Source organism: Schistocerca serialis, chromosome 4, assembly GCF_023864345.2.
Source record: "Schistocerca serialis cubense isolate TAMUIC-IGC-003099 chromosome 4, iqSchSeri2.2, whole genome shotgun sequence".
NCBI lineage: Eukaryota > Metazoa > Arthropoda > Insecta > Orthoptera > Acrididae > Schistocerca > Schistocerca serialis.
Window position 1 is genome coordinate 811,921,792 of NC_064641.1, and position 72,089 is coordinate 811,993,880.

Below are 72,089 nucleotides of genomic sequence, written 5' to 3' on the forward strand. Positions count from 1 at the left end.
TCAAACCAGTCCCAGGACTGAAGACCACAACAAGAACAATGCCATACATTTAAGAAATGTGCTAGCTATAAGTTAAGTTAGAGATGACATTTCAGTCATATGTTGACTGTCTCTACCCACTATTAGCCGGCTACAACCACTAGAAGTCGCATTTTTTAAAACAATTTCAGCTTATGACAATCAAACAGCTGACAAATTGATTGACACATCAACTGAGAGCATTATTATTCACGCAGTTAGCTTATGTATCAAGAATTCTGATTCGTTAGGTAACGTCTTAAAAGTGAAAATATATGTTCGACGCACTCGTACAATGTCTTTATTTCTCGCTATAGGTGGGAAACGCTTTAGCGGTACAATTTACAGCATCAGTGGTACAATTTAGAGGACCTGCCTCGAAGAAGTACCACTTTGGACTAGTATCTTTCAAACTGGCGAAAACTAATTTTTGTTATTTTCGGTAAATGTATCTAAGAGAATGGGCTGCACAGTACTATTATTTTATTAACGAATTGCATATTAGATTTCATTAAAGACAGCAAAATGTTGAAAGTGGTGCAATGTATGAGATCATATTCCTAAGTTTATGAAGCATAGGAAATATGCGTTGATTGAGAACCTATCCAGTTTAGTATGAGGCCTTTCGTGTAGCTTAATTCATATTTTGTCATTGTGCTTCACAGAAATGTTACTGTGTTAACGGCATAATTGCCAACTTCGCACTGCGGCCGTGGTGAACGATTCGGTGCTGAACAAGCGCTGAGTCCTCCTCTGTCAGTGGAGAACTTCTGAAGGTGAGTGGAGGGGCACAGGACGGCACGCCACTTGGCCGGGCTGTTCACAGATTCTCAGACTGTGAAGAAGCTGCTTCTCACTCAGGCAGCTGCTGAATTGGCTCCACGAAGCTGAGTGGAACCCTTCTGTGCCCTACCTCCATGGAAATGTTCCTGGCAGCATCGGGCGTTGAGCCTGGGTCAAACAAGCTGACTTTTCAGTTACCAAGGCGTAGTTTACCTATAGACAACAACAATGATTTCCTTTCATATTTAATCAATTTCGAGCTGAGGAATGCATTCACGGCTGCAGAAATGTTTTGAGAAGTTGTAAATTAAAAATGCACTTTTATTTGCAATTACAGTGGCAAATAGCCATATGAACTACTCCTAATTCCGATAATAGTGTAGTTCCCTGATGTCATGCCCACCTAGAAGATAAGAGAAGGGTATATGAAGATGGCTTGACGTTAGATCTTAGCTACTTACGTAATTTTTCGATTATGAATGCTGATAAAGCTCGCAAATTCTTACAAAGTAGTGGATTACCAACGCCTAGAGCAATAATATTGATGATAAGCCTTACGTATCAACAACCGTAGCATTACAGAGAAACTAAAACAAAAGAATCAGGGTGCAAAATATGTATTACACACCGTATTTCGTGTAGCACGACTGAGGAATACTTGAATGTTTGGAAGTTATATGTGGCGCGTTAACGCGAGGGTTTTGCTGTCGTTTGCATAAATCTTAAAATACGTTTCAGACTTCCGTAGTGAACCGGAAATAGTATGGCGATAACCACCGATGATAAATGTAAGTAAGTGACCGTAAATTTCTCTCCGCTTTTCTGAAGTATCAAGACTTTCTGTGGAGACTTCGTTGTGCCAGCTGTAATAAAATACGAAAATCTTTTATTTACTTGTAAGGTTTTTGAAACACCTAGTACAATGTAGAATGAGATTACTAAGAAATAATTTATCATATTGTACCGTAATCTGAGACACCTTATCATTAAACACTTTCTTCCCATTCCTACGAAACATGTTTCAAAATTTGTAATATATGTATGTGTAGATCTCCATGGCAGTTTTACGTTTCTTTCATACCGTAAACATCATACTCTGTAACGTATAAAACGAGCAGCCAAGCCTTGTTTGCTAATCCATCAAGTGTACATCATGTATCCCACTGGACACCAGATTAATCACGCAACGCATAAACTGTTTTTCTGGTGAAACACAAAGTTTGCGTACATACACAGCAGATGTGATTGGATATTCAGAAAAAGTTTTCATCTGAAAGTCTTGTAAATGATTTTATTACCTGAAAAACAACATTAAATTACAGTGAACTCCTAACCGCTAATTTAATCTTTGGTCATTCATTTAAAATGTAATTACGTGTTTCGACATGTGTATTCTATGCTTGTATTGTTGTGTAGTTGCATTGTACCAGCGCCTATTTGTGATTTCGAATGAATGAAGGGAGGAAGTTTTGCTGATTTCAATCCATAGATCTGTTATCTTGTAATGTACTCGTGCTTAACCGTAAGAATGACGCCACGAAATTTTATTGTTAACGATCAAGCGCACTATTCAACGCTTTCGATAAATACTATTTGTGTTGCCTATTACATCGTTTTTCAATGAATTTGAGCGTTTTGAGAAACAGTGATCGATTTACAGCGCTTACTTAAAATCCGTCCACTTTATAACTGTTCTAAATTACATTAGCATCGCTTCCTGTTAAATTTAATTACGTTAAATGGCAGCTCTTATTGGAAATACGTTATTCCTTGTGTTATCGTGCTGGACTGCTCATTAGGTTTTTAGGAAATTCCAACCTTATTGGAGAGATTCACACATTCACAGATCAGTCCCTGACACTCAAAAGTTCTAATAAGACAATCTCGAGACCAATCCACGAACGACAAACAACACTGCGTCAGGTCAGCCGTCACATCATGTATGGTTGAGTTGGTGAAGATTTAAACCACGGCACGAACTGCTGAGGATGTGCAACCGAGTGCACGGTATACTTGGGGCAATTTTACACCTTGGATTCAATACTATTGTCTATGGAAGGCCAGTAGGGATGCTGGCAGGCAGGACACTTGGTATGCACAATACACCAGAGGCTTTGATGAAAAAGGGCAAGGAGCTGTAGGAACCTCTACGCAAACAATGGGCACTTCATGTGATGAAAAGGACAACGCCCCAAGGCTTGGCAAAATTATTTTAGTTCAAATGGTTCAAATAGCTCTGAGCACTATGCGACTTAATTTCTGAGGTCATCAGTCGCCTAGAACTTAGAACTAATTAAACCTAACTAACCTAAGGACATCACAGACACCCATGCCAGAGGCAGGATTCGAACCTGCGACCTTAGCGGTCGCCCGGTTCCAGACTGTAGCTCCTAGAACCACACGGCCACTCGTGCCGGCTTATTTTGGTTGACGAAAGACGAATGTACTGGCAACAGTCATGCCATGTGTGCAACCAGAAGTTAGAACCAGACAGAAGAAGCCCACCATGCTGTCAGTTGCTGCTGCTAACAGAAAACCATCAACTGTTTGTAGGAGCTTCTTACAACTGACGAACAAAACTCCCTGACTCTACTGAATCGTGGAAGGTATAAATACGCATCGGGATTTTTGTGCTGTGCACTACTGCTATAGCGATACTTGCAGAGGTAAATGAATAAAGTCCAAAGGTGTAATCAGTAGCTCGTGCGTTCTGGAAGGTGCTTCGGGGAGTTAAAAACAGCTGCAAACTGTTTAAGATATGCGCTCGTTTGTAAACCGGTGCTATAAAAATATTTCTGAAAATTAGTGACAGTGAAATTTAGCAACAGCATCTTTATCGATCCAATTAGGGGACCACATGAAGCAGCATCACGTAATACTTAGAGAAATAGGAAAAGAACATTTCCGAGTGCTGTGAAGTACACACCATTTCAGGCTTATTAAATAAAACTGACCAACAAAATTTTACTTTTTTGTCAATATAAGCTTATGCACATTTTTACCTTCGTGTTATCCCATGGAGGAATGTCACTGAATGCAACAACCCTTTGCTTGGTTGTTAGTAGTTTTCTGCAAATGACTCCCAAACTTGTGTGTAGCAGTATGGGCTAACACTGACGTGCTCCACTTTCCTTGGTATCTCATTTTGCTGTACAAAAATTACTGGTGACTGCGTTCTCCATGATCGTCTTTTACAGTACCACAGTTTCCAGCAAAAAAGTCAAAGTGGGAATATAGAAACTATAATTTTAAGGTCGAGTTGCCCCTCCCCCCCCCCCCCCCCCTGCCCTCCCCCATGTATTGTAGCAGTGCTGAAAGTTTGCCACAAGGTCCTTACAGTTTTCAGGCTTCTTCTTTCCTCGAAATTTTGTTCACTGTTGAATAAAAGCGTCCCAAGCCAACATTTCATCACGTGTCACGATGGTGTCGAAATGCTCATCTTTGTACAGTTTAGGTATCTGAGGATTCACGAAAATCTCACTTATTATATTCGATTCACTAAAACGCGTATATTTCTCTCGTAAATAAAGAAATGGTCCCCAGTTTTGTCCACGGTCTTAATGACGTTATTTATTTGATCAAATCTCATATGAATAGCAGGAAGAATTACGTTCTTTTATTCGACAAGTGCTTCGTGTAACATTGTGAAACCCTGGTTCAAATGCTTGACGCTTACGCCAGACTCTCTTGTAATACAATTGCGCGGTTATCCCAGAGGCCCCGGAAGCAATAGAATGTTGTGTAGTTATGTTTCAGCACAGTTCGCCGCCTGTCCTGTTCTACATGGCTCGACATCTATAATGAGGAGTGGGCACCAAACCCTACACCGTATGGACGTGGTTTCATCTTGCTTTCACCACGTGATGAAGACAGTCACCACAGCACTCTTCGAACACCTGACACGTCGCTCAGTCTCCAAAATCCTCGTGGCGAGTCTGCAGGCCATCAAAATCTGCAGTCAGTCGAACTCAGATAGATTGCGCGCCTTCCCCGTTTTAGACTCGGACAGCACACTTACTGATGCTACATGCAACGTTCGTGTGCCTGCCTACCAATCATTCCTCGCCTGGTGAGGATGCTGTGGCTGGACGGCTTCGTATCGATAGTAGGTCGGTGTCAATTATCTGGCTGATAGGTGTGAACCATGAGAAATCTCAGACTAAGTGGTACCATTGCTTACAATGGCTGAATTTCACTTTAATACAGCTACTCTTAAAGCCCTTAAGGCTTCTCTATCGCCACTTGAACTCGCCTCTTTCCAACATTTCGCGTGTTAAAGATCTGATGCACACCACTGTCACTCACAAGGTAATCAAAACCAAAAACAAGAGGCCCAAGGGGAATACAGAAGGAACTCGTTTGGAAGAAGCCATGCAGTATCATGGCGAGGGGGGGGGGGGAGGAGGAGGAGGGAGGGGAATGTAGCTTGAGGATCTCTGAGGGTTCGGTGAAGGTGGGAAAGCGTTGTGAAAGCTGTCGCCTCGTTTTATGGGGCCATGTCAGATGAATGAGGTATCGACTACCGTTACGATGAAGGTGAGATGACGGTACGAGTCCATCGAGTGCATCTGAACTCGGTGGAAGCTGGCGGTTTTCGATAAAATTTTCATTTTTTTGGTTATAGTCCTTACCCTGGAGAGAAGGGGGAAGAAGAGTTACTTCTGCCAAGATAGATAGTCACATTACTTCTTTAAATTTGATCTTTGTCCAAGAAGGCGAAAGTGTGGTCGAGTTGCCAGGATGTGTGGTGGCTGTCCGTGTGGCTGTTGGGGGATTTCGAGACACAGCGGCTGTGACAGAGCTTGCGACAGTAAGACTGCTGGGTCCTCCTGTGAGGTGGGAGGATGGCGCGTACAGAGTCTGTTACTGATGTGAGACGTGCGGGGCACGTTCTTGTGTACGCGAAGTTCCTACTGGCTTCCCAGTGGAGTTTTAAGCCGTTTACTGCCGTGGTTATCCTGCTGTCAAGGTGTCTCTTCCTGGAATCTCTGACCGGAGCAGCTACCGATCTTGTCTAAGCTGGAATGTGTGTGTCCTAACATCACCACATGACTTATTATACGGTGAGCGGGTTTTTAAGTACTGCGTGATGTTTTGTAGGCCGCTAAAAATTGTAAAATTTCTTAGATTACCTCTGATGGTGGGTGGTGTGTCGGCCACTTATTTACCGCTTGGAATGAGATTGCTGCCAGTTTGTTATGGTCTCTCTACGGCCCATAATTTAATTGTTAAAGGTACTGTTCTGCTCAGCCTCTCATTTATGCTTTTGCACAGTCCTTCCTAGTTCCTGTGTATTGGTCTTTCAAAACTTTTTCTTTACATGAAAAGGTGCTAATGCTTTTACTTTGCACTGAAGTGTGGTTCTTCCCAAATGGCATGTCTTACGAGAAGAGATATTTTGTAAATCTATGTTTCACTGAGCCACTGTAAATTCCGCTATGCCTGTTACACAGTAAAAGCATGGTGTTATGTAATTTAGCTTAGGTATCGCTGAGCAACTCTTTAGTCCTTGTATGTTCACGCCCGGAGAGCATAAGCCACCGTTTAGAGTGTACGGTTCGCTGTATTTCTCTTGGACGATGTTTGCTTAAGTTGGGTTTCGTAGCCTCTGTACTGTCTGCTCCCTTCATGGCTGAAATATTATTTGCTGACCTGTTTTAATGTACAACTGCCTCATTTTAAAATTATTTACTGTTTGTCATTGAAGACAGAGATCTCAGTCCTCCACAGGCTGGCCGCGTTTAAAGGTGTCCCAATTTTTTTTTTCTTTTTGCGTGATATCAAGGTAACGCTCTCTCTCCCTTGGTTTATTCATGCTTCTAAAATTGAAGCCATACTTCACAATGGAGTGGTAGGGGTGAATTAGTTTCTGTTATTTGGTATTATGTCCCACAGGACATCCTTAAGAATTTATTAAAGCCTCTCTCCTATTGATTAGTTTTATTAGGCTTCATGAAATATTTAAATCTAAAAATTTCTATTTTATGTAACGCTCTGTATTGACTTACTGAGTTTTATCTAACGTATTTGGTTTTAAATTACTTTCAAAGTCTCGAAACTCAACATCTGAATGTCGTGTTTTGTAAATAATCTGATGTGTTTTATTTGTAACAGTTGTGAGCTTAATAAACTGTTGACATGTATGAACGTTACCAATGATGTTTGACCACTCATGGTCAAGGTCGTTCTTCCAAAACAACCAAAACACAAGAAGTGCGCTACATTAATCTGGTGAATTTTCCGGAAGTTTCGCTGGGTCTCTCATTACCCTGCTATCTTGAGGCGCAGAGTGAATTCTGAGAGCGGAAACTGTTAACTGAAAGTAGAATCGCTCGACAGTCCGGTATCACAATCTACAGTACGTCAATCAAATAGGATGCTTTGTATGTTTAACTTGATGTAATACTAGGATGAATCAGAAAGTATTGTTCGCCAAATTACTGCTGTAAATGCGAAGTCAACACATTCATTCCCAGCTATTGGCATATCTCGTTTCGGCTCAGCTTATGAGCCCATAGCACCGCCGCATGGTTCTGCGATCCCTTGCTGAAAATGGTGGCTGTGCTCAATACGTTCACGTAGAAGGAACAACGAAGCGTGATTCGTGTTCTATCGAACAAGGGACGAACACGCATCGAAATTCACAGGGATATGCAACTGAGTTAAGTGGAAAAGTATCTTGCTCTGAAAAGTGTGAGGAAGAGGAGGAGGAGGAGGAGGAGGGGGAAGGGGAGGAGGGGGTTGTGGTGGTAGTGTTGTGAGTTTCCAAAACGGCTGTGAGGACGTGCATGACAATGAGAGTTCAGGAATGCCGCGTTCGTCACTGACTGATTGCAGCATTGGTGCATTTTCATTCCACTAGGTGCAACAGTCAATGGAGACAGTTACTGTTCCAGTCACGTCTATGGTCTTCCATCAGGAAAAAGCGCCGACGGATTCTCCATGTGGACAGCATGCTTATTCTCCACGATAATGTGTGGCCACATGTGGTAATCAGAACCGATATCAAGCACCGGTCATGTCTCTGGGTGAGTCTTGACCGCCCACCTTACAGTCCGGAAATCGTCCATCGCGATATTCACGTTTTCGGTCTGCCAAGGAGGTTCCTGGCAGGATGGCGATTCACGTGCAATGGTGAAACCAAGACAGCAGTCTTACGGTGGATGAATTATACCATGAGGATATGGAAAAACTGGTTGAATTGGTATGAGGACTACGTGGAAATTAGTGAAACGTTCGTACAGTATGACGTATATATATACATAATTACCTGTGTGAACTTTATTTCGGCTAATAAGAAACAGAGGCTATGATTTCGTAATTCGCCCGCCTATGCCCTTTGAATGAAATGCTGGTCTCTCAAGAATTTCGTGCAACTTACAGCTGAAAAAAAAATTGTAGGCTGTCCCAAACCGAGGTGGGTGACAGCGGGAGCATTAAATACGTCACACGTATACTACGACGGCTCGGACACGTTCCCACCATGAAATATGACCCACTTGTCTGTATTGTGTACAATGCCCTGACTTGTTATATCCAGCGCTGCGACTTTATGGGCGCCCAACGGCTTCGTTTCTAACAAAATGGTCATTTGCTGGACCACATTGTGCCTAGAGATTTTCTTTGGTTCCCTTGCTATTCCTTCAAGGCATACAGCAGTAATGGCTGCTTCGATAGTGTTTTTATACAGAGCTGGTGTTTAATCAAGTGACGCACTTTACCCTGTGGGTCAGCAATGTCGAACTGCTTGGGAGAGATTGCTGCCATCCATCATTTGCGGGTGGCTTACCCATTTCTTCCAGGTACGGTTCAAATGTCTCCTGATTACTAGTAACTTTGCGATTACAGGAACAAGCACGAAGTTAGATCGGTGCAATCACTATGCTGAAATTTAGAACACGACTTAGTATGAAGGTCAACATACCACCCCAAGAAATAACACCAATGGTTTCAAAGCTGGTTCATAAGACATCCTTCGCAAAAGAAACACGAGAAATTAAATATGTAGAAAAATAAATCTATGCCAACTTTCTGGAAAGACTTCTTCACCGTCAGAGACATCAGTTACATTTATTTTATCATTGGTAATACAATCACTATTAATCAGTCTTGTAGAGAGTACAATTTTTCGAATTTAAGCTTAAAATATTACAAAGAATCATTGAAGCAATACGAGCATAATTCTTTACATATAAACTGTGAAAGTAGGAGGTAACAAGTCTTGACCGTTGCACTCAGCTCCTCAGGCACATAATGTCGTTTACAATAAGTAGGTTTCGCAATAATTTCACATCCAAGCACTTGAGAGACAGTCATTGGTGCTGAAATTACAGTCTCCAAATTCCGGTGAATTCCATAATAATCTTCACATATACTTATAGTATAATCCCCACAATGGATGATATTTCTTGAGTCTTACTGGTTAAATGGAGAAGAAAGGAAAGAACACATGTTTCTAATTTTCCAACATATCTCTGTCCCTTTCCCGCTAACACTGTTTCTACCTGCCCCACCTTCACCCGCTCTCTGGCCATCACTTAACCACTCTCTTCCTATCGGCTAGTCCTCTGTATCTTTCCATTACCTCAATGCCTCTCTCTCTCCGCCTCACTCTCTTCAAGATCTCCTAGCCCCTTCTTCTGTCCATCTCTTCGTCCCCCTGTTCTCCAACTCCTACAGTCCTTCTCTCTCACTCCTCTCTCTCTATCACCTCTTCTCTCTTTCTATAACCAACTTCAACTGTCCATCTCCATCTTTTCCTGCCTCCACTCACACAATTCAGATACCGTAGCCGTATTCCAATAATAAGCCGATAAGCCGTAAATGCAACTGGACGCGCACACATACACACAGACGCACACGCACACGCACGCGCGCGCGCACACACACACACACACACACACACACACACACACACACACACACACACACACACACATATATATATATATATATATATATATATATATGTGTGTGTGTGTGTGTGTGTGTGTATGTGTATGTGTATGTGTATGTGTGTGTGTGTGTGTGTGAGTGTGAGTGTGTGTACACGTGCGTGTGCGTGTGCGTGTGCGCATCCAGTTGCTTGTTAGAGTAACGAGCAAAAATTTAAACATAACCAGTCGAGTAGTTTATAATCTACACGTATATTTCTATATTACGAGCATTTAAATATATAGCCTACGTCTGTCCAAATGTTCACTAGCGTCTTGTGTAGAAATTTCAAGAAAACTGATCGAGAATCTTCCGAAGTTTTATATATTATAAATTAAATTCTGCGTTATATATATATTCAAAAGAGATACATTAAAACACGCACATATTCGAATTCAACGTTATGCTAAAATTTCAAATAATTCATTGAAGAATTTCGGATTTTAAGGTATTGAGAAAATGTTCATTTACATTTCTATGTAGATTTCCCCAACAATTATTAGATATATATTTATATATTAGAGGTGGTGAACCAGTTGGTTTACAAGAACGCGCGTGCATTTGAATGCAATGTTGTGTCAAATTTTCAAAGCAATCGGTGAAGAACTTTCGAAGATTTATGATTATGCATATACGAAGCTATATGTTTACGTTTATATATGTAATTTAAGTTTTGATTCTAGCTATGTACTGTCTCTACAACCGTTTTCTACTATCATAATTTGTTCTATATGTAGAATGCAGGTCAAGCTGTTAACGATAATAAAATATGTAATACATTCTACTGTTACTAACAAGAAGCTGAACATATTATAATACTTGTCTGACACTAAGTGCTACCAATTTTTGTATTAAGTATTTTGTCCATCTTCAGCAATTTTATTCGTATATGATGCATGATGAGCAACCAGTTGCATAGAAATAAATTTAAATTCTTCGGTGGTTTCGGGCACTTTTTCGTAAGGTTATGAGGTAGGCATAACCTTACGAATAAGAGCACTAAGATCCCGAAAGCGGTAAAGAAATATTGTACATAATTTTCCCTGACGGAATTAATATAATACGACGTTATCGAGCGTCTCTCTCTCATCTGTATTTCGTGCGATGTTCTACGAATCATTAAACGCTAGAGTAACTCAAGTGGCACGTCATTCTATATCCGCAGTTGAGCTTGAGAAATCACTTTATTCCTGAGTACATTTCCATCGTATTTGCGTAGTCTCCATATACGTCGGTGATCACGCTCTCTTATCTCTATTTATATTTCTGCAAAAGTATATACGCGGTACAATATCATTAAATGGAACTCTCGAACTTGGTTTTCCTCGTGACATATCCTGGAGGTGGTTTGGGCTTCCAGCTCCAGTACTTCTGGTCTTTTCCAAAGACGGCAGCATCCTGTAATGTCTCCGGTAACCTCTGCAGTGCAGATTCCGGAAGAAACGATACGGCAAACGCTGTACCCAAGTTAAGAGCACCGAGTATGGCACATGGCATCTGTCTGTCGCTCTGAAAGAAAGAAAATAAGACCGTGTCAGCACTGTGAATTAAAACTACTACTAATACCAATACACACATGTAATTTTGACTATTTAAAGAAGAAGTGAAAACAATTGTCTTAGACGATAATTTCACCCACGCTCCTCCTCCAAGTTTCGTACCATAACTATTCCATCACAAATTTGTATCAGTGTTACACTACTAGCTTTAGTAGCAATTGCAGTTTGTCGATCTTTCACCATTACTTCACTGTGTAGCAGGATACATGCTGTGGCGAAACATTTTCAGAGACCAAGGAAGAGTACAGAGGCATAAATCAAACCCAGATATTTGTTTTCTATAAACATTGCATTAGGGTACTGGAGTGATATGTTATTTTATCCAACCAGGCAATATTTTTGAACCTAGTTGTGGCAAAAAACAAATTTCTTTCATTTTCACGAAAAAATTTGCTAACTTATCGGATGATCCTAGATATTTTACTTTATTTTCTGGGATTACTATAGAACTTCTCACATGACTCTTTAATTTCCCTATTTTACACACCTGTATGACATATATGACAAAATTAGCAAACACAAGTATACACACGTAAATCTACATCTCACACAAAGAAGCATGCGGATCGTGAGATACAATGACGATTTTTGAAAGACATTCTTGCTATCTAAGTCGTAGCCGTTAAGTTTTGAATTTTGAGTACCTACGTACAGCGATAATTTGCTTTGTTATGGTAACAGCCTTTTATCCAGCTATAAGCAAAGTACTTAAGAGTAACACCATGTCGTACAATAACAGTATACTCATTCATTCCTGACTCATAAAATTTTAAAATTCTTCACAGGGAGAAACCCGTTCTGCATTTAATATACTGACAACGTGCTCATCGCGATAGTATAACTGATTAAAAAGATGTAAAACCAAACAGTGCGACTGGTAGTAGTAATTTAGGTATTATTTTCACAATAAGCTGCAACCTATTACTAACGTTGACTTAGCAGTCGTGAAATATACGGCACCAGCATAGTGACAAACTGTTGCATATATTTCTCCACAGTATTTACACAAAATTTCATTGATCGGCTAGGTCATCACAGAATCAGTTTCAGTAAATGTCTAGATATAATTTCTTTCAAACTGATATTATTATATAAATTATTCAGGACACAACTAGTTTCAGACTTAATTACCTCATTTCCATTTGTCATAACGTCAGTTGGGAAACCAATAACAATTCACGTGTTAGGATCATGTTGGAAATGGAACACCCACAAAAGCATTTTTGCCATACAAAAGGTAACAAAGACCAGCGTTTGACCTCTCATCGATGTTGAAGTCGTTTAGTAAGCAAAGTGTTTAACCAGTGAAAAACCCTGCAATTCTGGTCTGATAAGTGTCAGCTTAGATCCTAAGTTGTACATTCGTTTCGCCGTTTTATTACTTCAAAGATCCTATTCACCTACAGCTACCATACTTCAACGACGTATCTGACTCTTAAGCAATTCAAATATATTACACCTCGTAGAGAAGGGCATAAAATATCCGAAGCAAGTGCCCCTTAGGGTATATTTTTATATTAGTACACAACACGTTAAAATGGTATTTTATCTGCTCCAGTACTCACGGCAACGTCTTACATTTATATTAGTATTCTGATTCTACCAACGTATAAAAAGCATCTACGAAATACACGTATCAAAAAAAGTTTTACATCATCCCGGTTCCCAGAACATTGTATCACAGACACAGTCCCTTTGACTGTTCAGAGCCGCGCAGGATTAGCCGAGCGGGCTAAGGCAATGCAGTCAAGGACTGTACGGCTGGTCCCAGCGGAGGTTCGAGTCCTCCCTCGGACGTGTGTGTGTGTGTTTGTCCTTAGGATGATTTAGGTTAAGTACTGTGTACGCTTAGGTACTGATGACCTTACCAGTTAAGTCCCATAAGATTTCACACACATTTGAAAATGTTTGAACTGTTCAGAGACGTCATTGAACCCGCCCAAAAATGTAAAATCCCCCTCTGTCTATTACCTTCTGTCTAATAGACAGAGGGGGTCCGACAGCCGATCAGTTCCAGTCATTCCACCAAGAAGGAAGTACTCGGGTCGTGTTGTCTGCTGTTCTACGATACCTAGAATGTCAATACCGCGTTTCGATCGTGTCTGCATTGTCACTTGGTGCCAGGAAGGGCTCGCCACAAGGGAAGTGTCCAGGCATCTCGGAGTGAATCAAACCGATGCTGTTCGGACGTGGAGGAGATACAGAGAGACAGGAACTGTCGACAACATGTCTCGCTCAGGCCAGCCAAGCGCTACTACTTCTGTGGATGACCGCTACCTACAGATTATGGCTCGGAGGAACCCTAACAGCAACGCCACCAAGTTGAGTAAAGCTTTTCTTGAAGCCACAGGACGTCGTGTTACTAATCAAACTGTGTGCATTAGGCTGCATGATGCTCAACTTCACTCCCGACGTCAATGGCGAGGTCCATCTTTGCAACCACGACACCACGCAGCGAGGTACAGACGGACCCAACAACATGCCGAATGGACGACTAAGGATTGGCATCACGTTCTCTTCACCGATGAGTGTTTCATATGCCTTCGACCAGACAATCATCGGAGACCTGTTTGGAGGTAACCCGGTCAGGCTGAACGCCTTAGACACACTGTCCAGAGATTGCTACAAAGTAGAGGTTCCCTGAAGTTTTGGGATGGCATTATGTGGGGCCGACGTACGCCGCTGGTGGTCATGGAAGGCGCCGTAACGGCTGTACAATACGTGAAAGCCATCCTCCGACCGATACTGTTACGATATCGACTGCAAATTGGCGAGGCATTCTTCTTCATGGACGACGATTTGCACCCCCATTGTGCAAATTTTGTGAATGACTTCCTTCAGGATAATGACAATGCTCAACTAGAGTGGCCAGCATATGGTCCAGACAGGAACCCTTGGATAGATTGAAAGGGTCTCTTTATGGACGACGTGACTCACCAATCACTCTGAGAGATCAACGCCGAATCTCCGTTGAGGAGTGGGACAATTCGGACCAACAGTGCCTTGATGAACTTGTGGATAGTATGCCACGACGAATACAGGCATGCATCAATGCAATGCAATACTGGTACCGGTGTGTACAGCAATCTGGACCACCAGCTCTGAATGTCTCGCTGTATGGCGTTACAACATGCAATGCGTTGTGTTTTCATGGGTAAGAAAAAGGGCGGAAATGATGTTTATGTAGGTCTCTGTTCTAATTGTCTGTAGAGGTTCTGGAACTTTCGGAACCGAGATGGTGGAGAACTTTTATTGATGTGTCTGCTAAAGGAGAACATTATCGGAAAGCACGTTGCTGCGAAAGAAATTCTCTGCAATGAATTACCATTACTGGTAACAACAGGTACTCATTACCACGTCGTCAGTTTTATTTTACAGGTTATAAAATGCTCCGTAGCATCATTGCTGTAAAAGTCGAAGGGAGATAGAAACTATTTGCTACTAGCGACTGTCATATGGAAAGGCAAGAATTTCCTGAAAAGAGTGTACACAATCAGAAACAGTTCAGAAAATTGGAGTGAGTGGCTCGACATTATACACAGTTTACTGATTCTCTGAACAGTTTATTTTGCTTTAGTCCATGCACATTGTATGACATACTTCTGGCTCGTGCAATGTTCCGCAGTAATCCATCATCCACACACTTTACACACACGTGCTGGTGTTGCTAGTGCCAAGTAGCTGCTACTCTGTTCACCGCGGTATTCACGCAAGAGCAGGGGCTCACGTAGTTGGAAGCTTACTTCGCGATAAAATCTTGCTGCGCTGAGTTGTTGCACGTAAAGTTCCCTACCTAATGCCCTTGCTCCTGGGCAAACGACAGCTTATGACATTGATAAAGGTATTCGTGAAACGGGTACTGTTAAGAGAAGGTATCGAAGATGTCAGACTTATGTGTTAAACACCAGAATTTACGAAGCGTGTTCAGCAGTCTCTTTTCCGACCTCCAGGTAAACGACTTGATCTGTTGTTTCAGCATCCTGAACCATCGTATTAAACCTGCCACAGAGTCACTTATCACTGCGGTTGCTACAATACCGAGCTATAACAGTTCAAGAACTGTGTCCTTTGGATTCAGTGGTGTAAGAGAATCGCTCTTCATGATATGAATAATAATCTGAAGTAACTTTTTTAGTGATGGTGCATGGTTCCACTGAAGTGGATACGTTGACAGGAAAACCACTTATATCTGGGTTGCCAATAATCCTCTCAGTACAAAGTGCCACAGTTCCAATGAAACGATGATGGTGCTTCCGGAGTTCTTAGATTACCAAGGTCGTTGCTAATAATTTGGCGTCCTAGGCGAGAACTAAAAATTCAGTAAATATACAAGAAGATTTTGTGTTGCATGGGCATAAATCTGAAAATGCAGTCTCTCCACGCCAATAACTAAGATATTCTCATTTGCGCCTGAGAGCACCACTTACAACGTCCTCAATAATTTCTTTGATGGATTTAAAAAAGAAATGGCTATGAACACTAAGGGACTTAACATCTGAGCTCATCAGACCCCCTAGACTTAAAACTACTTAAACCTATCTAACCTAAGGACATCACACACATCCATGCCCGAGGCAGGATTCGACCCTGCGACCGTAGCAGCAGCGCGGTTCCGGACTGAAGCGCCTAGAACCGTGGGCCATAACGGCCGGCGGATGGATTTCAGTCCCTGTAGTTTTCAACCCCCACAGCTCTCTTTAGCACCTAGTAAGTTATTTGTTGCTATCTTAACACAAGATCTGTCATCCAATCGAGTTTTATGGCAGCGTTATTCATATGTTACTTTCTACGCTGATTCTGTGGAGAACTTCTCATGCATTATCTCCAACAGACTTCTATAGCACCACGTTTCAGACGCTACGATTCCCTTCTTTTCTGGTGTTCTCACCTCTCACAAATTTGTTCCTGAGATTAGGACTTATGTGTGACACAGGTAGCCTTTTTCTTTTGTCCAGGAACGATCCCTTTACCTCTGATATTCTACTTTTTATGTCTTCATGCTTCTCGTGTCATGTGTCATTTTATTTCAAATATGGTAGTACTTAAATTCATCTACTTACATAAATTCATCTCCATATCAGTAGGATTATCGCTAATCTTATTTCTACTAATCGTCATTAATTAGGTTTAATCACAGACAATTACCTGTTCTCATTAAACTGCTCATTCCATACAATAGATCCTGTAAGTCTTTTTCACTTTCTCTGAGGATGTCAATGACATCAGCAAAGATTATCATTGATACCTTTTCACCTTGAATCGTAATAACTTTCTTGAGCATTTCCTATATTTCCGTCATTGCGTCTTTGAAAAAGTAACTCAACAGCAGCTATGAAATACTGCATGCAAGTGTTACACACTTCTTAATATGAAACGCTTCGACCTTGGTCTTCAGTTCTTAATTATCTCTTTGGGTCTAGTGCATGTTGTGTGTCAACAATCCTTCCCCGTAACCCATTCCCGCTTTTCTCATAATTTTGAAAACCTTGCACTATTCTACACTGTCGACCGCTGTTTTTCGATCAACAAATCTAATGAAAGCATTCTGATTTTCCTTAAGGTCTGCTTCCATAATCTAAGTCCAAAGTACCTTTCTGGAGTCCTACTTTTCCTACAGCCACACTTTCCGTCGTCTAATAACTACTCGCTTGCCTTTTTCATTCTCGGGTTCTTTGGGGGACGTATGTTTGATGAAGTTACTGACGTTTTTCTTGCACATGTGGCTAGCACTGTCAAGACTTTGAGAGTACAAGTCACACTTCTGGGGAGACGTTAGAATTGTTACTAAATAAACATTGGCCGAAAATCCAAGACAGTAACCAACAGATAGTTTGCCATTGTCAGCTGCGTTTTCGTTCCAATTCACAAAAAACTATTTGTAGGCAGTTTCACCAGTCATATCTCTAAATTTCAATCAAAACTATGCATCATTTACTAAGACATGTGATAACTTGTATAAAACATACCCTCTATTATTAGTTAAAATAAATATTTGCTTGTGTAATGTAATCAACGAATTTGTGATATAAAGTTACTGAAGATGATTTTAGTTGTAACTTTTACTCAGCAAAAGTTCAAAAACGCAAAATAAAGCTACTGGTTAATGTCGCTGTTGTTTGTCATCAACAAAATATGAGCTCATTTGCAGACATCCAAAGTTCTACTCCTGTACCACACTTTGGTTGCACAGTAGAGCTCCAAATTAATTGTTTTCGATGCCTATAATCCTCGAGAAATGTCATAATGTTGATTCGGTGTTTCGAAAGTTTGCAGAAACGTCACAGTGATAAAAAGGGTGCTACGTATCACACATATACATCAATTGCCGTAGAAAACATGATACGAAACTCTGAAGGATGTGCCCCTACGCTGTGCTCATTCTTACACACGTGCAGCTAAAATAGTAATGCACAGTTTATATTCACAGTTAGGCCCAAAAAGATTGTATCTAATCTGGACTAGCAGACAATAAATGTTGACTAAAATAATACGCACACTTACGAAAAAACTAGCATTCTCAGAGTAATTTTTTATGCCCACACATTGTCTAACACGATCAACTGAAATACTTTCACATCTGTGTTACAACCGCTTCAAAATACCTAACGGGTGTTACGTCTGGTGTATGTACTGCCATCGCCTAAGGTTTTTACCACCAATTTAGGAGAGACACAGGAAAGGTATAACTGTAAAATATAACCGACCTCAATTATTTATTTTTATTGCAAATGTTTGTGTCTTGTCAAGGTTAAGTGGCAATCGAACATATTTACCTTTCGGAACTGTGGTTCCAAGGCTGTCTAAAACGTTCACCAATCGTAATGAAGCTCTTTAATACAACTTACGAACCGCTTCCTACAGTCAAATACTAAATGTAATGAGAAAAACGTTATGTAAATGAAATGATTGTGCGAGACTGATGGCCAGGGGCCCGCATCTCGGGGTCGTGCGGTAGCGTTCTCGCTTCCCACGCCCGGGTTCCCGGGTTCGATTCCCGGCGTGGTCAGGGATTTTCTCTGCCTCGTGATGGCTGGGTGTTGTGTGATGTCCTTAGGTTAGTTAGGTTTAAGTGGTTCTAAGTTCTAGGGGACTGATGACCATAGATGTTAAGTCCCATAGTGCTCAGAGCCATTTGAATCATTTTTTTTTTTTATGGCCAGGGTTTCCCACCTGGGGAAGCTCGGCCGACGACTTGCGAATCTGTTTGGTTGAAGCATCTTTGGGCGACGTGGGTGTTTCTGAGGATGAAATAACGAGGAGAACAACACAACACACAATCCCCGAGCGGAGAAAATCTCCTACCAGGCACGGAATCGAACCTGGGCGCGTTGCATAACAGTCAGACGCACTGACTACTTACATGTTAGGCGGACTTCTAGGAGTAAGACAATGGTTTACGAATTGTATAAGTGTTTCGAAGAAGGCCGTGGAGGTGTTGAAGATGACATTCCTGCCCGAATGCTACAGCCCTTCATCAACCGATAAAATCGTCTAAAATGTGCCGATCGCCATATCACAGTCGCAAAAATCAGTAACACTATTAACGTCTTTCGGGTGTTGTAGGTGTGAAATGGGAGTAAGTATAGTTTCTTCTGAAACTGCTATAGTTAGAACAAAAATAGTGGAAAATGATGGTTGCTGAGGAGTTGCTAGATGAGATCGACAAACACGAGAAACCTCTCAAAATTGTCATGAAAAAAGATGAAAAATTAATTTATGTATATAACGTCAGATTCAAGTCCAACATCAGTCGTCTCAGCCTAATCATTCTGCTTTGCAAAGATCAAATATATCTCGACAACTGCGGTCATATCTGAAAAATATGCTCACTTTTGTTCTCCGATTTCAACGTCATAGTGCCATACGAATGCCTGCCACAATCGCGATCAGTAAGAAGTGCTACTTCAAAGTTCAACTCCACTAGCGTGAAGCAAATGGCAAAAGAAACTGGATTTTTGACGAAAAAGCTCATCACTTTTCCACCACGACAAATCAGCCGTACCACTACGTTGCTTATTCATACATTTTTGAGCAAAATGAATGCTGCGTGTCACCAGTCAGCAGCCAATGTGACCGTTTTCTCTTCTAAAAAGTAAAGAAAACCTTAATACTCGTTCGTTTTATATGCATAAATGAAATTACAACGCTTCGCTGAGATAGCTAAAAGCTCCATAAATCGTTATGGTGAGCGGAAAGAGCGCCAGTGTAGTAATGAGGACTATTTTGTAGAAGATAAGATTCAAGTCGACTAATACATTAAACTATTTCCATAAAGAAAAACTTCGTTCCTCTTTATCACAACTGTCATGTCCATCTATTGACGGCACTACAAAGCTTACGTACATTATTTCATCGTTGGCAACAATGTAACAGTTTCTCTCAGTGGGCATTACTACGTCAGTAACACATGTCCAGTTTCTATAGTAAGTTACTTTCCTGGTGAAGCAATGACGCATTTTTCGAAAGCTCTGAATTCTGTCGGTTATTAACGCTAAGAGTGCATTAGAAAAATTTGAGAGACAGTTAGAGAGGCTTTATCTCCATTAGTTCGTGACATGCCTTCGTCTTATGATGCGTCGTTTTGCCCATGTAGCAGAGCTGTTCATCCGACAACTACGTACCAGTGTATAAAGAATGAAGATACATCAGCTTATTGAAATGCTATAGGTACACCTATGCGCTCTGTCAGTAAACGGTAACGTCAAAGTGATACGCATCCTGTTTGCTGCTGTATCTAGAGTTTTTGGCTCTGAAGACTGTGCATGAGATGTACTTGTTCTGGAAAAATTGTTTTCTGTTTTCTTCTGATGTCTATTCACATATTCTCATCTCGTAGCTTTCATTTCACTAAGATAATAGTGATATCTTAGCTACAAACAAAATACGAATATAGATTTCATGCCCGTGTCGCTCCACTTACCATGAGGGCTACGTATGGCAGGGCGGACATGACGACGCCAGCAGCGGTCCACTCAACGCAGGCCGCGATCTGCCTCAGGCACGTGGGGTGCACCTCCACGCTCTGCAGGTTGGCCATACCGTTTGTGCCCGTCGTGAAGAACTGCGTTATCACCATCATCACCGTAATGGCCAGTCCGCTGAAGTTAGCTGAACCATTAAACATACGGTGCAGCAATTACCACATACAACTAAATAAAAAAAGTAACACACACACACACACACACACACACAAATACACACACAGATAGATAGAGGGAGAGAGATAGAGAGATTCGCACGAATATCAATTACAAAATTAAGTAAATGAACGCCACGTCAAATTTTGTTCATTTGGTTTTCTGTCCGAAGACTGTCTTGAAGCAACTCTCCGTGCTAGCCTATCGCATGAAACCCTCTTGATCTCTGCGTAACTAGAACAACCTAAATCCATTAGAACCTGCTTGCTGTATTGAACACTCCGTCTTCCTCTACAATTTTAATCACCAACACTTTCTTCCTTGATGCTGCAAAATGCGTCCCTGGCCCCTACTTTTAGTCAAGTCGATCCATCAATTTCTTTCCTCGCTAATTCGATTAAATACCTCTTCGTTTGCTGTTCGAACTATCTGTCTTATCTTCAGCATCATTCTGTAGCACCAAATTTAGTAAGCTTCTATGCTCTTGTAGTCTGAACTCCTCACCGTGTTTTTGCGCCACTAATATAAAATGAGTGTTGAAAATAACATTAAGGGTTGTCGCATCTGATGACATGCCCTGAACGCTACTCGAATGTTGTTGTCGGGGGTGGCGTGTGGAAGGAGCTTAAACTAAACTTGTGATGAGCTTATGACAGTCAGGTATGTGTGACTATGAAAATATACCACCTATCAATCTGGGGGATTTAAGGGAACAAGACGCTTATAACTTAACATATCGAAGATTACATCTGAATGCCGCTATCTGAGGTCAAATGCGTCTTGGGTGGCTCTCACTATCGCAGGAACAATGTTTCCACAGTTATGCACTGTCTTACAGTACTCACTCTGAATAACGGATAACACATCGCTTCTGTACAGTCGTACGTGGCGATTAACAGACTACTGTGGATCATTGCCACCGATTTGAGCGAGTGAGCAACACATTTCTAACAGAACTGTAATGACAACCATAGCTTCAGCAAAAGTGTTACAGTACCTTCCAATTACTTTTTGTCACTCAACGTACTGAGAAATGTAAAACAATCATGTGGCTTCAGCAGCCAAAATAATGACCCTTGTACCATGCAGCTAGGCGAATTTTGTACCCAGGATCACGAGGCGAGATGTTGACTACAGTGTCGTCTGAGAGTTCATGAGGCACTGTGCTGTAACTCTTGCAACGATAGTTCACGAGACACCATGTTGGCTACAGTCTTGTAATGGGAGCTCACAAGGCAGCATGCTGGTGAGAGTCTTGTTAGGACACTTTACGAGGTGCTATGTAAGTGAAACTTGTTCTGAGAACTCTCCGAGTCAAGCGACGAAAAGGCGATGGTGTTTGATTTTCAAGGTTTCCCTATATGCTCTCGGACAATAAACAGCTGGTCTGATACCTGTAGCTACAATTCGAGATGACAGTACATAACGGTGAGGATGCTGGAAGGGGGTATAGCAATTATTCCGTTTTGTGGAGCTTTATCGTCGAAGGTAGGTCGAATCCCTCAAAATCATCAAATGAACAGTTTCTTTCGATCACCAATTGAGAAGCAGACACTGCTTGGTAATGTCAGTGACGAACAAGGACTATGGAAATCCTGAGTCTACCAGATCCCCTGCGAATGTGGTATGGCTTTCATAGGTCAGACGGTGCGTACTATCGAAGATCGTTGCCTAGAACATCATCGGCACACCAGTCTGCCGCAGCCTTACAAGTCGGCGGTTGCTGAACGTTAGCTCTCGGAATTAGACAGAATGAATTACGACGAGAGCAAGGTTCTGACACAGACGTCCAAAACTGGGACCATGTCGTTACAGAATCAATCGAGTTTCGAGCACGAGAACCGCTGATCAATCCAGAGGGCGGTTACATCCTTAGTAAGTCCTCGGAACACACTTTAAATCTGAGAAAAGGAAAAGAAGACATCCCACCACGAGTTGGAGAACAGGCTGATATACTACCAAGATGCCGCCGAGGATTGCCCATGGGCGTGGACCTCAAACGGAACGGATGCTGGACGCTCCGCGCCTGGGCGCGGACAGCGTTGGCAGCACCTGTATGAGAAGGGGGGGAGGGTGGGAGAGACAAAAGCCTGGCACCTCGGCGCCTCGGCGGTCAGTTCGTCAACCCACCTGTTAATCGTTAAGTGCTCACTTGCCGAAGAGATACTGTGCCCGTTGGACACTGACACACGGCTGTTCACACGTGAACTCTTTTTCGTCATGATGTACGGCAGATGAAATTGAAGAATATACTGTGTTTAAAACATTGATTCTGTATTCTTGCGTAAACTGTCCACATGAGGGCTGCAAGATGAACCAAGACGTTAATGGCCATCGCTTATTGTTTCCTTCCTAAAGCTTGTCTGTGAACAGTGGTACGAGTAAAACACTTGCTGCGCGGTCAGCCCCACGCAACAGTGCTGCAGATCAAAGCTCAGGCAAATCTTTACTAGCTGCACAGTTGCAGGATGGACCAAACACTCTGCATCTTCCAGGGCGCGCGCAGCTCACCGGCCAACATGCAGGAGACGGCTGCAGAGGTGATGCCAGCGAGCAGGGCGCTGCCCACGGCGGACCAGCGGCGGCCGAAGCGCGCAGCAGTGTAGTGGACGACGCAGTAGGCGGGCAGCTGGATGGCGCCCTGCGCTGCCACTGCTAAGAAAGGATTCACGCCCACGCCGCCAGCCATCATCACCAGCGAGTGAAGCGTCAGCAGGTGCGTAGACCTGTGCAGAGTTGTTTCACAAGGAATGCAGTTAATTACCGACATGTTTAATCAACCAAATTCATGACGGTGCTAGCCATCACCACGACCCGACCATTTGAAACTCCGGCTGCTGCAGGCCTAAATGAGTGCTGTTACTGGTGCTTGACTATCGTGAAACTGTCAGAGCTGTTTTATTAAAATTGCTAGGCAATTTTTATATCCAAGCGTTTACGAACTGTGTGTATGTTTAAATTCTTTAGCAGTGTGTTTTGATTTTTTGTGGAATAAATGTAAGTTCACAATTAGCAACCGAATTACTTACTATCTTGGAATAGGGATTTCAGTTGTTCGGATACATAAATGGTTTGAAAAGCGTACACGTCTCTCAGCGCAGCAAACGACGGTGCTCATATCCTAGTTTTTGTTGCAATATTGTCTTCTATATCATTTTAAAAGCACCGTTATTGTTTATTGTTTTTAATGATTATATTAAAGACCCCATCCTCTTTCTTTTCAACATGCACATGCACACATTAACAAACACACACAAACGGACGAACAATGAACGCACACGCAAACGGACGCACACAGGCACATTACACGCACATCATAAAAAGTTTCGTATCGCCCCAGTTCCTAGAACTCCTGATGACAGACGTTGACTCAGGATATTTTATCACAGACACAGTCCCTTTGACTGGTCAGAGATGTATCTAATCCAGCCCAAAGATGTAAAAAGAACGTGCATGAGTAGCACCTATTAGATGGAGGGTATCCGACAACCAGTCATTTCACCAGGAAGGAGTTCCACGGCTCGTGAGATCTGTAGTTCAACCGTGCGCGGTTCGATCGCATCAGCATTGCTACTTTGTTCCACGAAGGGCTCTCAATAAGGGAAGCTACCAGGAGTCTCGGACGGAACCAAAGCAATGTCGTACGGATGTGGAGGGGATACAGAGAGACAGGAACTCTCGATTAAATACCCAACTCAGACCGTCCAAAGGCTACCACGGCAGTGGATGACCGCTACCTACGGAGTATGGCTCGGAGGAACCCTGACAGCAACGACACCATCTTGAGCAAAGCTTTTCGTGCAGCCATAGGACGTTATGTTACGACTCAAACTGTTCGCAATAGGATGCATGGTGCCCAATTTCACATCCGACGTCCATGGCGAGGTCCATCTTTGCAACGACGACACAATGCAGCGTGGTATAGATGGGCCAAGTAAAATGCAGAATGGACCGCTCAGGATTGGCATCACGTTCTCTTCACCGATGAGTATCGCATATACCTTCAAGCAGACAATCGTCAGAGACAAGTTTACAGACATCCCGGTCAGGCTGAACGCCTTATACACACTGTCCAGCGAGTGCAGCAAGATGGAGGTTTCCTGCTGTTTTGGGGTGGCATTATATGGGCCGACGTAAGTCGCTGGTGGTCATGGAAGGCGCCGTAACGGCTGTACGATACGTGAATGCCATCCTCCGACCGATACTGCAAGCATATCGGCATTGTATTGGCGAGGCATTTGTCTTCATGGACGACAACTCGCACCCCCATTGTGCACATCTTGTGAATGACTTCCCTCAGGATAACGACATCGCTCGACTAGAGTCGCCAGCACCTTCTCCAGACGTGAACATTATCGAAGATGCCTGGGATAGATTGAAAAGGGCTGTTTAAGGACGACGTGACCCACTAACCATTCCGAGGGATCTACGCCGAATCGCCGTTGAGGAGTGGGACAATCTGAACCAACGGTGCCTTGGTGACTGAAGTTAAAATCTTCTGGGTTATTAGGCCGCGTCATGTTTCTTCTAAAATGTTCGACGTTTCGACCCCTCTGCTGGGATCCTCCTCAGGATCTTTTTGTGTTCACTACTGCTGCCTTGATGAACTTATGGATAGTATGCAACGACGAATAAAAGCATGCATAAATGCAAGAAGACGACGTACTGCGTAGTAGAGGTACTGATGTGTGCAGCAATCTGGACCACCACCTCTGAAGGTCTTGCTGTATGGTGGAACAACATGCAATGTGTTGTTGTCATGGGAAATGAAAACGACGGAAATGATGTTAATGTTTACTCCTGTTTTCTGCACAGGTTCCGGAACTCTCGGAACCAAGGTGACGCAAAACTTGTTTTGATGTGTGCAGTACTCTGTATCTAGTAATTTTTTATACGAAATAAAAGGTATTTAGCAAGCCAGTAACACAATTGTAAGATGTATCAGTTCTCAGCAGGATGCGGCAGCGTTCTCCAGGAGATGGAGGACAGATGCCTCGCTGAAATACCGATTTACGTTGATCTAAGGATAAATTCGAGGATACTACTATGACGTAAGTTTGTCTACAAAAATTATTTTATAATGTACCTAAAACCTGGAATTACCTTATAATTTAGTAACACATGACGCCGAAAGTGACAAATAGGCAGGGTGTCGCTGTGTCTGTGCCGGCACGTTCCGATAACGTCCACTCGAGTCACCTTCGGCGGATGCGGCATCCACCCCTTCTATAGATGTGTGGAAGTAAGATGGCGGCATCGTGATGTATTGCGTAGGTAGATGTGGAGAATGCTTTACGTCACATGCTTCTGCTGTAGCCTACCACGGTACCTTGCAATGCTGGAGTAAGACGCATTGCTCGGTCTATTGTATCTCCCTAGACAAATATGTTCGAGGAAGCTACTGCAGTCGTATCTTAACATAATGCGTGTCGTTTCTTATTTATGACGCAATTAACACTACCGTGGCTAAGTAGCTTAAAAGCATCAAAGTCAACGCGAAAAACCATTCTAAACGCCCTAGGCGCTTTCCGAATTGAGCGCTGCTTTCGGACGCACCAGAACGACACCATTAGTTGAAGATACTTGCCACAGCATATCTCCGTAATGGTCTCCTACTCGCGTTTGTAGCGGTGTCCTTTTGCTATTACTTCGAGTAATTTTCATAAAGCGATCTAAAATTGAAAATTTGCAGATCTTGTACAACTTCACTCAGGTGTGCAACTACCATTGCGGTATTACCATTAAAATTTTAATTTATGTTAGCATAAACTCGGTGAGTTGTGACCACATATAGTGTGAATGCCTTGTGTGAGTCAAGTATCGACCAAAGTTATGGAGACAGTTAAAAGTACTCCCACTCTTAGGTTTTTGTTTAACCTTCCACAACAAGCAATGGAGATATAAAGAGCAGTCAAATAAAAATTCGACAGATCGCAGAAAATTCATGGAAACTGTTCATTTCAAAAGAAATCTTCATAAATGTTAATTACTTGTCGACAGTTAAGAAAGACAGCCCATACCTATCTGGAGATAAGCTTGTGATTGCCTATGAAACCATGATTGTACCCAGCCTTACACCTCTTCAACCAAAGAACACCGACGTCTGTATGGGCCCACTCAAACGTTGCCCGGGAAATTTTTAGGTCGCTGAAGAAGGTTCACTCAGGAGCGCTTACAACTCCCCCATAACGACTCGAATTCCACCATGCGATTTCCAGACTTTTGGAGCCTGAGGAGAGACATTCACGGTGGTCGGTTTCCTTTCTGACTATGAGGTCCACACCAAGGCACAGTCAACCGCAAACTTTTTCCCTTGAAGGCACTGACTTTCTTGCCTTACAGAGAGATAAATGTGAGAAGAGTGATTGAAGTTTACTTGGTAGTACATTCTTTCACCCATCTCGTTTACATTTGAATGCCCTTTACGTTATCACAGTCACATGTGAAATATACATATACGTATTTGTGAAAGTTTACAGTTAATGCTGCGTCATTGAATACAGTTCAGTGGTGATATTACTCTCGTAAGCAGATGCATGTTTATTTTTAAATTGTGCTTTCATGTAATCCTTTGACTTATACAGACGTAATACACATGTGCCTAGCACTACCAATAACCCATTGACACCAAATCTGATTAACTGTTACATAATTCCAGAGCTTTATCTACAGGTTCATTAATTTATTCAATCTACACTCTTTTTACCACAAGGACAATTCTATGAGTGCCTCAAATAGCAACTATTTATACAAATTAGTCTCATGTTGCCATACCTGCCGTCATTGTACGCTCTGTAATACACTTAGTAAGTTTATACATAAGCGTTTAATTTCCGAACTCCTGACAGTCTTTTCGAAACATTAATTCAGTTACTATGATATAAGCAGATACCTATCTACTCAAGACAGCGGATTGAGGAGGCGAAATGCTTATGGTAGCTTTCATCTGCGTTCACATACCTTGCAATAATGAGCAGCACAGTATTTTTGAAGACGTTCCAGCTGGAGAAGAGGCTGAGGAAGCCCTTCCTGTCCCTCTGGGCCTTGGCCACGGTCCGCATCACCTGCGGTGCGAACGAAGGCACCTCACCGCCGTTGGTGATGGCGATGCGACGCAGCAACTTCAAGGCGTCCTCCTCGCGACCTTTGCATGCCAACCACCGCGGTGACTCTGGGAACCACCTACCCAGGGTTCATCTCGTGAGAGAATGTAGTCACTCTTCTTAAATCCATAGATGTTATAAAAGCATATGTGTTTATCTATCTATGTAGTTATGTATACATGTATATATGTTCCCCATTTCCTCCTAAGCCACTAGAACCATTTCAACCAAAGTTTGTACACATACCACTACTGTCTGGAAAAAATCATTGTGTGGTAAGAGCCTCCTATCTTACAAATAACTAGTCTATATTCATCCAGTATTTGAGAATAAGAGCACTTAGTGACTTCAAACATCCTTACAAATATTTTTAAATCTCTGTGAACTGCCCCCCTTCCAAACACATACAAAGAACGATGCAAGGGAAAACAGAGTATCTCTTACTGTCCTTTCACTGTTCATGGAGTACAACCTCCGCACCAGGTATAATGTCTTTATTATTAACTCGATTAGCAACGAATCTACTTGTTAAATTATACTGTACAAAACATAGTTCAAGAGATATAACGTCATAAACATCGAACTGGGTTTGAACAAAAGTGCTAGAAACATATATGAATAATTAGTACAAATATATGGGTCGTATGTTAAATATACGGAAAATATGTGTGGCATGTGCGTATAAGGTCACGAGTATAAAACTACTCCAAAACAGCTGAATCGATTTCAGTCAAACGTGATAACAGTTATTAAATACTATTTGTAAATAAATACTGAAGAGGTGAGAAGCATAGATCTCCGATTTGGATGGGGTTAAAACATGGAGAAAGAAGTGGAGACTGAGGTGGACAGACACAGAGGACGATGGAGGTGATGGACACATTTATGTGCCGAGGAGGAATTGGACAGAGAGAGGGAAAAACGGAAATGAATAGAAAGGGAAGAGATGGTCAAAGGGAGGGGAGGGGCAAGATGGGCAGAGAAAGGAAACCAAAGATCGACCGAGGGAGGAGAGGAGAAGAGATAGACAGAAAGAAGGGGCACGAGGAGTTGGACTAGGTGGGAAGAGGACATAGACAATGAAGGGAGGAAGAGGAGATGTAGAGAGAAAGAGAGATCAGAAGATGGACAAATAAAGGTGGAGGGAGACATCGACAGAGAGATAGGAGAGGAGATCGACAGAGACAGAAACGAGGGGGAGATGGACAAGAAAAGGAGGGAGTATGGATAGAGGGAGGAGAAGATGTACAGAGGAAGGTAGATGGACATAGAGAGAAGCATTGCGGTCTGTGGGGAAGAATGATAGAGACGAAGCAGCAGGGGATGGACTCAGAGGGGGATGAGGAGACTGTCAGAAAGAGGGGAAAGGAGGCGATGGACTGATAGTAACCTGGATTGCATACATATCCGGTACTTGTCTCATGGTTGAGAATATTGACGTGATACAATGCATATAATGAACCACTTTATAAGACTAATATAATACTGCCCTTGAAAATGACAGGCAATCGAAACGTGTAAGGGATTGTGGTGAAAAGACATAAGAAAAGTTATAAAAACGCCAGTTAAATAGCCACATTGAGAAATAAATGTTAGTACATTCTGAGTTATTGAAAGAATGCGCCGGCCGCGGTGGTCAAGCGGTTCAAGGCGCTCAGTCCGGACCCGCGCGACTGCTGCGGTCGCAGGTTCGAATCCTGCCTCGGGCATGGATGTGTGTGATGTCCTTAGGTTAGTTAGGTTTAAGTAGTTCTAAGTTCTAAGGGACTGATGACCACAGGTGTTAAGTCCCATAGTGCTCAGAGCCATTTTTGAAAGAATGTGATGTACAGTTAGAATGAGAATAGTATTCATCATCTTCTCAAACTCTCCATCCATCTCATTACCGTTCGATTACATTATATTTGAATGTGGAAAAGTTTCACTGTAAGGTTATCGTGTTTACATCATGCTATTTATTAATAATTGTTACTGAAGTAGGTTACAAAATTCTTCATTTTATCCACATGAGCATGCGTTGGCGCCTCGCGATTCTAAGGACTGTGCCACTACACGTTAGAAATAAAAAATAGATCCCATTCTGTAACGGATGGAGACTTAATGATACTGCTTCCATACATAAAAATCAAATCTAATTGTCAATGTATACCACAAATAGATAATTTCTATGATGGAATTTATCAAGATCGAACAGAAAAATTAACACGAATGTTCACATTTACAGTGTACAAAATAAATGAAAGCCGATTCTGCCCAACAACGGAAATAATTTATTTTTACAGTCGAAGTGGGAAATGTAGGCCTTTCACAGACAGATATATATTGCATCTTAAAGAAAACTTAAAATGAAAGATAGCTCTCGCAGAAAAAAAAGTCTCACGTTTGGAGAATTGAATGTGATAATGGGTAGTGGAAACATATTATCATTCAGAAAAGAATCCTATAACGACACACTGCTCACAAATATTCAGAATTATGTCTGTCTAGTTTTCTTCACGCTGCACATTACCTGAAGAATAAAAACAGCGCTAAGCAGAACGCTGCAGAGCAAGACAGAAAGTAGTTCCAGTTGCGGAGAGGCCAAGCTAAGAAGCCGGAAGCCATAATGCCAACCCCCAAGCTGCTGCTTGAGAAATAGTTCAGCGTCGTCCGATGTTTGATGTCTGTCAGTTCCAGACCTAAAGCAGAAAGGAAGTGCATCAGTTTTGATCTAGATCGAACTCGAACTATTAAAGTATCAACATCAAAAAGTAACCTAAGCTTCAACAAATTTGGAGAAAATAAAATGGATAGATGTAATGCACAACACTGTAAAGCTATTGATTTAGATGTGTTGCAGTAGTGTCACATAAAACGGAAACGAGGGATTTGCTTGCGTCATCTGTCATCTATCAAGTGTTACAGAGTCCAGAGATAGAGGAAAGTTTTTGGAATAGAATCAGAAAGGGCAGCGATTTAACAATTGGTCACTGTAAACGCCGACAGATCTTGGACTGCAGTGACCAGGTATTCCTCACACAGCTTCGGAACGTTTCCTAAACACAGGTTCGGCACCCAGAAGCATCGGCCAAACATGATGGAGGGCTGCGATGCGCGTCCAGTGACGGTAATTTATTAACGAGTACCAGGAATATAGCCTGACCTCGCCTTAACTACTGCCTGAATTGGCTAAAGGCATTTAAAATGGGGTACTGAATAAAAAGCGCCGCAGTCATAAGAAAATTTCGAGCAGTGTCATGTCCTATTCGCATAGGCTCACTGAAGAGACTCTAACACTAGACTGAATAGCACTTACTCTGCATCTCATTTCAACAGGGACGATTCACGTCTTAGTATTACCCTTATTTAGGTTTGCAAGTGATTATTCCTCTTGCTTAAAACCAGGTAATTATTACACTCCATTAGATATATGGGATGGTTGGGTCCACTGGAAATTACATCAACTCATTTCTTTGCCCGCAATAAAGTGATGGCAACAGTATAGTGATAGGGTTTTCTTTATAATTCGCACTCGGGTTGTCACTCCTCTCACTGTTCTGCTGCTGCCCACCAAAGATTCCTTTGCAACAGAGTACTGATTACTACAATCAAGGTAATACCTAGAGAAACCGCCTCTAATGCTGTAACTGTTTCGATTCTTCGATGTAAGGAATTTACAACTAAACCATACTCAGCAGAAATCCAGTTGAATTCACACCTTGATGCCGTTGAGCTGCCAAAGTGTGAGGAACATAATTGCACGTGTCACCCGCTGGTCCAAGCAGTCCCAGTCATTTCCATGCGATTACGATTTCGGCGTATAATGCTTTATTTATAGCACCTGAGTGTTGATCAAACCAGGAAACTATGCGTGCAGTCTTCATTTTGGTTGGCGTGACCGTCAACTGGATTATCACTGTAAAAATCTAGGAGATAGTGTAGAACATGGTCACCGCGAATTTAGAAATATATATCCTGATTCATGTGCACGATAACTGCATGACTGGGGCCCATACTACCTTGGAAGTTGTACACTTACGTCCAAGCACACATCCTGTCGTCCTTCACGTTCTATTTTATTTCACGCGTATTCCCCTCCCAGATCCTCCAGATTGTTCATAAATGTTCTAAGGCAATTTTACACACAACAGCCTTCTGTAGACGTACATCTCAGATGCTTCTGTTGTGCTCAGTTCCCATTTCCTTACAGCCTATGATGCAGTGTCATACTATTCTGTGCTTCGGGTAGACATTCTCAAAAATTTATTTCTTTAATTACGCTCTATTTTGTTGCTACTAGATATTTCTGAAGAGTATTTCGATCTCATGACAGCAACATCCTTTCAATCGTCTAAAACTTGGTCCCTGTGACTAATATCATTCCTGGTAAATCTCTTTACTTTCATGTTTTGTTTATTTATTCTCACTCCGCTTTCCCTCATAGACCACGATTTATTCCCTTCAAAAGATTCTTACTTTCACGGACGGTAGGAGTTTCATCAGGTAATCTGATAATTCATATCTTCTCGTATTGAATTTTGTCCTTCAGTTCGCACCATTCTTCAATTACAGTCATTCTGCTTCGACATAACAGTTGATCAGTATTCAAGGAACACGTTACAGTAGATAAAATTGTAACAGTCGCGTAGGGACAGGCAGGTTAAGATAAGACAGATTAAGGAACATAGCGAGGCATACTGATGGTCGTATTCTTGCCCTTCGCAGTATGAGGGTGGAATGCGAAAGATATCCCTTAAAATTAGCACAACATATTCTCTAACACACACAGAATAGGGGATTTGCAGTACAAACACATAAATAAAGAAAACGGGGAATTTGCTACGTCTCATATGAGATAACAAGTTTTTAATATTGGTGGTGTTTTGATGTAAAATTGTCAGTTAATGTTCCAGAGAAGTAAAATTGCTTTATTTCCGTAAAACAACTATCTACCTCAGTATGATCTAATACATTTTCCATTTCCAAGGTTTAAGAAAAAATAGCACTCCCACTTTCTCTACAAGAACCTTTCAAAGCTGTTACCCGCATGCGTGGCTTCAAACGCGCTCAATTTTTCCTTTTATCGCACATATTCCATTTGATGATGCCTTAACTCTCCCTTTTAATGGTCCTGCACCTGTAACCATCTTCGCTTCGGATTTTCTTACCACACTTATATCCTTCATCCGTTGTGGTTCTTAAGCCTCCAATTTTCTGGATATGATTACATAAATTTTAGTAGTAAGGCCTACTGTCCAGTATTAGTATCAGCCGATGATGTGGTCAGTGACGACTGTAAATGAAATTACCCAATTAATAGTAACAAAATGTCTTTATTATCCCATTTTTTACACGAACACCAAGACATGAATGTGATAAACATCTGCATACCACATCGTCCGAGGATATCTTTCACACTGATACGTCTACTAGGTCAAAAGACCTGACACTAATGATTCATCTAATATCTAACACGCTGACTGACACAATAATTACATGTTACAAAGTGCCATTATACACATTTCGCTGAACCCGCATCTCATGGATACAGCTGTGCGGCTCCATGTCTTAGGTTCATTGCGCGCAACGCGAACACCAGCGATAAACCACCACAGATTATCGGCAAGTAGCATTAACAGATGTTACAGAATGACTAACAAATTCAGCTGCAGGAAATAATAAAGTGAATAAAAAAACTAAAACAAATTGAAAGCAATTACTACATGTTGGATTATGGATTCCCACAATTCACTCACCAACAGCCAACGCTGATTCGATCATAGGCCCTGCAGCAGCTGATATGAGGGACTCCGCCAGGATGAAGAGCAAAAGGACGTCTGGTGTGAGGACCAGCAAAAGCCTGCTGATAACATGGGCCGCCATGCACAGGAACTGCTGGGGCCGTCGGCCGTACCTAGATAGGAATAACGTTGATCGGTAATGCTGGATTTCCAGTCAGGTGGCTTCTTCTGATACTGACTGCTTAAAAAGTGCTATACAGTTTTACAGTAACAACGAATTTAGAGCATTAATGTAGCTCACATCTGCTTATCCGATTTGATTACATTGTTATACAAATTTTAAATCTTAAGTAGCTGATACTATTTTTTCATCTATTTAGCGTCACAGTACCCGACAACAATGATCTAGCATATTTGTATTTACCTTGAGTATCTTACAACAATATGAAATACTTGCAAAATGCACGACGATCGACGGGCTGTGGTACTTTGTAGCAGGAGCGTCTTTTTTTACAATTGTCAGTAGTTACATAGAATAGCATCATTCTTTTGCCCCTTACATTTTTTCTAAAATAGTGCAATTACTTTCTGACCGCGTACCTTAATGTTTATTCCGCGGATCAGCACAGTTTGTACTGGATACATTCAAATGCGATACAAAAACTGAAATTTTAGTGAAAATTCATAGCGCAACTTTTCAAGCAGGAACATCTGATCAATTACAGCTTCTCGGATATATTGTAAATTTTTGATGAAACCATTCGAGACCTTGTTAAATGATTGCATGCTGTCTTCTCTTTGTCTCTGAACAGCAATTCGAAAGGAATGTCTAAAACGTTGTCTGACCTATGGACCGTCAAGAGCATCAGCATTAACTTTTTCGATTTTGTAGGTTCCACATGCCCATAGAGAGAGATCGTCAGTGGTAAACAGGAAAATCTCTTGCCCGGCAAGATCACATAGTATTTTATTTCACAATCATCGAGGTCAAAAGAGCAGTGCTGTCATCATCAGATCTACAACGCACTTGAAGTAAAGATACTACAAAGAGAATTTATCATTGTGCACACATCTTTAAATCAGTGATAAGAAGTACATAAGCATAGTTTACATACTTTCGAAACATTCTTATTAACATGCGTACATGCTACCACTACAATGAGTCCAGTTCCAGTTAGATGAAACCACATCGTGTTGGATCGTTAAGCATTAAAAAGAGCATTTCTTCCTCCACGAATGCACCTTCTGTGTGTGCACTAGAATTCCTAGGTACCCAATTGGTGCAATGTATGGCTACTTTTTTTTGTCATCAGTCTTCTGACTGGTTTGAGGCAGCCAGCCACGAATTCCTCTCCCAATCCCGCTCCCTCTTGGACTATCGAAGTTATTACCTAATGTCTTAACAGATGTCATTTCGTCCTGTACCATCTTCTTGTCAGTGTTTTCAACATATTCCTTTCCTCTCCGATTCTGCACATAATCTCCTCATTCCTCACTCTATCAGTCAACCTAATTTTCAACATTCGTCTGTAGCAGCACACCTCAAATCTCTTCTATTTCGGTTTTCCAACAATCTGTGTTCATTACAATACTATGCTCTGCTTCTAAGATACACGTCCAAGAACTTCTTCCTCAAATTAAGGCCTACGTTTACTAGTTAGTTTCTCTTGGCCAGGAATGCCCTTTCTCCCAGTGCTAGTCAGCTCTAGATGTCCTCCTTTTTACATCCATCACTGGCTATTTTGCTGCCTCGGTTGCTGAATACGCTAAATTCATCTACTTTGTGACCACCAATCCTGATGTTAAGTTTCCCACTGTTCTCACTTCTGTTACTTCTCATTACTTTCCTCTTTCCTCAGTCTACACTCAGTACATATTCCGTACTTATTAGACTGTTCATTCTATTCAGTACATCATGTAATTCTCCTTAAAATTCAGTAGGATAGCAACTTCATCAGCAGATAGTAACATTGATATCCTTTCACCTTGAATTTTAATTCCACTCCTGAACTTTAGTTTTATTTCCATCATTGCTTCTTCGATATACAGAATGAACAGTAGGGCCAAAAGATCAAAACCTTGTCTTATACCAGTTTTAAATCGAGCACTTCCTTTTTTCTCGTCCATTGTTATTATCCTCTCTTGGCTCTTGTACTTGTTGTATATTAACCATATTTTCCTATTGCATACCCAGAAATTGGAACATCTTTGACGATTTTACATTATCGAACACTTTTTCCAGGTTTACAAATCCGATGGACGTGTCTTCATTTTTCTTCAGTCCTGGCTTGCATTATCAACCGCAACATCAGAATTGCCTCTGCTGCCTTTACCTTCCCTAAAGCCAACCTGATCGTCGTCTAACACATCTTTTCTTTTCCTTTCTTCTGTATATGCTTCTTATCAGTAACTAGAATGCATGAGCCGTTAAGCTGGTTCTGCGATAATTCTCATATCTCTCCACTCTTGGGAGTTGTGTAGATGATATTTTTACGAAAGACAGATTGCATGTCGCCAGTCTAATACCTTCTACACACCAAAGTGAATAGTCTTTTTGTTGCCACATCTCCCAACCACTTCAGATATTCTTATGCATTGTTATCCATGCCTTCTGTCTTATTTGATCCTAAATCCTCTAAAGCTCTCTTAAATTCTGTTACTGGATCCCCTATCTCTTCTAAATCGACTCCTGTTTCTTCTTCTATGACATCAGACAAACCTTCCATTGCATAGAGGCGTTCAACTTATTCTTACCACCTACCCGCTCTCCCCTCTGAGTAGAATATTTTTATCGCTCCTGGCTCAGTTGGCTCAGCCATGGCTCATGCCAGGACCGACTCATGTTATCCACGACCGGTTGAAATATTCTACTATAACACACATCTGCAGATATTTTCCTTCAAACACTCCTATTTTAGTATAAATTAATTAGAAAATTAATAAAAACGAATGTATTTTATTATCATGCTTGCATATAATAAAACAATAATTTTTTCATACAAAAGCTGAATGGAAAGACAATTAATTTCATATTCCTCTTACAAATAGTGCACATTTGAAAAAATATTTGAGTCAATCTCGCAAAGAATAACTCATAATAAAATTTTGTAAGCTCTCCAGTGCAGTTTATATTATTGCTTTTCTGTGCTCTTAGAAGTAATGTAAATGAAAAATTCCCTCTCTAAATGTCCAAAAACATTCGCTGCCATATGAAAGAAAATTAGAGACCTTTTTCCTTGAAGTTTACTCTCCTTATTTCATTTCTAAGCTCTGTGTTTTTTCGAAGTCTATCTGGAAGTCAAGGTAGCTATTCTCATTTGCATCTGTTCTCAACACTTTTCATTAAGGAAGCAGAGCTTGCACAGCAGTGAACTGATGATCGTTATCCCCAGTGTTATGGTATCCACCCCACTCCTCACCCACGCATTCTGGGAACAAATGTTTTCGATCACAGCTTGGATATATAGTTGAAATCTTAATGACAATTTCATTATAAAAATGCTAGTTTCATCAGTTTATTTAGGGTGTAAATAAATAATTTTCTTCACATTTTCGTAATTTTGTTGAACTGATGACATGTATATGACATGTAATGTTCCTCTGCAACACTCAATATTAGATTTAAAGAGAATATTGTATGATAAAAATGAAATATATCCCAATACCGTTGTAAATGCCAGTTGCTTTAGCGCCATCTGTGAATGGAGTTATGAACTGCTTAGTTAATGGTGCATATAGAAGGTGTAAGTGGGACATTCTTGGAATAATCAGGAAAAAGCCACTGCACAGCTCTATCTCATTTCCTCTGACGCCACACTGTCGAGTAGATCAGTATTATCTTATGGAGAGACCACATACTGCGGGTCTAGTACGAACTGTAAACATTCAGAGCCTTCAGTAGCCAAAGAAGACTTACACAGGCTAGACTCATGTTGTTTTGTACGGATGTGTGGAGTAAAAAAAATTGATTTCATGCAATTATTAACGGATTTTGAAAATTAAAAGTGCTAAAATTATCAACATAACAAAAGATCTCTGAAGTATCATATTCTAATTAACATACTAAACTTTCTCCGTTATTATTCCGTCTGTCTTTCTGAAAATACTTTAATATGTAATGTAAACATGAAATTAACACTTCTGTAACTTACGCAAATTTTTTATTCATTTATAAAGTAAAAATTTTCTTTGTGTATTCTGTGCTGCGCATCGAAAGTTAAAATTTTATCACCATACATTGTTACATACGCTACAATCAGGAATGTTTTAATGAAAGGTTGTGCAAAGTTGCATAGTCGTTTTTGGAAAGTAACAATTTTCTCCATGGCTCATGTTACTGTCATGGATCAGATAATGTGAAATGAAATTACATGGAGTTATGACTGTGTCTGATCTGAATATTACAACTCATTTAAAATCTAGAAATACATAGTATGCTTAGAAAAAACTATTTGGGGATTAACATTCGATATTTCCTCAGGGAAAATCTCGTTTTATTCGTTTTTCAAGTATACCTTCTGTTGATTAATGTGATCGAATAATGAAGAGTCAAGTAACAAATTATCGTTAAAATTTGAATTAAATACAATGAATATGAAATATCGCACATCAAATTCGGCAGAGTTATAGAAAGTTGTGATATAAAGTTCAAAATTATTCTTGCCACTCAAACTGGTAACTTCTGCAGTGTGTAGTTCATAAAAAAATATCATTAATATGGGATTTCACAGAATATTTGACAGCTGTTCTAACTCGTAATTTGGTTGATATTTAACAACTGGTACACGAATTTCCGAAGATTCTAATACGATTTTTCCTTCCTTAGGAAGTGTATACTAAATTATTATGAATACATCCTTCCAAGAGTATACTATAAGTAGCTCATGAAGTGAAATATAGCAGCTTTTGATGAAAGTAAATTACGTTCTATATAAAATACTACTTCCTTTCTGTATGGACACAAAATAAGATACTTTTGCCCTATAGTTATCAATTAATTTTTTATTGAATTTCCCACCATATTTTGATAATATGATGCTCATCCCTCACCATTAGCTATAGCATTTCTAAAATTGATACATATCTGTGCATGATTTGGATGAAGCCATCCATCAACAATATTTATATCAGTATCTTCATCGTTAAATTACATTTATTTCCATCATTTACAGAAAATAAAAGAAACTGATACCTCTAGATTTTGTTCATGACTTATTAGGTTACAGTTTATTAACACATTTTTACAACAACTGTTACACAAGCGAGTTTAAAGTCAATGACACTACCATATTCATCAGTCAGAGTAATTTCTAGCTCATGAATAGCAGCAAAAATAGGATTACCTACATGATAATGTGGTTCATGGATTATTGGTCCACCAAATTCTCCATTTAGTTGAACTGAAGCAATTATGATATGCTCGCTTTGAAGAAGATCATTTTGCTTAAGAAAATTCCATCACATAGGTTAAAATTTTATTAATTAACTCGAATGGAATAATTTTAGGAACATTGTTGAGAACTGACTTTTTATTGGCCCCAGCAATTTGTCTACTAACTCCAAGCACACATCCAACACTAACTTTTACATCATTTTAACAGTAATTATATTTCGAATATCATCTGCTGAATTGTTAAGTATTGGATATTTCGATTGAATTTAAGTAAATCACAGACTGGGAAACAAAAATAAAAATTCCAGAAAAGAAAGAAAAACCTGGTAAACTTATACCAAATTCTAGTCAGTATGCAATATTAGGACCAAGTGATTGTGGAGAAACTACATTAATGGTTGATAATTATACTCATGTTCCTGGATGGTTGATATGGGTAAAATTAATGATTTATACAATTACTCCAATACTTTAGATCAGACATAGTATTGAAGGTTATGACGAAATTATTCCATTACACCAAATCAAGATAAGTTAGTATTAATACTTGATGACTTCATTCTCGAAAATAATGTTACAGGTAGAGAATATTTTACTTGAGAAAGACATAAAGAAACAGATCCTTTTATTTAGATCAAACTTACTAAAAATGCCAAAACAAATATTCTGAGATAATATTAATTTCATAAATACTTTCAGCCAAATGAGACAAATTTAAGTCGTGTTTACCTGGAGTTTGTTGGAAGTGATTTAAACTATTATGATTTTAAGGATATGTATAGTAAATGTTGAATGAACAATTTGTAATTTTTAGAACAGACATGACTAGAAAAACAAATGAAGCCAAATTCACAACTAAAATGCATAATTTCTTAACGATTATGTTGTCAAGCACAATCATCAAATAAGTACATCAAACATAAAATTTTGAGATTAAAATATATAATGAATGTTTTTCATATCTAATTAATGTTTGCAAAATAGGACACAGAAGCTCTTAAGAAAGCTAAACGAAGTAGAAAGCAAGATGGAGAATTAGAAGAACAATTCAACCTTTGGAAAAATCAACTAAGAATCTAATATGAAAAACATAAAGAAGAAGAACAACCGGTTAACGATCCTACAGAACAAGCAAAAATGAATTACATTAGGTGATAATGCGTTAAAAGCTACAGAAGAAAGAGATGAAGCTGAAAAATGAATGACATCCTATCGTTATTATACAGAAGACTTTGGAGGTATACTAGAAATTAATTCTTATAAAAGGCCACAATGTTTGTATACATTAAGTGAATCGAACATACAGAATGTGTTGAAGAAGTATGAAGAAGCGACTAAAAGTAGAAACAAGACAGACGCTGTTAAAAAAGTAATGGATGGTGATGCTGAAGAAATAAATTTAGGGAATAAGTGTTCAAGTACATTAATCGTAGTAAAGACAAAACTTTTTTTATTGAGACCTGCAGGTATATTTAAATATACTGGTAAATTACCAGCTGAATTCGGTGGAGATACTTTAGTTATTGGCGAAAAGACAGAATTAAACAGATGGATAAATGAAATTTTTACCTGTAGCACAGATTGCTGAGGATGATATTGGTGAAAAACTTTATGATTTTGGATCATCTAATTATATCAGTCAGGAGCATTATATTCTGTAAATAACTTAAATAAAATAAAATCGAGTAGAGAAAAGAAATATTTGAAAAAAAATTATTCATGATTATTTCCCTAACTCAAGAAGAAAACTAAAGATTCTTCAGATTATTCAGAATTAAGTTCACCTGAGAAGAAAGATAAAGGTTTTATAAGGAATAATTTTCAAAGCCCATGGAATATGTTTAGATCAATAATATAGTCAGTTAATTGAGAGATTAACAATGATTCATGAAGAAGAATTTGTTGGAAATAAAAATTTTCATAATGAAGTTGTTCAAATAACACAGATGTCTGCAGATAGATGTTGTCACTTTCTTATCAACAATCCAAAACATGTTATCTGAAGATTTTGTATTAGAATTTCAAGTTAAAGTTAGTTGGGTAAACATTTTAAAACTCAACCATTACCTGAATCATACAAACAATAAATGCTAAAGTATATGGACTAATAGAACAAACTATGGATAACAAATGCTCTGTATGATTAAATCACCAGTTATAAAAAAATATAATATTCTTTTTCATAAAGAGAGTACTGATAAATGGTAAAAAGTAAAGTTATTTACAGATTGGGTAGAATTGTTATTAAAGAAACACAGATTCTTTTTGCTGTGACAATTTTTATTGTATCATAAATCAATTGTTCTTGTGTGTAGTTATTTAAAATATGAAAATGAATATACCAGCAAACTATTCTTAAAGTTTCTTTCGTTTTTGATATAAAATTATTGAATTACGATAGCAACTAAGTTTTTAACATTACTCCACAATTTGAATGACAAAAATCAATTATTTACAAGTAGTTTGGTAAATACTTTCATTGTGTTAGAATTTCATTATAAGCATATTCAAATTCATTCTCAAATGATGTTAAAAGGGTGAATGCCAACCTCAAATTTTCACTGGTTGTTGAAGGAGCAACATGAGGTTATAATGTATTTACTTCTTTGATTCTTTTATATAAACTTTCTATAACTGTATCAACAACTACATTAAAATTCTGAATATGATATTCTCAATTTTTTAGATTTTCTAAGTGAGTTATTTGACCATTATACAGCTATTACGTTTTTTTATCTTATTTTATTCATGTTTACAGACTGAAGCCAGAGTTTGTCTGTAAATCTAATTTGGAAATTTTGTACATGAGGAATTTTGGATGTCATAACTAAAGGATATAGACCTGGTTCCTTATTAAGTTTTCTAAATATCTCTCATATTTAGGTAGTCATCTTTCACTTCGACTAAACACTTTCAAATGATTTACAATAGTTCCGATTGGTTTATTTTCTATGCCATTCATGTCCAAAGACATTTGCAATTTGACTTACATTAAAGCATTTGTCATTATTCTCCTCAATTATCATAAACATTGGCTCATTTTTATGTATAAGCTTGTTGTTGATTATTGCTATAATGGATTCCATAAAAGAGAAAATATTTTATTAAATTTTTTACATTTCTTATAAATTTTTTGGAATGAATGGAGAATGTTGGAAAAGAACCAGAGCATTCTTGTTCCAAATGTCAATTTTGTAAATATTGTAATACTAAGAAGTCAATTGATAATTAAATTTTATAGAAATAAACATAAGATGGTTATCAAATGCTTTGTAGCCAATGTATGAATGAATATGACGTAAAAATGACAACAGCAAAATAATTCATTGTGTATTTGGAAAAACTATATCTGGATATTATTATCAAAATCTTTTACAATGATTTTGGATGAAGATCATATGAAAAACTTATCGTCTAGGAAACATTAACGTCAAAAGTATTAACACATTTCAATTCATTAATATGTGAAATATATGAATAGACACTATAGAGACTGTTGTTTGTAGGGGACCAATTTCGTAACAAATTTAATGAATGTATCAAAAAAGAGGTTGATGATATTGGAGTAATTTATTTTGAAACTAAAGAAATGAAATCGTTAACTCCTGAACAAAATTCAAGAGATAATAAGTCTTAAGTTTGTACAATGTGTGAATGTCATTACTCACAGAATATAAAAAGTTCAACATCATGATCATTTAAATGGAAAAATAGCAATACAGTATGTATTAAATTAAATTTGCTGTTAGAACATCTGATGTTTTTAATTTTTCAGGATAACTTGGGATGCAATGTTGAAAATGATTAAGCAACCACTTGACTTATTACAGGTTTATAATACGATTTTAATGGATCAAAAGGTAATAAGAGGAGGTATATCACAGTGTTGTGAAATATCAAACGCTGCTAAAGCTGCATATATTTTTAGTAGATTCAGATTATCCAACATAATGACATGATTTACATACATAGAATTAGCTTTAACTCCTTAAAATAAAGCCATATGAGGAATTAAAGTAAGCAAGTTGTTGACCTTTCTCAATGTCAAACACGATTTTGTAGTACACTATAGAAGTCTTTAACAGTTTTTGGAATGAAAATATCAAATATACAAGCATTCTTTATATTTCATCAGTTGGAGTGGTTGGAGTATATAGATTTAAATATAGAAATGAGAATTAAAGCCAAATATTATTTTGTTAATAATTTCTATATTGTGATGAAAATTACGTATTTGGTATAACAATGGAAAATATTAGAAATAGAGTTGATATAAAATTAGTATCAATGGAGAAAAGTGCGATAAACTTACTACAAATCCAAACAATAAAGGAAGTACCACATGTAATGAAAATCTTTAGGCTACTCTAATGAATGATACACAAATTACATTAAATAATCCAGTCTTTGTTGGAATGAGTATACTTGATGTACCTAATGAACTGATATTTGATTTTCACTATAGAATATTTCGAATTGTGTTATCAAGGCAAGGATGGTTATATCTACATTATAAAAATTGAAGATATATATGATGACATGAAAACGATAATTAATAAATTTGATAATAGTGATTATGTGAAGATACCATTTGTGGTAATCAACAATCAAACAAGGAAGCCTTAGGAAACATGAAACATGAATTGAATGGAAAAATAATGGACAAATTTTGCAGTTTGAAATATGTATGTTTATAAATTTGGTGATAAAACTGATAAAAATCTATTGCTTTAAGAAATGCATTATTAAAAATAGAATAATCTCAGATTATAAATATTGTTTGTTTAACAATAGAGAACAGTACAGGGAAATTAATATAATCAAAAGTTAAAAACACAAAACACACATAGTTGAAATAAATGAGAATATGTTGAGACTTCATGATAACAAAATATATGTTTTGGAAAAATAGATGCATTACCATATGGGCATCACGAATTATAAAAAAATGTATGAAAGACTTATCTTTATAAATGAACACTCTAATCAAGAAACTTAACAACACAAATGCCTGAAAAGAGATAAAAAAACTTAGAGAATTACAGATAAGTATTTCATACAACATTACTAGATATGCAATATTGGTAGTTATGCTGAATGTTTAAATATTAGATTAACAGAAAATATTTGTATGTAACTTAACTATTAGTTAAGATTATTTTACCAGTTAGACATTATAATTAAAATACTGACAGGGATATTCAACTATCCGAAAAATGGCAGTTGTAGCTGAAATAAAAAGAAATGAGAAAGTTAAGAGCAGAAATAATGATTTTCATGATCTGGAATTCACTCCGTGAATTTTTTCACATTTAATTTGTTCCTATCACATTGTGTAATCTTAAGGACAATACTAAATGGCACAGGAACTGCTGGGGCCATCGGCTTTACCTACTACCAGGCATAAGAATAACGTCAATCCATAATGCTGTCAGGCAGGTGGATTCTGGTGATACTGACTGCTCTGAATGTGCTATACAATTTTACAGTAGCACACATCAGCATATCTGATTTGATTACATTGTTATGACAATTTGTAAATCTTAAGTAACTGATACTATCTGTTCATGTCTTTAGCGTCACAGAACCACACAACAAAGATCTAGTTTATCTGTAATTACCTTAAATATCTTACTACTGTATGAAATACTTCCAAAACTCATGACGATCGTCGGGCTATGATTCTGTGTAGCGTCTTTTTTACAACAATTGTAAATAGCTACATAGCACAGCATCATTCTGTTGCCCTTTACATTTTTGCTCCAACGGTAAAATAACGTTCTGAAGGCGTATTTATTGCTCATATCACCACAATTTGTAGGGAATATATTCAAGTGTTATACAAAAACTGCAATTTTAGTGACAATTCATAATGCAAAGTTCCATAGGGGCTGTTGTGCTAACCAGTATTCTGCTCCCTCCAGTTCTCATCGCTCGCAACCCCCCCCCCCCCCCCTGCCCACCATAATACGACAGACCCAGGTGTAGATGTATAATTACTACATATAATAATTATGTGTTATTTATGGTTTGTATAATAATTATGTGTCACTAACGTATATACAAAACACAGGTCTGGCAGAAAAATAGACTTACATTATTATTATAATATATTATACAGAAAAAAGTCTTATTATAGGTTAGGTGAATAGACTATTATAGAGAATTTGAGACGTTAAGCCACAATATTCAGAAGAGGCAGTAGTTGAATAAGGAGGCCTATGACCAGCGGAGTTTGTGCAGCAGCAGTTAGCACCAACAGATCAACAACTCAACTGATCAGATGTGAAATGCTTCCAAGGAGATCAACGGCAAGCGTAGTACGCACATCAGTGGTCAATGCTCCAGTCACATGTGTGACGTATCTGTCGATGTGGAGGAGGACGACAGGACAGTGTCCGACTACCCCAGATTAGAGGTGAAACAAGGAAAGCCAGCACGTTTGTCTATATCGGTCACGTTTCTGCCCAACGAGAGAAGTATACATGAACGACCAAAGAGTCAGTCGCCGTTCAAGAAACTTCGCGACACCGGATAAGTAACACCGACAAACAGTCATGAGCGGGTCCTTTGAGGAGAGAAATGAGAAACGAAGAAAAGTCGCCAGCACGGACAAACTGATGACTAGTCAGCGGACGTCGTACTTCGCTGCAACGACTAAGCCGCTGTGCTGATCGACAAAAGAAGATGTCGGTACCACGCCAATACCTCAACGCCAAAGATGCCATCCCTGATGCTCCCTCAAAATACTTCGTGTGCTACTTATCTAGGTGACTGGTGAGGACGAAGAGACGGCGGCCTCACCAAATGAGTCACCTGTGAACTTAAAGGTTGACGAACTCCGCCAGAAGACGCCGAACGTGAGGGTCGCTGGTTCGATTCTGGTACGGAGCACTCAGCGCCACGGCATAGCCGCTTGTTAATTACGCAACGAGTGAAGTCACAAAGAGAAAACCTCGTCAACACTGCGTAGGGTCACGGGCACAGTACTGAGCCAAGAATACGCTGCTTGGCGCTCAGCTGCAACATGAGCTGTCGCCGTATCAGTTGTCACTGGAGTCTGCACCCTAGGACTCCGTACCGCAGCACTGCCGCGGGGAATTGAGCGAGTTGAAACAGTATATTATCTCTTTTTTAAATAGTCTTATGTGTCACTAAAAGACTGATAGTGGAACCACCAATGTTTCTGTAGTGGACTGGCCCGACAGCCAATCCACTATGACTGGTAGCCGAAAGGCACGCGTTTAAGCTCACGCAGGTTGGCATGAGGTCTGGAACAGTTATAGGAGTTGAGTCTAATAAAAAAGGAGGTAACTGGTAGAATACTTAACATTAATCCATAATTGTAGAACATCGCTCTTGATGATACAGAATTGTAATCTCAATATAAACTGGTAATGGCGCCTTGCTAGGTCGTAGCTAATGACGTAGCTGAAGGCTATGCTAACTATCGTCTCGGCAAATGAGAGCGTATTTGTCAGTGTAGCATCGCTAGCAAACTCGGCTGTACAACTGGGGCGAGTGCTAGGACGTCTCTCTAGACCTGCAGTGTGGCGCCGCTCGGTCTGCAATCACTGACAGTGGCGACACGCGGGTCCGACGTATACTACCGGACCGCGGCCGATTTAAAGGCTACCACCTAGCAAGTGTGGTGTCTGGCGGTGACACCACAGTTTCACTCACACCTCAACCACTGAGCCCTTCCAATATTTTCTGTAGGCTGTCATGACTGTTGAAACAGTTGCTCTTGAAACATTCAATAAATAACATTCGCTGATGCCTAGTCCGTACTGAGTACGCGCAGTCCAGCGCAGCACGTGTCTTACCGGCATTCTGAAACATCAAACACAATCGTCCCATTACTACCACTGTTCAAATGCTACACTGTGGGTAACAGCGTCGGCTGGGTACACCCTCATGGATGTTCGGAAGCTATCCTCTAGATCAGCAAAATGTAAAGTAAAAGCATTCCCGAAGCTACCCTTCCAAGTGACTATTTCATTCCGTTACGAACGACGTGTTCTCTTTCACCTCACAACAAAGCCGACCAAAGGCAGAAGTCATCGATAATGAATATTACTTACCATTGGGCGAGGAAGTAGCTTCATCTGTTAGAGAAAGTGGTGCTCTAAACACAATGTAAGTGGTAATCTCTGTGTGTGTTTTTAAGGTTACTTGCTAATGTAATCTCCACTGGTTTCTTAGCAACACTGTCCCCTTAGATGGAGATGTTCTGCAACAGTAGATGTGGTTCACTGTAGTACGAGTAAGTGTGTGTGACGCTTGACGCTCGTGCTCAATACATCGGTCACCCAGGGTTCATATGGTATAACCAACGTGTGACCTACCACAACTGCAAGTAATACGGTAGACAATAGTCACCAGGACGCTAGTCTTAGATGGTGGCCGAAAAATGCACTCACTCCATCTTTCGACAGAATACTACGAACTCTTCTGGAAGTCTTACTCGCATAAGGCAAACACGCCGTAGACTTAGGTTCCGCCGCATTATTTTCAACAATTACCACGATTCAGTATCCCAACGTGAATCTGGCCTTCCACTATAATCATTCTGGCGAGAGGTGACTTACATGTGGGCTAAGTCAGCTGAACTCCTTTACTGTCTGAGACGACGTGTACTCTATGAATCTGGATTTGGCGTACCCCTTCCAGTGAGAGGTGTTAGCCGGGAAGTACAAACCAGTGTTGTTGGCTTCCTACAGATGGTATAGCAGTATAACCCAAACGTTGTCCTCACCAACACGCCACCATTTTTCCACTTAAATCGTGAATTGAATATTCGAGTGGACGAATTAAGATTTTAGAAGAACCTATTTAAATTCTCATTTTTATGAGGTCAAACGACAAAAGTGCTTAGATATGTCAAATATCACGCAGGTTTCAATGTCGCTGACTCTAGTTCGCGTTCCTCAGAATCTTCCGCGTATCGACTGGCAGTAAAATGCGAAAAAGTGCTACCCCATCTCAACAGTATCTTTTGCGTCACACAACTGCTCATTCAGCAAAAAGTTTGATGAAGCCCACAAATGTCAAAATAGCCTCAGTTAACCATAACGAATGAAGCAGAGGAAAGCGAGCGATGAGACAGAGCACATGAAAACATACTACATGAGAGTCGTTCAAAGACAGTCCCTGCAATCGATGTAAGAAATCCCTAGAGTTCTTAATATGATGCGACACCGACCTGCTAGCGGGCACAACAAAGTAGCAACACGTTTTATTACGTGGTATGTGGAGCACCAGTGTTATTTACAATAGCCCTCAGACGAACACCTTCCCTGTGAATCTTTGGAAGGCCAAATAGTTCAAAGGGGAAATCACAGTACCAGTAAGAACTCTAGACGCAACCTTACGAAAGGTATCTTTGTTTCAGGAGCCTGTAGGTCTCGTCTCAGTCGTATCTGTCGAGTCAGCACTGAGACTGTGATACATTGGATCAGGCAGTAAACACCCCGTGGTTCGAATATAATTCTCCTTGGTAGCGCACATGTGTCTCTTCTAATTCGCATTGCACTTCGAGGAGGCAGCTTCCATTTCGACAGTACTTATAAAATCAACTTCTACAAAACCTCTGATCGACTGTGTAATGTCTAAAACTTTCCCTAGCAAGGACGAAGCTGCGCCATCGAACCCTTTCTGCGTGATACCGACCACAGAACGTCGAGATATAATATTACACTCTGAGGCACGAAAACGTTCGATCTTAGCTGAAGCCGGGGAGTTAAAAGACGAAAGACGCAGTCAGACTGCAACCAAGAGACACGGTCTAGCCAGTCCAAAGAAAATGACAGATGTTTCGAAGTAATCACTAAATAAACGTGAAATAATTCCTTGGAAACAAATCCAACTATTGCAGACCATAATGAACCCTCTCATAAGCAACAGCTAAACCGTACCGCACGTTGTTTGATGCTTTTAGCGACAACAGAACTAATATCATACATAATTTTAGCAGACGCTGAAACATCATCGTGGCGTCGACACCGTCACAAGAACGAAAATTTACATGGCATTTTCATGATCCTACCGCGATGTTTATCTGACTTCAGCATATAACGTCACAATTGCTGACTATCGGCAAACAGTGTATACTCTGACTTCCACCCGGCTTATAAAACCTGGAGACAACTTACGAGTTTGGAGTTTCATTTACACCGGTATGTATGGAATGCCCAAACTTAACAATTTTTTTAAGTACACCCGAGTCTTATTTTATTAAGTAGTACAGTTAATTATGAAACGAGAATTTTTAATCTAAAAGGAATGAGGCATAGAAAGAGGAATATAACTCACTAATAACTCAATATTGTACATCAAGTGATGTCTTCTAGTAGTTTGGGACTTGATAAGATATCGTTCTTTTAAGAGCGTAAAAGGGATATCTCGGTTACAGACTCACATTAAAGATAATGAGTGAACACTTACATGTCGCCTATATACCCAAAGAGCAGTCCCAGAGCAACTCCGATATTCTGTGCGTAGAACAATACATCATTTGTGACGTGCTTGCTGTCACAGACCCAGTTCATCTGCGAAGGGACCGTCAGCGAGAACCACGTGTCGTCATAGTCCCAGCCGTGCTGGCACTGGACGGGTTCTTTGTTGCTCCAGTCGACGTCATAACTCTGGTTGTACATCAGGCACTTGCTGAACGAGTCTCCTTCCCTGCGTGAAAAGGAAAGCTTTCGTTTCAAATGCCGTACAAGACTTTTAAATACCGGTATTATAAGTATGGGTCGCTTACCTTTCGGCTTAATCATAACGAAAACAGCTAAACTGAAATTCTAGCCAATGATACCGGTGGCGTAATGTTTCTGTATATATATTTGTCTGAATCAATTACAAATTTATAACTGTGGACGAGCTGATAAGATAATGTGAACCATTATTTACCGAAACACCAGTACATATACTGGGTGTCCAGAAAAAGGCTCCCTGATTTCAAAATTAAATATACCGAAAGCAAAGATCGATAGAAGAATGCAGTAAACGGTATGTTTATTGTGAAAGCTGTAAGAAGTTTATACATCAGTTTGAAATAATAGTTACAAAAGCGATTAACAGATGACGCCGTACGGTGTACTGCTCATATCAGCATACATAAGTGAAATAATTGTATGAAAACAATCTTTGCAAACAATCACATCACAATGTTTTCAAAATGTTCACCACTGACGCTACAGAAGTGGCGCAAACGAAGAATGAAATTCGCCATTACGTTTCGTAGTGTCTCAACCGAAATGGATTCACTTGCCCCAGAGATCGCCGATTCAAACTCGTCCAAGGTGGCGGGATGCTTCGGGTAGACCATGTCTTTCACTGTGCCCCACAAAAAAAAGTCACAGGGAGTCAAATCCGGCGAATATGGAAGCCAATCCATGCCTGCACCAGTAAATTTGGGATATTCCAGATGCAGCCAACATCAAATCCTTCACTATTAATCATTGTGAGCATCTTATTAGCAAAGGCAACCCTTTGTTGCACAGCTCGTACGGGTATGGCCTGGTGCGTTTGAATTTTCAATGGAAACATGTGTAGGCTCTTTCTCAGTATTTTCTGCGTGCTGGAACGCTTCAAACCAGTCTCAGATGTGATTCTACGGACGGATGCCATTGGATTTAGCTGAATAATACCAGAAACTGTGGCGATATTTTCAGGCGTAACTGCTGTTTGCTTGCGGCCGACGATCCCCACTAGATCATCAGTTACGCTGCCTCTTCGTTGAAATTTTGCGTCAGAGCGTACGGCGTACGAATGCTTTTCGCATCGGGTCCTTTCTCTTTTTTTTTTTGTCATCAGTCTACTGACTGCGGCCGGCCACAAATTCCTTTCCTGTGATAACCTCTTCATCTCAAAGTAGCACTTGCAACCTACGTCCTCAATTATTTGCTTGACGTATTCCAATCTCTGTCTTCCTCTACAGTTTTGGCCCTCTATAGCTCCCTCTAGTACCATGGAAGTCATTCCCTCATGTCTTAGCAGATGTCCTATCATCCTGTCCCTTCTCCTTATCAGTGTTTTCCACATATTCCTTTCCTCTCCGATTCTGCGTAGAACCTCCTCATTCCTTACCCTATCAGTCCACCTAATTTTCAACATTCGTCTATAGCAACACATCTCAAATGCCTCGATTCTCTTCTGTTCCGGTTTTCCCACAGTCCATGTTTCACTACCATACAATGCTGTACTCCAGACGTACATCCTCAGAAATTTCTTCCTCAAATTAAGGCTGGTATTTGATATTAGTAGACTTCTTTTGGCCAGAAATGCCATTTTTGCCATAGCGAGTCTGCTTTTGATGTCCTCCTTGCTCCGTCCGTCATTGGTTATTTTACTGCCTAGGTAGCAGAATTCCTTAACTTCATTGACTTCGTGACCATCAATCCTGGTGTTAAGTTTCTCGCTGTTCTCATTTCTACTACTTCTCATTACCTTCGTCTTTCTCCAATTTACTCTCAAACCATACTGTGTACTCATTAGACTCTTCGTTCCGATCAGCAGATCATTTAATTCTTCTTCACTTTCACTCAGGATAGCAATGTCATCAGCGAATCGTATCATTGATATCCTTTCACCTCGTATTTTAATTCCGCTCCTGAACCTTTCTTTTATATCCATCGTTGCTTCCTCGATGTAAAGATTGAAGAGTAGGGGCGAAAGGCTACAGCCTTGTCTTACACCCTTCTTAATACGAGCACTTCGTTCTTGATCGTCCACTCTTATTATTCTCTCTTGGTTGTTGTACATATTGTATATGACCCGTCTCTCCCTGTAGCTTACCCCTACTTTTTTCAGAATCTCGAACAGCTTGCAACATTTTATATTGTCGAACGCTTTTTCCAGGTCGACAAATCCTATGAACGTGTCTTGATTTTTCTTTAGCCTTGCTTCCATTATTAGCCGTAACGTCAGAATTGCCTCTCTCGTCCCTTTACTTTTCCTAAGGCCAAACAGATCGTCACCTAGCGCATTCTCAATTTTCTTTTCCATTCTTCTGTATATTATTCTTGTAAGCAGCTTCGATGCATGAGCTGTTAAGCTGATTGTGCGATAATTCTCGCACTTGTCAGCTCTTGCCGTCTTCGGAATTGTGTGGATGATGCTTTTCCGAAAGTCGGATTTTATATCGCCAGACTCATATATTCTACACACCAACGTGAATACTCGTTTTGTTGCCACTTCCCCCAATGATTTTAGACATTCTGATGGAATGTTATCTATCCCTTCTGCCTTATTTGACCGTAAGTCCTCCAAAGCGCTTTTAAATTCCGATTATAATACTGAATCCCCTATCTCTTCTAAATCGACTCCTGTTTCTTCTTCTATCACATCAGACAAATCTTCACCCTCATAGAGGCTTTCAATGTATTCTTTCCACCTGTCTGCTCTCTCCTCTGCATTTAACAGTGGAATTCCCGTTGCACTCTTAATGTTACCACCATTGCTTTTAATGTCACCAACGGTTGTTTTGACTTTCCTGTATGCTGAGTCTGTCCTTCCGACAATCATATCTTTTTCGATGTCTTCAAATTTTTCCTGCAGCCATTTCGTCTTAACTTCCCTGCACTTCATATTTATTTCATTCCTCAGCGACTTGTATTTCTGTATTCCTGATTTTCCCGGAACATGTTTCTACTTCCTCCTTTCATCAATCAACTGATGTAATTCTTCTGTTACCCATGATTTCTTCGCAGCTACCTTCTTTGTACCTATGTTTTCCTTCCCAACCTCTGTGATGGTCCCTTTTAGAGATGTCCATTCCTCTTCAACTATACTGCCTACTGCGCTATTCCTTATTGCTGTATCTATAGCGTTAGAGAACTTCAAACGTATCTCGTCATTACTTAGTACTTCCGTATCCTACTTCTTTGCGTATTGATTCTTCCTGACTAATGTCTTGAACTTCAGCCTACTCTTCATCACTACTATATTGTGATCCTTTTGGAACATTAAATCGTGCTTGAAAACTTCGCTTGTTGCCATCGGACTCTCTTCTAACCTGTGGTACTCTAGCACCAGAAAAACGCGTTGTTCAATGGAGTACATGGTTTTAATCTCTTCCTTCGGTGCGCTAACCCCCTTTCACGTTTCAATAGTGGAACTGATCGCTCTGGGCTTCGGATTACTATTTATACTAGCCATTACGTATGGCGATTACAGCGCCATCTGTTATCAGCTTTTGTAACTGTTATATCAAACTGCTGTATAAACTTCTTACAGCTTTCACAATAAACATACCGTTTACTGCATTCCTCTATCGATCTTTGTTTTCGAGATATTTAATTTTGAAATCAGGGACTCCTTTTCTGGACACCGGTAACAGTCCATAATGTTTTGAGAACTGTTCGGACATTTTGTGCTTGATGGTGTTTTTCAGGAGATTTACAGAAATATTTCATACAGATTTCCAGGAAAGGTGTTTAATGTTTCATTTTAACTGCCACACTTACTTCGCATGGACTGGCCTAATCTCTGTTTTCTTCCACCATAACTAGGCGCTACGTAAACACCCAACATGACAATTAGTTTTCTGATTCTTAGATCTGCGTTTCTCGGTGGCTGGTGTAGATTCGGTCACAGATTAAGTCACAGTGTAGACATTAAAATTATTCACGAACTTGACTGTCCAAATTCCACATGCTCATAGCCACCACCTGAAGACATTTCTTTCATGACACTGCCATACTGCCGTCGTTTCAGGTTTGCACCTCTGGTAGTCAGTGATTGGCTTGCGCCTTGTATGTGGCCATTTACGTGAGCCATCTCTGGTGAGTTCTTGTTGCGACTGATCATTAATTCGAGGGTTTTCCCTTTCCAATACTGAGAGGAATCCCTCGATGAAACTGACCCATTGTACAATTTCAGACTCACCAGGCACTCTCTTATGGGTTCCTCTAATCCAAACTTGTCCCCGACTTGGCCTTTTTTGCAGGAAGAAATATATGAGTATATTGAACCAGTCGAGGTCCGACATGGCTGTGATTGCTCGCCTTCGTCGGGGATATTTCTTAATTCTCCTGGCAATAAAGGGGTCAAACCTAAATCGGCATCTACATTCTATAGAGGAATAGATGCAATCGTGGACGAGGTGGATGTGGTCGTCATCATGTTTCCCGAGGATAATTTCTCCAGGGTAGACTGATGCGATAGAAGCAATTCGTCTACTAAATTCATAAACGTCGTCCGGTCTTCTGATGACAATGACATCAGTGTAATACCACCTTTCAGAGAATTCAGAAAATCGCAAAAGTTCTGGCAACCAAACGATAATTGTGAACAGGAATCTTCGAAGTTCGTCAAACAATTCAAAATGGTGAATATGTATGTCCCTAAGGGTCCATCGGTGGCTCCCAACTGGCAGTGTAATCTCGTAGTGATCGTGATGAAGATTTTCAGCGTTGGACTCGTCACGTGTGCTTGAATCAGGGTGAAGATCGTTTGGAAGATGTCGGCCAGGGTCTCCATCAGAGGTCTGCAAGCAACATATCAGCCAAGTCAGCATCGTCTTCCTCTGAATCCGATACACTGCTTAATGAGCCACCACAACGTACACTTCTGAACAATGGACTATTTGCACAAAACATGCACCAATGACTATATTGTTTAATATGTGGCGGACAAGTTACACCACATGAAAACGATGGTGTCTTGGTTACCATATTAATTTTCATTCCAATAAGAAGTGGTTGCAGTAGCGCGTTTTGCCATGAATCGGATAATTTGTATAAACAGTTCTCACAAATGGTATATACGAAATGCTTGTAAGTAACTTCGTAAAAAAAATACTTTAATTTTGAATCTACTTTGCCAGAATGTACTAATGTCAAAAGAAGACATTGTAATCAAACCAAGTGTTAACCATGGAACTGGAATTCCCGCTCTTATTTTTGCACAAGCTTCTACTGCATCATTTACCATTTCTAAAATCATGGGAACATTCTCACTTCTATTAAATATATAACATTCTGGCAACCTACACGAATTTAACATGAAATTAAATTTTGAAACACGAAATTCCAATAGAATATCTTCCCGTATAGTTTGCGGTAACTCCAATTGACAAACATCTAAGGCATTTTGGAGTCTTCCACAAACAGCAATTCGTGCAAGTTTGTACAAAGTTTCCATTGTAATAGAAGTGTACTTACTATTTCCGGCAGCTCGTAAGCGACAATAGAAGTTCTCAGAGTCGGTTCAGAGGACATAATGTGCTGTGCTCCAAATCATCCTCCTTATATACTAAAATTCGGGTACAACCGGTTAAAACAAATCGTTTTATCAACACGTGTCGGGCAACCTTTTGCTGGCGTGGGTGCTTGCTCAGATAATTGTCCTAAAAGCACAAATTATCTCGGCGGGACAGTGACGCCGCCATCGCGACCTTCGGACCCCGGGGGACAGATGTTTTTTGTAAGTTGCTGACCCTCATAAATCGAAACATGACTGCGTCGCGTCGTTTCATGATTCGAGGGTCAGCAACTTATAAAAAAATGATTCAGTTCTCATCAAAAGTTGGGTTTAAATACTGAAAATTAATTGAACTATTAATGTGGTTCACGCAGCATAACATTTGGTGAAAGCTGATCTGTAGCATACGTTGGCTTCTCTGCTCTATTTGCCGTCAATCTGCTGTATAATTATTTAGGTAGAAATGGGGAAAAGTATTATAATATGTAATAAAAATCGTGACGTTCGTGAAAAGTGTGAGATATTCCTGAGGCGCATTACAAATAAACAGAGTTTGAGAGTGTAGTACAGACAATTCCAGTCGGTGAGATTATATAAGTATGTGATTCTGCGAAAAGCAAGGAAAGGTTCAGACGAAGAGACTCTTAGGTTCCAGATATCCAAATAAAAAAATTAGAAAACTCGTCCTTTTACTGCAGAAGTAGATTTAAAAGTCATTAATCGACATCAAAATTCAAAACGAATGCGAAAGAAAAATATTTCCTTAAATGATACTCAAAACAATGATTCCAAAGGATCTAAATGACTTGAACCTATGGGACTGGACTTTAGTGTATAGTGTGATCATGGATGGTAATGGAATGCATTGTTATTCTGGTTCACATAGGAGCTCTACCGAATCCCATTTAGAAAGAGCTAAGTTTCATTTTAAATCAGAATGAGAAGTGAATCTGAAGGTTTCACTGTGCGTAATCGCAACATTGGAAAATTAATTTATCCTAGATGACTGTGAGCGATTATATTTTCAGTGCTTTACCTAAACCAATAGCATGTAGCACTCTCGCCAACAGGTGTGCATCAACATGATGAGAAATCCACTGACGACCACACAATTCAGCAGAACCAAGACAAGACAGACAACTTACTGAGCGAAGCCACGCTAAAGTCATAGCGAATTCATGCAGCAAGTGTTTGAATGGCCGTTACAAACCTAAGAGCTCTTGCAACAACTGTCACGCCACATGACAAGCCAAAGCGCTACACCAGACAGCACAACATCAATAACAGTGTGTCAACACGAGTGTCTGGATTAGACAGGATAGAGCCATGTTAATCTGTAGATGGAATGTGTCGAGGTGGAAGCAGACACTTTACAATGTGTGTGTATGGTATTTTGAGATATTACACGTCCATGATTCAATATAAAGAAACAAGTTAATCGGAAAGTGATATCAATAGTCTTTATATACGTCAGAATTTAACCTCCAGTGTTGTACGTCTCATAGTAAAGATACCAGCTCAGATTCATTAGGAAAGCAGTTCGTGTGTGTCGAAAGAGCCATAATGACATTCATTGCACTTTCCCGGAGAAGCCGGAAAACTTGAGTCTGGATGTTTGTTCCACTATCTTTATTCTGCGTTTTCCGAATGTGTATCCAGCAGATTAACAACTGTATCGCCTGACAAGAACGTCGTTGAGAAACTGGAAAGCCTTCCTCCAAAAAGTACTACTAACTTGTGGTGGCAGACTACTAGGACCCTTACTGAATGTACTCGAGCAAAGCTACTAAAACTTTTGTCCAACTTTTACGACCACGGTTGTGAAAACATCACATTACATTACTGCACTTAATGTACTACTATTTGGCCACACGGAAAATGGCAATTTTAAGGTATCAAGTACGTCTCACATAAGAAATATATACATCTATCAATTACATTAAATTTTATGTAAGTCTTACTTAGGGATTGTGAAATTTTTCCACTCCTCCAGCGACATGTTGGCACTTTTTCTGCCAGGAACGTGGCACCAGTGATCAGGAGTCTGCATTGCAAGATAGAAAACATTTACGCTTATTAAGTTGACACATGGGCCGATGAAATTGAAGACGATGTTGAGCCTCGTCTGAAATTTTCCTCTTGATCCAATGGAGTCGAGCACTTCTTCAAAAGCTGGCACGACCATGGCGTTTATGCTGCTCCCTGAAATCCCGGAGACTCCCTGAAAGCAAATATCACGCCTATAGACTAACAGTATCTATGTAGTTCTGGTTTGTTATAGTTGAATAACCGTTACAGAAGCACACAATCCCGTGATTACTATTCAAAACATCATCTCAAAGAGGTCACAAATTTTCTCCCCACACGCTATCTGAAGCTAAGCGTAGAAGGAAGTGATGCTGTCTTAACTGATTAACTAGCAACGATTATGCTAAGTCTAATAGTTAAATTAGTGAAAATAAAATTTTACATCACAATATTAATATCAGGGTTTTAGTTGCGACCAAATGAATGTTTCTGGGTAAAATTCGTTGTTCGTCCTGTGTCTATCGTCCACATATAATTCAGCTCTGTCCAGACTGATGTATAAGCGATCATCAATCTTTTAAGAAGAACGTTATGGTTTCACCGCCGAGAGCTGCAAATAAATATTTACGTATTATAACTGTATCAGTTATTTCATATTCTGCAAACAAAGGGAGAGAAATTACGAAATTTGGTACATGTTTAACTGCTAATACAACGCAACCTGTTCTACATCTTGAGGACAACTCACATTGTAAGATGACACACACTTCAGATATCTAAAGAGCTTACATGGCGATATGAAAGCTATGGCGTAGAATAGCAGAAAATCCGTCGCAAGACATTAAAAATGTAGTATCTTGTTTTCCCCTGACACTGAAACAGAAATACGTTGTGTAACCCCCAGATCGATGTATAATCAAAGTTCTGTGGATACCACAATTAAGGTTAACATAATTTCACATATACAAAAATATATCAATATATGTCAAAACCATTCGTTACTCTCAACGAATGTTGTATAATACATGTAACGTACCCACGTAAATAATGCACTACTACAGGAACCACGATGTACGTAATTACACTAGAAGAAAAACGAATTTCAATACACCACATTAAGATTGTCTTTAGCACAAAAATGGGTGATCAGTGCTGAATCAAAAACTTTTGATCACTTATCCAGTGATTAAAATGTTTGACTGAAACCAAAGTAAAATTTGATAACATATTGGAAAAGATTGTACTTCACAACTGACAACTGCTTCTATTCCATAGCAGAATTTATATTATTGTAATGTGAATATGATGGTGGGTAGCAATGCTGGCCCACATATCTTTTTCTAAAAACAAAAAGAACCCTTACAAACGTGGAGACAGTAAACATAGATAAATAGATAAAAATTGATTAGTGATGTAAATGTAAATGATTGTGATTTATCGTGAAAAATGAGCCTTCACATATGAAACTAACTAATTGTGCTATAGCATTCAACGCATAAATTCTTAAGAAGATATTCATAACTGTGACAAATTCTCCTAGTTATGAGTGATACACCACGTGTACAAGTTAGGATATTAGTTACAGAAATCGTAGCATAACTTTTGTTCCACTGGTAAATATAAATCAGCTCTGTAGTCGCCAGTATGGAGAAAGCCTCGACACTAAAGACTGGAACCAGGCTGTACACATAAAACTATGACTAACAGTTTTTGGTACATTTGGTCACTGGTGATGCAATGTTGATTAAATGGTTTGTAGACAAGAACAGACTTGACCGCAATACAGTTTTTATTATTTCATATTTTGCCAATAACACATCTCGCCTTATTTAAGGGAATTTCAGAGTGGCCTAAAAAGAAAGCAAGAACTGTTTTCAAAAATGGCGAGAACCTGACTTAGAAAAACTTTGAACTAACGAAGAAAATGTTAAATCCAACATACTGGCACAATAGGTGTTAAACACAGGGTGTCATCCATGCAAATATCTTAGCGGGAAGACATCGCTGACAATATGTTATGAAAATTACATGTGCCACTTTAAAATAAAAATAAATGACCTACAATAGCTGTTAGTAACCAGAAGCCAGTGACAGATCTAGTCCATCGCAGACACCTATACATACATCAGAACGAAAAAAAACCTTAAAGATGCAAAATATTTTTAAGTACATGGGGAGTTACGTTTAAAATACATAAAAAACCTCAGTCAGTTGTCATTGTCGAGTTTTAAGAAACTTCGAGCAGTGCGCTATTAAAACAAAGGGAACCAAAAGACAGACAAAACGCCATTCATGGATAGTAATCTGCTTATGCCTCTAAACTACATCCTTCAAAATGAGGAGGCAGAAAATTACTTGCAGAGTATATAGCGCTGTCCTAACGGCCCCGAAAATAGGTTCAGGTCTACAGAAATGCATCAAAAAACGTAAACAAGTGAGAAATGCCATTTAAAATTTTCTGGCCGCGCAGACTGTACTTGATATTGGACCACAAGAGTTTTATAGCTGGTGTGAGCCGCTCACAGCAGATGGCGCTATGGGATGAGAATTAGGACAGAGTTCCGCATAGCCAAACGTATTGATGAGTAACAGAAACTAACAGTGTAGAAATCAATAAAATTCCTTATTAAAATATAAATAATATAGTTATATAACTGAGTTTCAATGAGCAGGGGTGAATGATGCTTCAAGAAACTTAAATATGTAAAGTATACGCCATAATTACGCGGAGTAGTGAAAATGTATGAAAGTAACTTTGGAAGTAATTTTTAGTGGATTAAGCAGAATACACCGAAATCGCACAACCGCATCGCCACAAGTAAAATGTTAGGACATAGGTACCTTGAACCGTGTTCCACGATACCTAGAAGACCTAAAACAATGAGAAGCGTCAATAAAGAATCTGAATGATACAAAATACACTTAATTAAAATGCATGATACTAAGAACATAAAATTGGAGAAAAAAGATAAAGACTTAAAGGAACCCAAAATGCGGGCACGTAAATAGGCCTGTGGCAGCTGTACGCCACACTATAAAAATCATAGCTCATAAGATGAGGTGCAAAGGTATATTAGTAACAAGCCTGTGGAACTGAGCAAAAAAGCACGAGGTTGCACCCCTCTAAAAGGTGGTATCCCTGTGTTAACTACCCACGCAAAAACAATTGTCTGACATTATCGAAGTATATTTGATTCCTTCCGGACAGCTGACCGTTTAATACCCTTCCGTACGTGTTTTCTACGTGTTTGACTATTTCCGTTTCTTCTAAAATATTCATGTGCTTGCCTCATTTAGCGTAGTGGAGAATTCTGTAGGGCAGTGGTCGTATGTCCATTGGACTTAAGATGTACCGCGAAGGATGAGTTGTGTTTGACTTGGTACTTCTTGTTCAACGGACGTTCATGGGACCAGGTATTAAAAGTCCTGTCAGGTAGGCCAATTTTCGCAGCTTGACACGTATAGACTCGAGACGGAAAACACGTGAATTTATTTAGGTATCTGATCCTGCTGTGCTGCTCATTGTGTATGTTTCTTGTACTGAATACTGGTACTTGCAGAAATAAACTACTCGCACGTTCCCCAGAAGAGACAAGCCAGATCGTAGGAGACATTACCTAAAAACGAGATTTGTACGTGATTATTTTCGAGATGAGAAAAATTGCTCGAAATGTTAACAAGCTTTCTGGGCAATCAAGCCTTTACAATGGAAGCACTATAGTCATTATTAACGGCAATGTGTTTTAGGTTTGCAAGCTGATGGCTGTGCCGGAATGCGGCAATTCCGCAATCCACACATTGACAAGGGGCAAGCGGGTGGCCAGAGGACGCTGGGACAATGGAGTTGCACGTGGTTCCCTTTCTGCAGACGTCCATGAATATTTCACTATCTACTAAATCTAGAGGCAAAGAAAGGTAATTTAGTACTCCATCTGGACCTATATTGTCACGAATGATGTTCAGTTTAGAATGGAGCGCATTAAATTCATTAGTTAGCGCAGCAGTCTCAGAAAGATAGCCATTAAATACAACAACTACGGAACCAAAACAACGTCTGTGAAACGGGATATTCTGACACGCTGATGAGTTCTTGTGGAAAAATTCACTCTCCAGACGGTCAAAAAAACATTCGCCAGTAAACAAGCAGCTGCGCATAGTGAAAAATTGCCTTGACTGTAAATGTGGTCGTCAAACGAAAAATTACTATGCGACTGAGTCACAAGAGCCAAATCATCTCATTAATTTCCTCTAAGATCATGTGCTTATTGTTGAATTTTCATGTATGATAAGGACAGTATCCTTCATAGGAACATTTGTGTATAGCTTTGTAACGGGTTCATAACCCGTAATTTCGGTAGCTGACTATAAGGAGACATGTACAAAGAGCCTTTTAAACGTGTGGTTAATTCTCTTGCGTAAGGGGGCGAAGTGTGAAAATCCGATCCTTATTTACCATTCCCCTCGAATATATATAACGCTTTCTCAATATAGTCCTCACGGTATGAAATAAAGCTTGATTATGGCACCTATCTCCTAGTTTCTTGTTTATTGACTTTATCGGCAGATAATCGCCGCTATGTGATAGTTCAGGGATAGTTTTTGCAATAAAATCCCTTGCTTCCCACGCTATTTTGAGTCTTTCGTCTTCGCTAGAGCCAGTGAGTCGGGGCGGCTTTCATGTGAGCGTGAATGCAGCTCCGCTGGCGACACTAATTACTTGAGCTTTCGATATCTATCATGATCATACGTCGGGAGCTAGGGTCTTTGGTCGAGGAACGTGTTGTGGGTTTTTGGCGGGACCTGCGACGGCAGTAAGCTGGAGGGCAGATGGCTGGCAAGATGTTACTTTCGGGGCACTCCTGCTGTCCGGTATGGGCCACGAGAAGACACGAGTGGTTAAATCGGTTGGAGGCAAGCCTTGCGGGCTGAATGAAGAATTGTTAGCAATGAGTTGCGGGAAGAGCAATATATTACGCGTGTAATCTAGTCGGCAAGATAACGGCTAATTCTGCAAGCCTAAACTTCATGCAGCTCGAAGAAAGCCTGTACGGATTGGAGACAATAACATCCCTCAATGTTCCTTCACAGCTGGGTGGAGTTTAGTGTTGTTTCTCTTTGGTACTTGTTATCGTAAGGTCATATCTGTGTTAATAAGGAATTGGACCAGTGATATTAAAGCGCCTCCGAGTGGCTGCGAGCTTTGTCATCGGTCAGTGCCACTGGTGTTAATTTTTGTTCCACACCATATTCTGTGCTAGGGTTCGATCACTTTCTTTTACAAAATGAGTTGGTGAAACTGAAATTCTAACATAGCCTGTGTCGAAGACAAGGAGCCTGTTTTAGATTAGTATGCCGTAGTAATTGAATTTGCTGTCGCTGATATTTCACTTACTAATTTCAAGTAAGTTTAAGGAATGTCAAGCTTGTAACTTGTTTGTTTACTCGCTTCCAAAATAAGTTACAATTGGCTGCAGTCTTAATATTTCATCGTTTGATACGTGCCCTGGCAGAGTGTCACCAATAATCCGGTACTCTTGATCTGTTCAATACTGCGAACTCACCAAGCACAAAAGCTTTGAAGCGTGTTCTGCAACACAAAGTTCCTCATCACTATACTTGCTCTGTAACTACCGTTTAAACCTACCAGCCTTATTGCTAGTTCTAGACCGTGTTAAGCTTTAAAGCATTTTACTTAAGAGAATGAACTGTTGAGTTTTTCCTTTTCATCCGCAGTAATTAGCTAAGTCTACTTATTGCGAAACTTGCCTGCTTGCTACCTGTTGCCTGTGATAGCGCCTCCTGCATTTGCCAACTTATCGTGTATTTTGGAGGACTGTGTATTCATTTAAGGGTCATTGTCTGTTTCTGCTGGTGTGTCCCTGTTGGGGGTCACATTTAAAGTGAAGCGGTCTCTGCAACAATGACTTAAATGCATTATATGGAAATCGAGATACGGAACATCAAATAATTGACGTCGGGTTTTCATTCACTTCAGTCTCTTCTATATGGACGAAATTTCTGTCAAACAGAATCGACGTATTGCTGTTTCAGTATAAATGATGCTATAGTGTACTATGTACGGCTTACATACTGACTTGATCTAATAATACAGTACCACACTTCAGTTGCTTTTCCATAGATCACTGTATAATACGAACAAGAAAAAGCCATATTACACATTTGCCTATTAAACAGTCGTTAAAGCTAAAAGTAGTGCACTGAGACAGTAGACCAACAAAACATATGTTTATTCGACGTACATGAATAGTTCTGAAAGCAACAGTTCGCTGTAAAGGTGCTCTGAAGGCTTTACATATACCAACGAGCATAATACATAATAAACTTTTTTGAAAACCTAGTATTAACATAATCATCCACAAAGCGAAAGAAATGCTTTTATTGAATTACAGACGTAGTCTACAAAGGACGTAACACCGTTATTAACAATGATCTGCCACAGTCTATGCATGGTTACTACCGATAATGTGAGTGTTTCGCTTCCTGAGTAGCCCTTGTCTGTTGCAGATGCGTAATCGTCGACAATATTCTTCAGCATTTCTGCATTGTCGTCTCGAAAGAACATGAGTAGGGAGAAGGTATCTTTCGTCTATGCATCCTTAATCCCATAACTATGTCCGTCTTACACACTGGCAATATACATCCATGATTCTTCGTTTGGAAAGGATTGAATGTTAATGCATAGCTAGACGAGACGGAAAACGCGTTTCCATTGCAGTACAAAATGACATATTATTGTATTCCAAACACTGCCTTTCTCTTGGGCATATCTTTAGACGGCTTTCCTTTGCGCAATATTAGTTACTGAGTGCAAATTTCTTACCGGTTTTCGGCGACACATAACACAGTCCTGAATTTCTCTTCTTCTTCGCGACCACTTTCTTCCACTTCCTTTGTTTGAATTTTAGGTTTCCTTCCAAGTATATGGTTCTCATAGTCACACTCTGCACAGTCACTACCCGTAGTTTGCTTACACTCACGATTTACTTCCTATGTGTTTTGCAAACGTAAATTCCATGGTACAGATATCCCATTACTGACAAATACTGTACGTCTCAGCAGAAAGCACACGCAACTCAAGTACCAACGGAGTGGAAGTTGGTTACTGGCAACGGCGGTCGATGGAGCACCGATTTGGAGCAGCACGACCCTAAAATGTTTCTAGAGGGCATTGCGCCTGTCATAGAGTAATAATTTATGAGCACAAAGACTGATTCGTACAGATGCAAACAGATGCAATTTTGGCGGGAAATGGAAAAAACGAATTAATATCTTCTCAACTTATCTTGTATATTTAGCGGATAGTATATTTATTTACGGGTCATTGCTAATGTCTCTGCTGGTGTGTACTAGCTGGGAGCATTTAAATTATAGGCCTTCCATGTTTTCTTCTTGTACTTTGGGGGACTGTGTATTTATTTAAAGGTCATTGTCAATGTTTCTCCTAGGGTGAACCAGCTGGGAGCCACGTTTTAAATTCTATGCCTTCTATGCTTTGATTGTACTTTGGGGGGTTGTGTGTTTTATCTCTTAAGGGAGTTTATTAAAGATAATAGACTGTAAAGGACTTTCCAACGGCAACAGTCTGTTGCGTAGCTCTTTATTCTTTCAGTATTTTGGGTGGACGTGGTCCATTTATGTAATGTGGTCTGAGAATTGATGTGACATTAGGTGGCAGTCATATTAATTCATTTGACTGGTAAAGCTCAGTTTTTAGAAGTCGCTTGCAGTCACATCTAATTCGTGTGTACTGTGTATTCCTGGATTCAGGCCCTGTTCTTAATAGTATAAACTGTTAAGGACTGTTTTAAATAATACTGTTCAAGCCCTTTAAATTATTGCCAGCGTTGTTTTTCTTTTTGACAAGTTTTTTAACTTGTAATCGTAATGATTGTTGTTAAGCAACAGAGTGTATTCCAATGAAACAACGAATGAAGAAATATGTGGGTTTAATCTTCCATGTGTTTTTCCTTAAAAATTATCCAGTCCTTGGTTTGAGATATTAGCCAGATTTGTCTGTTGCTATCTTGAAGTCAGCAACTAATCCTGGGCTGACACTAACGACCTACAACTCATTCATGACCCAAAACAGCCAGCATCGTTCAACAGCAGAATATGGAGAAGGGGATATAATCCTGACAACCTCTTTGTGAGTAGGAAGTTGGCAGCACACTGCATGAAGCTTGTTGAAGAACCTATCCCAAGTACACAACACAGACCCGTCGTTTCTGTTGTGAATGCCATGGTTAAACCAGAGGAGGTGCCTTTCCGAAGACGGTTTTTCCTTAAAAATTATCCTGTCCTTGTTTTGAGATATTAGCCACATTTGTCTGTTGCTATCTTGAAGTCAGCAACTAATCCTGTAACGGCTCTGTCACCTAGGTTCTATTTAATACTACGTTTTACTACTTTTTCAAGTAGTTCGGTTAGTTTCATACTAAAGGAAGTATCGATGAGATTAATAACCGATTTTGAAAGAAGCCTTCATTAGAGGGCGAACGGAGCCTATTGGGCTGAGGATATTGTTTGCCTCCTAGCTTACGGTTATGTCGCTGTAAGATCAGCTGGCCTTCTTCCTAAATAATTACACAAACAATTATCTACATTACATTAAAAATAGTTGCAGTGAAATACGCACCTTTATCTAAGGCTTTTAAATAGTCATTTGTCACATACAATTGGCTAATTTCATTGGCTATCAGTTTCGAATCACATTTGAACATAATACGACATGGTAATTGAAAATTGTATCCTTTATGGAACTCAAACGTATACGTAGGAAATAGTTAATCATAGAAAAATGGTTTGTTGATTTTAATGTTCGTCGGTGCATTCATGGTTTTATGTTTCAACTTTGGCAGTGGTGACGCCGCCCCTTTTCTCTAGCCAACTAGACAGACTGTTATAGAATTTTCCCCAAGTCATGACGGGATGAGACAGCAACCAGTGATAAATGATTCGAAGAGATAAACAGACTTTATTATTGTATACTTTGCCAATAACGCGTTTCACCTTGTATAGGGCATCTTCAGATTATCCTATAATGAAATTACAAACTTTTTTTTAAAAAAACGATGACATAGTTGTAGTGAAACTTTGGACTATTAAGAAAAATACTAAAGCAAGGTTACTGACACAGAAGATGTTAAACCTATAAGTCACCGTCCATGCAAATGTCTTAGCGGGACAACACAGTTGTCAGTATTGTAAGAACATTGCGTGGTGCCCTTTAAAATAAAAATAAGTGGGATATAACAGCCGAAATTATTCAGAAGCCACTAGCTGGTCTGTTCTATCAAAGACACCAGTACACACAACAACAAAATAATTTTAAAATGACTTTCTGATACACAGGCAGTCACGTTTAAAATACGTGAAAGATCCCATTAGATAGTTACCCTTGTCGAGTTTGAAGGGACTTCATGCTTAGTCGTATTAAAATTATATATACCAGAAAATAGTCAAGTCCTTACTTGCCGCTACTCATTAAGACCGGTTTATATAAGCACATTTTAATATTTTTAAATGATTTTATTGGTTTTACACTGTTAGTTTCTGTAAATCATCAGTACATTTGACTTCAAGGTAACTCTGTCCTAATGCTCTAACCATGGCGCCATCTGATGTGAACGGCGCACACCAGCTAAAAATGCCTTGTGGTCCAATATCTAGTATTATTCGTGTGGCCAGAACATGTACAACGGCATTTCTTATGTGTTTACATTTTGTGATGCATTTCTGTAGGCCAGAACCCGTTTTCTGGGCTTATTGGATTGCGCTATATACTCTACAGGTTGATATACCGCTTCCACACTTTGAAGTATGTAGCTTAGAGGTATAACCAGATTAGTCATCTTCAATGCCGTTTTGGCTATCTTTTAGTTGCTGTTATTTTAGTAGGGCACTGACCGACGTCTCTTAGAACTCCAAAATGTCGACTGTCTACTGAGGTCGTTAATGTATTTTAAACGTGACTTTCCGTTCACTCGACAACATTTTACATAAGTAAGTTGTTTATAATTTTTGTTCTCTTGTGGGTATTGCTGTCTTTGATGGACAAAATCAGTTAACGGCTTCTGAATACCTTCGGTTGTTATATCCCACTTATTTTCATTTTAAAGGGGCACCACGCAATGTTTTAAAATACTGACAACGGTCTTTGCCTGTTAAGACACTTGCATGGGCGGCAGCCTATGTGTTTAACACCTGTTGTGCCAGTACGTTCACTTTAATATTTTCCTTGGTACAACAGAGTTTTAGTACATCGGGATCATGACATTTTTAATAACAGTTTCCGTGTTCTTTGAGGCCGATCTGGATGTGTCTTCAACAAGGTGAAACGCGGTCTTGGCGAACTATAAAATAATATAGCCTATTTTGAATCGAAGACTGTTTATGTCTTCAAAATATTAAATTATGTATAGTAAAATGTACCAAACACTCGTAGTAATCGTTCTGTGTATACAGTCCGGTTGCCGTATCCACCCGTCATAAATTGGAAAAAGTCAGATAATTGTACGACTTTTCTTTATTTGACAACAGATTACTCTGTACAAATGCATTGTATTGAAGTATGTAGTTATTTTTATGGACACAGTAAGTGCGTTTAAATCATGCTCGTATTTTCAGTATGGTGTCATGGCATTTTAACTGTTTGAATCTGTACTGTAAACTACTTACGTGAGAATGTGACATCTCATTAAATAAGCTTTCGTGAACGTGTAAATGAGACAGGGTTGTGTCTACAGTTGAACATGTGACACATTTATTGTGTCCCTTCTTGATATACAGGGTACCTTATGATGATCTTAGTATTGGAACCAGTTGCAGTAAAGAAGTTTTTATGAACATCATGGTGGTAGAACCACGATGTTTTGTGAAGACGAGGTATATGGCACCACATTCATAAAATATATCAAAAAATCAGTGGTCAAGTTCAACATCCGTTTTATGAAATATTTAAAATCTACGAGGAAAAATTATTATTGGCTTTACTCCCATTCAACTTACTTCGCTGTTCGTTCAGCTACCCTCGTTGACTAGTCACAGAATACATTCGCAACCTCTCATAATGTTTAATAATTGCATCAACCCCCATCTCGTCATGGAAATTATCGTACTGCGCCACAGCTCTAGAATTGCACGTCAGGTTTCAATATATAGTTATTTACTTTCGATGTAGGTGGGCTTCGTGTCCTTTCATGCATTCACGGTATCAGACATGCCCGCATCCAAGTTAGTTTGACTTTAATTTGGAGTAGCTACACGCATTATTGAGGCTTCATACAGATAGTGCTAAGAAACACCCATGCACACGGTCACAAAGGGTCAGGATCATCTGTACATAAACCAGTGTAGAAAACTAAGATTATAGTCCCTGAGATGTTCTATTCTGAGTTATACATGGCACTCTATTTAATTTATTTTCCACAACCGCATGAACAAGGAAACGGCCAATTGTAATGTTCACATTGGTTATACTGCAGTCAGTCTTCATTACTGTACGGGAACTAATAATGCATGCTCCATATCTTAATTGTAAAAGGTACTGGTATGTCTCTCTTCTCGTCATCAGCCTGGTATTCTATAGAAGTTGAAATGTTCAGTCTTTTTGGCTTAGATCTTAACAGAAAGCTATCGTTGTATTTTCTGTATGTGCACCAGATGTGTTTCCATCGTTATCTCTAGTTACATTTGTCTGTCGTTCCATTTCTCACTCACTGAGGAGATTTTAAAAGTAATTAACTACAGCATGCGAAAATTTGTGTTAGCCTTCGTTTTCTTGTTTTCACAGACTTTCGATATCGTAATTCTCACTTCATTATGTAAACTATGAAGTCGGAGACGACGTACACGAAATCTCACTTGAAGGCCATGTTTCAGTGAAAATTATTATACTGAAACAATGCCTTTCGTTACGGAAAGTGAAGAAAGTGTGAGAATGCATACGTTGATTTACATGCAACTCCCACATTTCTTTTGTTTCAGGACCTTGAGGAAGTAAACCATTTATAAAAATAAAAATTAACCTTTTATAGTAGTAAAGTATCTACGAAGTGGTAACGGGTGATCTTACCATATTCATGCCACGAATCTGTTTGAAAACAAATTTCGGAAACGTAAATGTGAAGGCAAAAAGCATCTTCCGTAAGTGTACTACGAAGAATCTTGTTGCCTTTTTTATTTAATCAAACTACCTACTTATGAGCCACTTTTGTCACCTTCCTTCATACATTATCTGTTCCAAAGTGCTCTTGAGTTCGCTAAAAGTTATGTGCGTACCCTCATTTAGTGGAAAAAAGTCAATTACTAGAACATTTAGCTAGATAAAAATATTGTTTCCGTTAGCCAATGCGTAAATTGCAAGCTCGTTTTCGTGTTATCACACACTCTTATAATTATCGACAACTTAAACCTTGCACGAATTACTTGGACATAATTCTGGCCACACTGCATATCTAATGGAGCGCTAACGTCAGAGGTGGCATTGAGGAACAGTTACCGACCATTGACCCAAACAGAAGAAGATATTGTGATTCCACGAGCGCCAACGGAAATACTAAAGTTAATCTTCGTGAGAAATACGTGTGTTTTACGGACTGGAGCTGACCGCCAGCTTGCTTCATTCGTAGACAGCCATGCGTGCGGGAATATTAATAACAGTTACAAGGTCGCATACTTACATGCTTCGTAGTCCAGTAAACGATGGAGATTAGTGGAAAATGTTTGTGGAATTGCAAACTTTTGTACTGTGATGGAGGCGAGTGGAGAGAATAACGTACAGAAATGTCTGACTGGTTGTGAGCTAAAGGGTGGCGATGGTGATGCAGATATTTAAGTCACATTCTCCAATTCTTTCGGACTGTAAAACCGTGTTTTATAATTAAACTACATCAAACACCCTAAAAGAATGGGGCTTAGAGCCAGCAGCAGTTTTAGAGATATGTAGGAAAAATTTAAAATACTGACCATTAGACGCCCCTCCATTCCCACTCCACAGCGGTAACGATTCTTAATATGTTTTTCATAACGCGCTCCACCGATTACTGCAAAAAAATTGCGACCACACAAATTTTTACTCCCCGTCAACATTTACTGCCTTCATCTGTGCTAACCTTCAACGACATAAATAGTGATTCTGATTTTACATTTGTCGAGTTTCCTATTTTTAAATAACTCGACGTTCTTGGCTGCCAAATTTTCTGTTCTTGTGATACTTTGATATCACTATATGAAAACACACGTTATACGGCAAAGTCAAAATCTTGTTTCCGTTACTGACGCGAGGGGACTCCAGCGTCTGTCTTTTGTTTTCATACGGTGCAGTATGGCTCTATACCCTATCAACTGTCTCTATAATGATGTATGTGTCTTCTTTGCTTTCGCCTAGGATTACATTTGTTTCGCAACACTGTTTCATTGTAGTACAACACAATAATTGTGGTGAACTGTGCCGCAATCCACAGCTTTTCCTTTGCTTAAGTATCAACCAATTTGTTTATTTCATGATGTAAATCGAAAACAGAATTATTTTAGTTAAGTATGGTCAATGGTAGTTTAATTTTAAGTAAACTAATAATTGGATTTACTATATATGAATAGTAATAAGTAAAAATGTGATTATTATACCGAATGGCTGAAAATGATACTTTTGGAGCGGAACTCCATAGCAAATAAATCGTGACCTTGAAATAAATTAGGAGGGTTCCCTCATGCTCCAAAAACACACAATAATGTACAAAGACGGTTCTAAAGAACTGTTCACAATATAAAACCAAAATCACTGAAGTACTTCGTGATGCTATCTATTAAAAACTAAAAGGTGACCGAACAGCTACGGTACTAAGAAAGTCTCAAGCGCTAATCGGAATTCCAGAATCGGCAGTAACAGGAAGGGCTTCGTGTCAAAAGTCGCAGTGACCCAAGGATGAAGACTTCTTTGGTGCAGTGTAATGAATGGGACGATTAGTATAGCTATAGTGACTCCTGGACAGTTCTTTTACATTTTTGGCAGCAGTTTATCCAGGCCAGTGATGATGTCACCACTTTTGTCAGTGAGGTCACCATGTGACAAGCCAAACCTGGTTCCCCCTCCTTCTCTCCCCTAAGAACCAGAATCCCAGTTGGTCTAAATTACACTCCTGTACTTGTGGGATATTAAAGAATTTCTTTTGGTGAAACCAGTTCACTTCTGATTTTTTCCAACTCCCTCTTTCTCATCCTTAACTCCAACCAATCTCAGGGAAGTATGAAAATGATGCAGTTAATCAGAATGTAGATCCCAAGTTATTTTTAGTTTCTTGCACCACGTTCGAAGACATGCAGTACATAATTACTCAAGCTTGACTTAAATGTCAATTATATTTGCATTAAAGAGCGAAGGAGGTTTAGATCTCAACCGCATACAAATACATACTTCTGTATTTCATCAGCTAGTGTGATAAATGCTATTATCGTAAAATGTTGACGTTTCTAAATATTAATACCTCTGAACTGAGTCACACTCACAGTTCCGTGCCTAATCCGTGTATTATTAAAATGAGGCTGTAAATCTGTCTGCATAAAAAGCTTCAGTATCAAACATCTTTGCCTCTGAATTGTATACACAAACACGCGAGCGTATGCACACACACACACACACACACACACACACACACACGCGCGCGCACACACACACACACACAAAATAATGTTCGACTTTTTCACCTCACACGTATGTGAGCACAATATATTTACATATCGGTCACACAATCATCATCTCTCCTTCCCTCCCTTCCTCTCTTTCACTTCCCATCTATTCATAATTATCAAATGTCATCTCTCATGTATGTACTGAAACCATATCCCCATCTGCCTCACTGTAACAATATATTACAGAAGAATCGATATGAAATCAAAGAAAATGATTATATATATAAACATTTCACTTTGTCAGCAACACTTTTTTAGTGTATCATCTTTTGCGTACAGTAAGCTGTTATTGTTTGAGTAAATATTTGAGATATCCACATTAGAATACCAAGTTCTGCTTTTATAGAATCGAAATGGGACTGAACTGCATTTTTCCCAAAATGGCATGCAGCATTAGTAATACATTCTTAAAGTAACAACGTATTGATGGTGCAGGAAACACACCGGGGAGCCACCAGCTACAGACCTAAAATAACAGTAATGGATTTGGCCTTTGA

The 72,089-nt window shown here is 39.6% G+C and overlaps 1 protein-coding gene across 1 annotated transcript; it reads right to left on the reverse strand.

The window, feature by feature from the left end:
- Window positions 1–11,031: 11,031 nt before the first annotated feature.
- Window positions 11,032–57,040, reverse strand: LOC126474788 (carcinine transporter-like). The gene is made up of 7 exons (XM_050102263.1): window positions 56,817–57,040; window positions 49,093–49,332; window positions 33,270–33,427; window positions 27,392–27,575; window positions 22,943–23,157; window positions 20,215–20,402; window positions 11,032–11,244 (listed from the first exon to the last, which is right to left on the reverse strand). The coding sequence occupies exons 1-7, from the start codon at window positions 57,038–57,040 to the stop codon at window positions 11,032–11,034; spliced, it is 1,422 nt and encodes a 473-aa protein (XP_049958220.1).
- Between the last annotated feature and the right edge of the window lie 15,049 nt (window positions 57,041–72,089).

What these genes read in the sequence shown, in the direction of transcription:
- LOC126474788 (XM_050102263.1), bottom strand. Translation starts at nt 57,040, where the DNA reads ATGGTCGTGCCAGCTTTTGAAGAAGTGCTCGACTCCATTGGATCAAGA. An exon ending in GTGCTGCTCATTATTGCAAG is followed by an intron (nt 23,158 to 27,391) that starts GTATGTGAACGC and finishes AACTCTGCACAG; the next exon opens with GTCTACGCACCTGCTGACGC. An exon ending in TGCCATACGTAGCCCTCATG is followed by an intron (nt 11,245 to 20,214) that starts GTAAGTGGAGCG and finishes TCTTTCTTTCAG; the next exon opens with AGCGACAGACAGATGCCATG.